At 39.1% G+C, this 72,089-nt stretch overlaps 1 protein-coding gene across 1 annotated transcript; it reads left to right on the top strand.

Moving 5' to 3' along the window:
* The first annotated feature begins 18,964 nt into the window (after window positions 1-18,964).
* On the top strand, window positions 18,965-20,227 carry LOC116596864. Its single transcript, XM_032354041.1, has 3 exons — window positions 18,965-19,344; window positions 19,485-19,713; window positions 20,018-20,227. The coding sequence occupies exons 1-3, from the start codon at window positions 18,965-18,967 to the stop codon at window positions 20,186-20,188; spliced, it is 780 nt and encodes a 259-aa protein (XP_032209932.1). The 3' UTR covers window positions 20,189-20,227.
* The last annotated feature ends 51,862 nt before the right edge of the window (window positions 20,228-72,089 follow it).

The following is a 72,089-nucleotide window of genomic DNA, read 5'->3' as shown; positions in this document are numbered from 1 at the left end:
CCATCAAAAGAAATGAAATCTTGCCATTTGTGACAACACAGATGGAACTAGAGGGTATTATGCTTAGCCAAATAAGTCAATCAGAGAAAGGCAACTATCCTATGATCTCCCTGATATGAGGAAGTAGAGATGCAACATGGGGGCTTAAGGGGGTAGGAAAAGAATAAATGAAACAAGATGTGATCAGGAGGGAGACAAACCATCAGAGACTCTTAATCTCACAAAACAAACTGGGGGTTGCCTGGGGGAGGTGGGTATGGAGAGGGTGGTGGGGTTATGGACACTAGGAAAGGTATGTGCTATGGTGAGTACTGTGAAGTGTGTAAACCTGGTGATTCACAGACCTGTACCCCTGGGGCTAATAATACATTATATGTTAATTTAAAATTTAAAGAATTATTTAAAAAGATGAAAAAGAATATTGCTACTGAGTTGTAACACTAAAGGTATTAAAGTACACCACAATAGATTATCTTCTCCAGTTAAGGAGAACTAAAGGGGGAAAAAGGTGAACTAGCTGCCAGATTTTGATCTTCCCCAATCTGTCAACTGTAATTTACTTTTCTTTCTTTTTTTTTTTTTTTTTACTGTTTTATTAATTTGAGAGACAGAGAATGAGCAGAGAAAGAGGGAGAAGCAGATTCCCCATGGAGCAGGGAACCCCACACAGGGCTTGTTCCCGGGACCCTATATGATCAGGACCTGAGAGGAAGGCCGATGCTTGAGACTGAGCCATCCAGACCCCCCTTTCGTAATTTACTTTTCAAAGTACAGGTGGTTCTCAACTTACAAACGTGTGACTGTATGATTTTTTTGGTTTTATAGTGGTGCGAAAGTGATACACATTCAGTAGAAACCACACTTGGAGATCTGAATTTTTATTTTTTCCCAGGCTCGTGATATGTGCATGATGTGGTCAGGTGAGGCAGCAGCTCCCCTCATGTGAGGCAGCACCTCTCCAGTCAGCTGCGCAATCATGACAGGAAACAGCCAGTACACTTACAACCATTCTGTACCCAGACAAGCATTCTGTTTTCCATTTTCAGTACAGTATTCAATAAACTTCGTGAGGTAGTCAGCACTTCATTATAAAACGGACTTTGTGTTAGATGATTTCTGCCCAACTGTAGACTAATGTGAGTGTTCTGGGCACATTTGAGCTACGATGTTTGGTGGAGCGGATGCATTAAATGCATTTACAACTTACTATATTTTCAACTTAGGATAAGTTTATAAGGATATATACCCACTGTAAGTCAAGAAAGATCTGTATATAAGTCACTTAATGCATTCTTTCCGGATTTGAAAGCAGAGTTCAGTGAGGGGGGAAAGTGTACTTACTCTGTCTTACCTGGAATTGGAAATTTCCCAAACTTTTCCTGAATAGACAAAACATTACGAATCCATTTTATATCACTCTCCTTGTCCCCACAGAGATAATCACTATCTGAAATTTGTTTATATCTTTCTGACCACATTTTTATATTTTAATTGCATATATATTTCATAAAAACATATATTTGCATTGTTTTATACCTTTCTATAACTCTAATATAATGTATAGATCTTTAAAGTTTGATTTTTTCTGTAAATATTATGATTTTTTTTTTAAATTAATTTTTTTTTATAAACATATATTTTTATCCCCAGGGGTACAGGTCTGTGAATCACCAGGTTTACACACTTCACAGCACTCACCAAAGCACATACCCTCCCCAATGTCCATAATCCCACCCCCTTCTCCCAAACCCCCTCCCCCCAGCAACCCTCAGTTTGTTTTGTGAGATTGAGTCACTTATGGTTTGTCTCCCTCCCAATCCCATCTTGTTTCATTTATTCTTCTCCTACCCACTTAAGCCCCCATGTTGCTGATTTTGAGATGTGTTTATGCTGACATATATCTGGCTTATTACTTTAAATACAATTTTGTACAGATGTATCATATTTTATCTATTTATAGATTGATGGGAAGTTACGTGGTTTCCAATATTTTCCTATTTAAAATTATCCCAAGTGATTTAATAAAATAAGTCATAAATTGATTAATTTATCCCCTCTGTGCTCAGAAAGAGCACTATAATGATAAAACCCTTCTTAACCTGTGCCAATACATTTATTCTTATGATACAGTGTGACTGGAAACCATGCTGCAATAAATATGAACATTTTAAATGATGCATAGTGTATAATAATGGATAAATTACATCAACAATACACCATTGAGCTGGTAAAAGAAGTGGTCCTCCTAATTATATGCAAACATTAATACCTTATCAAATAAATTAACCCATAGTTCTAATACATAACAAGTATTTAAGTTATTATATTTATAAAATGATTTTTTAAGAACAATATCATATTTCTCTCTCACTTTCTCTCCTTGGACATATATACATATACATCTATAATTACATATGACTAAAGGATTTTCAAAAAATCCAGTCCCATTTATTTCTATTAATTGCCCTAAATTAACCAGTTGGTTCAGCTAAAACTGAAATTTGAATGATCACAGATGTTAATAACCTGAAGAGGAAATAATTATTCTATTTAGAACAGATTCCAATGACCTTTTTCTACTAATGGGATTTTAGAAAAAGTAAAGTGATGACAGAAAAGAGAAATCAATCAGTCCTACAACCGTTTAAAACCATTTTTGGAAAAATCTTTACCTATTTGGGAAAAGGGTGATGACATGAAAATGCATAAGTAATCTGTAACTGTAGAACTTTTTAATAATCTTATTGAATCAGGAATAATTTAAAAATTGAAGAGATAATGGCTTCACACCCAAAAACATTCACACCCAAAAACATCTCAAGAACTAAGGGGACCTGAAAAACAAAACAAAGCTAAAAGGACCTGACTGTTGCCTTAATGGGAATGTCTACCTGCTAGTCCACTGATCTGACCTACATGGGTCTGGAAGAAATATACAGTGACTAAGGAGTTAGAATAAAAGGTTTCTATTCTCCTAGGAAAAGACTGACTGTCCTTTGGCTGTAGAACAAGGAACTGTTGATGCAAGTGATCGGTGCACGTGTGCGTTTGCTTTAAGGCTTCATTCAGAGAGGTTGTGTCCTAGGACTATGGCTCTCTCCACATTAGCAAGCAACAAAGTCAACATTGTCATGTTTAATATCCTCAGTGGCAGCTTCTTCCTTCAATAGGTGGCTTCTATTAAGTTAGAAGATTTAGATTCTACAGCTAAAGTGATCATCTTTAGGGAATACTCACCAAATTTCAAGTGATTTTAGCATAACTGTCATACAAGTCTCCTTGGAGTACATTTTTCAAATAGTTTTGTGTATACACTTAAAAGTACCGTTCCTGATCTAAGTAGCTTTTTGTGGCTGCCTGGTATTGCTGTCTTAACTCTTCAGGCTCAAATCTCATTACAGTAACCATCACTCAGTTAAGAAAAAGAACTTTGGGCCATTGATGGTTCATTTTTCCATTAATGAGATTGGTAGCAACTTTCTGAAGACTACCTTGGCTTGATCATAGGCACTCCTTTGGCTCACCACAAAGCAAGGCTGGCATGGTCTTCCTCTCAGGCATATATTCTTCTTAGAGTCTACCATGTGTTTCTTGTACACTCTTCTATGCACTTGCTAGCCCTCTGCACTTATCATAACATATGTCTCACTCTATGTAATAACTGCCTATTGTTTTTCTATTTTCCCCAGTAGTTAATAAATTTCTGTGAGACAGAGTCCATTTCTGTCTTCTTTACAATTGTATTTTTAATTTTCTAGAACAGAAAAGTGACATTGTATAGGTGCTTGGTATAATCAGTTGAATGGATCTAGTGAATAAGATGGTTATGTGAAAAAATGTGCAAAGTGCAATATGACAGAACTTCATGCATCAATTCAAATGACCAATTAAAATATATTTCTTATAACTTACATGTCAGGAAAATACAAAAATAGTAATAGATAAAATGGATAGTCTTGATGATTTTATGTGCATGCTATATTAAAAAATAAATATATTAATTAAATTATGGTTTTTTTTATGGTAGACTGTCAGATTTTAGGCACATAATCAAATATTCTGGTGATAGATATTTTAAAAGCAAGCAAAACTTAAAGCATTTCAGTCTTACTCCCTTTGCTTTAATAAAAGAGATAATCTGTTTTTAACTTCGATGTCTGAATGGTATCACATCATGCCAAGAATCTTTTCCTGAAGTTGACAAAAAGGAACAAGTTTAAGGTTATAGCCTCTAGATCACAATAACATTTATGATGAAAAATATCCTAATTTCAGAGACCTATGACCACTTTTATAAAGATGGGCATTCAGAACCTGCCTCCTCCAGAGAGTTTAGGCAATTAAATAATTGACTATGTAGTTTTTCAGAAACTTATTATAAGAAAGATTTTTGAAATGTGGTTAAATAACCTAGTAAATATAGCTATTTAAAACCAGAAATCTTGTTTATCTTATTAATCCTTTGATTCAGAAAAGTATCTTCTCAGCAATGGTTACATTTCCAGATGAGCCAGATGGGAAATCCTGGTGCAGTTAGAACATGTATGAACAATTCTGCTATTTTCTACATGAATGAAACTTTATGCTCATGAAATAAGCATATCCTTTTGTGAAAACACAATAGGATAGATTTGTACTTTTACTTATATGAGGAACCCAGAACAGTCACAGTCATAGACAGAGAGTAGAATAAAGAATACTAGGAGGGCCCCTGGGTGGTTCAGTCCGTTGAGTATCTGGCTCTTGATTTCAGCTCAGGTCACGACCTCAGGGTCCTGGGGTCCAGCCCCATTGGACTCTGCACTGAGCCCGGAGCCAACTTAAGATTCTCTCTCTCTCATTCCCCCTCCACCTACTCCTCTCCACTCCCACTCTCTTTCTCTAAAAGGAAAAAAAAAAAATAGCAGGGGCTGATGAGACAGGATAATGGGGAGTTACTGTTTCAGGGATACAGAGTTTCAGTTCGGGATGATTTGAAGGTTTTGGAGAGGGATAGTGGTGATAGTTGCACCATATGAATGTACTTAATTACATCAAACTGTACACTTAAAAATAATAAATTGTATGTAATTTTACAATAAAAATATTTTTAAAAATTTATTAACATATATTAAGAAGTGAAAACTACTCAGTTTAAAACTGGTCTGTTTATAGCCAATATCAGAATCAGAATTTTCCTTGGGAAGGTTAGAATGGGGAAGGGGAGCCACATGAAATCATTCTGGCTTATCAGTGGAAGTCTCTGGTACCACAATTTATTGGTTTGTTCTTTGGCTGATTGGTTCTCCTGAACATGTGAAGCACCTGTCAGACCTCTCTTTTTTTGTGGTAGACACACAGCCCACTGGTTGACGAATTCTTTCAAACCTTTTAGCACAGACACTAGAAAGAATAACAAGGCAAGGCAAGGAGGAATAGAACAACTAATGAATCAGTCAAGGAATCAGAGGGCACACAAAGTTAGTATGTTCCAGGGTGCAGTATGTCCGGTCCCACAGATCAGAGAGAGGACGGAGAGTTTTGAGCTAATTAGTCTGGAACGGACTAGATGCACAGCGGAATGAGGAGGACAACCAATGTTTCAATCCATTCAATACCCTAAAATCAACTAATTTACTCATGGTATAAACCTCTCGCTTTTCTAATTCAATCATGCTCTTTGAAGATTTTCTCTTTTCCTGTTATGTGTTCTCTGAGGCCAGAGATCCATTTACCTGATCGGCAAAGGTAGAATCACTGCGTGGTCTGTCCTACCCTTGCCCTCCAAACAGCCGAATCTCCGTGTCTTCATTAGTCCTGTCCCTTGGCTTGGATCGGATACTTAAAGGTCTCCCGAGCATCACAGGTCCTTATTATTTCTTTCTAACTTGAGAATCTTTTTGAAATACTACTGTAGGATATATAATTGAGCTATTTTTCAACTTCTAAAAAAAATAAAAAGGTAGTACCCTTGACAATGGCAAATTCTTCACAAATATTAAGCAAATGATCTCTGTATTCAAATTGAAGATCAACACTTACCAGCAATATGATCATAGAAAACCTGTGTAAAATTTTTTGAGTCTCAGCTTCCTCTGTAAAATTTTAAGAATTATACCTACATACTTGACTTATGGTGAGAAATAAAGTTTAAGAAATAAAACTGTCCATCAGTTACACTATGAGCACTCAATCTATGTTAGCTAATAATTTTTAATAGTAGTTGGTTAATAGTTTCCCTTATCTTTCATTACACCCTGAACTGACCAGTCATTTTAACCAGTGTGGTAAAACTAATATGGGCATGTAGTTGGGACCAAGGGCTGCAGCAAGAGGCTGGTATCAAACTTTGGAGGGCTGAGCACACCAAGGACTGCCAGAAGTCTAACATCTGCTCATGAGGACCTCCACCCCAGATTTCCTATGTTAAACTGAGGAACATCTTTGTTTCTTTCTTTCTTTATTTATTTTATTTATTTTCAGCATAACAGTATCATTATTTTTTCACCACACCCAGTGCTCCATGCAATCCGTGCCCTCTATAATACCCACCACCTGGTACCCCAACCTCCCACCCCCCGCCCCTTCAAACCCCTCAGACTGTTTTTCAGAGTCCATAGTCTCTCATGGTTCACCTCCCCTTCCAATTTCCCCCAACTCCCTTCTCCTCTCTAACACCCCTTGTCCTCCATGCTATTTGTTATGCTCCACAAATAAGTGAAACCATATGATAATTGACTCTCTCTGCTTGACTTACTTCACTCAGCATAATCTCTTCCAGTCCGGTCCATGTTGCTACAAAAGTTGGGTATTCGTCCTTCCTGATGGAGGCATAATACTCCATAGTGTATATGGACCACATCTTCCTTATCCATTCGTCCGTTGAAGGGCATCTTGGTTCTTTCCACAGTTTGGCGACCGTGGCCATTGCTGCTATAAACATTGGGGTGCAGATGGCCCTTCTTTTCACTACATCTGTATCTTTGGGGTAAATACCCAGGAGTGCAATGGCAGGGTCATAGGGAAGTTCTATTTTTAATTTCTTAAGGAATCTCCACACTGTTCTCCAAAGAGGCTGCACCAACTTGCATTCCCACCAACAGTGTAAGAGGGTTCCCCTTTCTCCACATCCTCTCCAACACATGTTGTTTCCTGTCTTGCTAATTTTGGCCATTCTAACTGGTGTAAGGTGATGGAACAGAGTAGAAAGCCCAGATATTGACCCTCAACTCTATGGTCAAATAATCTTCGACAAAACAGGAAAAAATATACAGTGGAGAAAAGACAGTCTCTTCAATAAATGGTGCTGGGAAAACTGGACAGCTATATGTAGAAGAATGAAACTCGACCATTCTCTTACACTGTACACAAAGATAAACTCAAAATGGATAAAAGACCTCAACATGAGACAGGAATCCATCAGACTCCTAGAGGAGAATATAGGTAGTAATCTCTTCGATATCAGCCACAGCAAATTCTTTCAAGATATGTCTCCAAAGGCAAAGGAAACAAAAGCGAAGATGAACTTTTGGGACTTCATCAAAATCAAAAGCTTCTGTACAGCAAAGGAAACAGTCAAGAAAACAAAGAGGCAACCCACGGAATGAGAGAAGATATATGACAGTACAGACAAAAGGTTGATATCCAGGATCTATAATGAACTCTCAAACTCAACACACACAAAACAGACAATCATATCAAAAAAATGGGCAGAAGATATGAACAGGCACTTCTCCAATGAAGACATACAAATGACTATCAGACACATGAAAAAATGTCCATCATCACTAGCCATCAGGGAGATTCAAATTAAAACTACATTGGGATATCACCTTACACCAGTTAGAATGTTTCTCAATTTAAACATAGGAATGTTTGACCATGTTTGGCCCGGTAACTGTATTACAAGCAAGCCTAATTATTTTTCTCTTTCTGTGTAGAAATTGAGATCAAAAGTCAAGATGAGTTACCTAAGAAAATAATTTGAGAAAAGCACTTCAGTGAGTGTAAAATCTTTTTTTTTTTTCCAGTGAGTGTAAAATCTTAATAGGTTTGAGGTTTCCACACCGCATTTGGTAATATACAAATTTCCTTTTAAAGAAATCAGGAAATTTCATTAAAAAATTGGCCATGGCTCTGACTGGTCATTACTAATAGTAATAGTCCTAAACATAAAAATGAATTCTCACATTATTTGTAGTAAACTTTAAAAGGAATCACAAGATGCAGTCTAAGCCCTGATCTTCATATTTTATCAAACTTTTATCCTATTTTTGTCAAATGAAAAGATATTTCATGTATCAATTTACTTTTTTTTTTTACTTTTTATTGTGGAAATTTAAAAAAATCATTTATTTATTAGAGAGAGAGAGAATGAGAATAGGTGGGGGGAAGGGCAGAGGGAGGAGCAGATTCCCCACTGAGCAGGGAGCCCTACAGGGGGCTCCATCCCAGAACCCTGGAATCATGACCTGATCCACCCAGGTGTCCCTATTACGGAAAATTTTAAAAACACACAGTAAAGAGCACAATGAACTATCATGTACACGTTACTGATCTTCAACAACCACCAATTCAATGATATTATCATTACTATGCCCCCTAAATAAGTAGTAATTTCTTACTGCTGTCAAATTTCTAAACAATGTTTAAGCTTTTCAGTTGTCCTGTATTTACAGTTTGTGTGAAATAGGGTCCTCATAAGGCCGTACATTTTCAGTAGTTGGTGGCTGTCATCTATTTTTACCCGCACGCTCCTTCACTACCTGTTTCTTTTCTTCCTTGAAAGTTACTTACGGAAGAAACCAGGCACTTCTTGTGGTAGAGGTTTTCCAGTTAGATTTTGCATGCCACTCATCATCAATGTACTCTTATTTAAAATGCCAGGAATTATCTTCATTGCATCTCCAAACATCAATATTAAATGGAGGTAAACTTCATTTCAGTTAGGTAGGAAGCCATGTATTTAACTCTCCATGCATCTCTTAATAGAGGCATAGAACAGCACTATTCAGGCCTCATTGGCCAGAGAGCAAAAATACGAGGTCACATTCCCCTACTATTCAAGCTGTCATAACTTGGAGTGCCCACAGTCTAAATGCAATACTGTATTCATCTCTACAGTCTTCTAGATAGTCCGACGGTCCTTAAAAAGGCTTTCCCCTTGTACTTAAGAACAGAAGCTACTGAGGCTCATTTGTCTCAGCCTTTTCTTAAGATATGACAAGAACCATCATTCCTTGTCTTTAACAGCTGTGGGACTACAGTCCTCCTTCAAGATGCTGTTCCTCAAGTGTGTGTAAGTCTGGATGATAGGGAGAAGGTTGTGTTCTCCTTCTGCTCCTCAATTCCCTGTGTGCAACAGCAGTCCAGAGAGCAAGCTGCAACTTTAACAAGAGTTTTCTGAAAGTTCTTCTATAAAGACAGACAGCATAAAAAAATAAATTGTCACCCATATAATTATTCTTAGGACTTACAGAGTAAGTTATGTCCTCATATTTCTTTGAGGATTTCCCTGCCTACTTTTCAGCCTACTTTTAATAGGTTTGGATCCTATCTCACACCATGTACAAAATTAATTTGACATAGATCATATATATAAACATAAAAAGTAAAACTGAAGATTTTTAAGAAAATACATAGAATATCTTTACAAGCTTGGAACAGGCAAAGCCTTCTTGAAGAGAACACAATTCAAACCATTAAAGAAAAAGATAAGTTGGATTTTATCAAAATTTAAGATGTTTACTCATCATAAAATAATACTGCTAGTAAAACTGAAAATCCAGTTTCAAAGTAGGAAAAAGTATGTACAATGTAGCTCTCTGGCAAAGGAATTTATCTAAAATATATAAAGAACTCTTGCAACTGAATTACAAAAAATCAAACAATCCAGTTTTTTAAATGGACAAACCTTAATAGTCACGTCACAAAGAAAGATACATGAATAAACAATAAATATATAAAAGTTGCTCAATATCTTCAGTCAATGGAAAATGTATATTAAAACCACGATGAGATCAACATTTTTGTCCTAAACAATGGCTAAAATTTAAAAGATTTAAAATACAGCTCTTGGTGAGAGTGTAGCATCACTACATCTCTCATTCATACATTACTGATAGCATAGAATTATCAGCCATTTCAGGAAAATGCTTGGAAGTGTGGTACAAAGTAGAATATATAACTACCAAATTATCTAGCAATTTCATGCCTCGATATTTACTCCAGAGAAATGAAACATATTTTTAAAACAAGATTTGTAGGAGCGGGGTGTCTGGGTGGCTCAGTCAGGTAAGCCTCCAGCTGTTGGTTTTGGCTCAGGTCCTGATCTCAGGGTGAGGGCGTCCGCATTCTGAGATGGATCCCCCTGACTCTGTGCTCAGTGCAAGTCTGCTTAAGACTTCTTCCCCCTCTGTCTCCACCCCCTCTGCTCTTCCCCCTGCCCTGGCAGGCACCCACATGTACTCTCTTCCCCTCTAAAATAAATAAATATATATTTTTTAAACTGTACAAGAGTTTTTTTTTTTTTTTTAAGATTTTATTTATTTATTTGAGAAGAGTGAGAGAGAGCATGGAGAGGGAAAAGGTCAGAGGGAGAAGCAGACTCCTCATGGAGCCGGGAGCCTGATGCAGGACTCGACCCCGGAACTCCAGGATCATGACCTGAGCCAAAGGCAGTTGCTTAACCAACTGAGCCACAAGCGCCCCAAGAGTGTTTTTAGTAGATGTGTTCATTATAACCCCAAACTAGAGATATACCAAAGGTTCACCAACAAATGAATTGATTAAAAACTTGTGGCACATTCATACATTGCAGTACTACTTAAAATAAAAAGGAACACGCTATTATGCAGTAACAGTGTGTGCAGGAATACACACTACATCATTGTTACTACAGACAAAATTAACTCAAGACTGAAAGAAATCAGGAGAGTTGCTGCTTGGATTGGGGGTGAGGGAGTGTTGACTGGAAAGAGGCATGAAGGTACTTTCTGGAGTGGTGAAACATTTATACCTTGACTGGGGTGGCAGCCACACAGATGTATGAATTTGTCAAATCCATCAAACTGTACTCTCAAAACGTACATATTTTGTTATTATGTAAATTATACCTCAATAAAAAGCTTCTTTGGAGGGAAAGCCCATATCTTGTGCCAGATAATACGGAAATCATTATAATGAACACTAGTAAATAAAACAGATGTGATCCCTACTTTTATGTAGCAGGCTCAAGCTCAATCAGGAGATTAGACATAGTATTAATATGCCCATAACCTAAGTTCCAAGCACAATAGCTATGGCTCAGAGGGAAAAAAAATCATGGTCTCAGTTCCCCTTCGCCATTCTTTATTTTCCAAATTCAAAGTGAGCCATTTCACATGATGTTTTCCTTTGGGAAAAAGAAAATAAATAACAAAAGTCACTGGGTATGGTTTAGACCACTTACCCAACTGGAAATTTACATCTGAGCATAATAATCCAACATTCATTATTATCCAAACATAATTTGGGTTTAAATAGTACTTTGCGCAAGGGCATCAGTAGTCCTGTATACACTGAAAAGGGCCGAGTCTAGTCCAAATGGATTTTTACAGAAACCCGAAAGCCTGGGATCATTCTGCTGGACCTTCCCAGAGACTTCTGTTTCAGCGTCTCTATATTTTTGAACCTGTTTGCCTCAGTTAATAAGGTATTTCAAGTGGTGAGAGTAGTTACGTCCAGGCATATTTAGCAATACGGCACTTTATTAAAAGATATGTGACCAGCCAGCAATGCAGTGTCTGCGTCCAAACTTAAGGACTTTCCCCAACACAAGCTATTTATCCTACCCCTAGAGCAAGAATGCATCTAACAGTTACTCGGTAGGAAATGACCCACTTCTTCTTGGGAACACTCGGGTAAAATCTCAGCTGTGCATGAAGGGACAGCTTGTCTCCAGCTGCTCTGTACAGTTCCATAGTCTCATGTCATTGATTTCATACCCACTTTTCTGTTTATGTCTTACTTAATGTGTTGGCCAGTGGAGTGGACATGAATCTTCAATATATTAGCCGTAAAATGGCTTTAGCAATGCATTATAAACATTTTGTCTTAGCAACTTACATAAGCAGATTAGTGGGGCGGTATAGCCTGTTTATTCGTATTGCGCAATGCCTCGCAAGTTCTATAAAGATCCACAGTTACTCGACTGAGGACCAGTTTCAGCCTATTCCTCAGACCGAACAAAAATAACTTATCTCCAAATGCATACCAAAAAATTTGCACCATACAAGGAAAGGAAATTTTCTTTCCAAAGAAGCAACCACTGTAAAGGGTTGTGATGCTGACTTAAATACACACTCAACAATTTACAATGTCCTCAGGACTCTTAGCTTTTCAGGCAAAAATATATGTGTTCACATTAATTCAAACTCTTCCCACTTCACGTGCGTCTGCTTAGCTGAAGGGGTTTGGGGGTGCTGTCCAGAAGCAAACGACCCGAAAGGTAGATTCAGGGCTTCACATCCTCCATGGCTCTCAGCTTTAAAAAAGCTGTTGGTTTGGGGTTTTTTTGGTTTGTTTGTTTTTGTTTTTGTTTTGTTTTGTTCTTTCAGCTTCACCCCATCAATGTTTGGCAGAAAAAAAGAAAAAGAAAAACAGGAAAAAATCAAGACCACGTTTTGAGTGCGCACACCCTGTTAGAGAAAAACAAATAAATGAGATTCCCTTGAAGAACATTTGGTTCTGTGCTCAGGAGCTTTCTCTTGAATGGAAACTTCATTTTTAGGTTTAGCATCAGAACTCTACATCAGCTGACAAAACAGAGAAAGAAAGGGAGAGAAATCCTTGCGGCATGTGTTTTGGCCTTTTTCTACTTATTAAACAATGGTTATTCTGAGTATATCATGGGGATGAGCAACAGCATTCTCTCATTTATAATACTACCTCTGGGAGGCAGCATGGTGTATGGGAAAAAAATAGAACTTTGAAATGAAAAGTGAATTCAAACTGAGTTTTCCCTTAATTAACTTTATATTTTGGTCATATTCTATCATTTTTCTGGGTTTTAGGCCTCTCGTGTGTTAAACAGGCATAATTGTACCTATCACTGTGATAAAGAGACAAACCTGAATATTGGTAAGCATCAGATGATAGCTAGGTTTCTGATAATTTTTTTATTTATGGCCTTCCTATGATTTCATTTTTTATCTATAATTTATTAGAATATTTTGAGCCTTCACCTCTAACAATTCCAAATTATTACAAAGACAATCAATATTTTCATTCGTATCTCTAGGATTTGACTGATGACTTACCAGATAGCTATCTAGCTGACACCACCATTCCTCCTAACCCTGAATTAAACTATATTTTTATAGGTTAAATATAGCTTAGAATGATACCTTAATTTATAAAATTCTAGAGATAAGAGCTCTAAAATAAGAATTAAAACTCTTCTTCAGGAAAGACCAAGAAAGACAAATCTATTCTTCAAATAATTTTTCTCCCTGTGCAACTATTATTTAAACGAAATACTGAGAAGTTAAGGCACTGTCCACCCTCCCCTGAATGACTTCTCCAGGCTAGACTGTAAGGATGTAGTTTGCTGAGAAAATGCTAACTGCATCTCAGGAACACTTCATATAGTAAATTTTACTGAGTAAAACTCTGAATGCAATAGAAGGTAAGAAAGCATAGTCTAAAAAAACACCAGATTTCACAAAATCTGACAACTCTCTCCCCATAGAATCATGTTGCGTTTATATGCAGTAATGAGTACTGTGGTCCACTCTAACCAAATTCTTACAATGACACACATCTAAATCAAAAAACCTTAGCCGTCCCTGCTCTGCTCTTCCTTTTGGTTGGCAATGCTCCCTAAGGCCGCAGCTCACAGCACTCTCCTGTTTCCAGAATGACTGTGATATTGATTCTGACGTGCACAAACCTTCACGCTCCTCTGAGCAACACCTCAAACTGACATATTCTCCCCCGGACCCCATCCTCATTTTTCCAGGTGAGGAAATAGACTTCTTTACATTCAAATCACATAAAAATAAATCAACAAATCACCTCTGCTGCCATAATTCAGTCAGTGAGTCTCAGTCTGGGAGAAAGGATAAAGAGAAAGAGGCTACGCTACCTCATTTCACACATGCATGTTCATGCTCAGGAGGAAAATGGCAAGAGGTTCAAAGGCTATATTCGGTACTAAACTTGAAAAATTATGTCCAATATTAAACTTGAAAAGATTTTAAAAGGTATATTTAATATTAAATTTTGTTTATTTGGTGATGGTATTTAACTTTCTTTTGATACGGCAAATAACATTAAAGAACAAGACTGGGGATTGTTTATTGTGAGAATATTGTACAAATTTAATACCTAAAGTCATACATATTTTTAATAAATAAAAAAAGTAATAAATCAAGAGACTAGGAACCCGGCTCAGTCTTTGGTATTTGCTTTCTGCTCAGGTCATGATCCTAGAGTCCTGGGATCAAGACCAGAATCAGGCTCCCTACTCAGTGGGAGTCTTGCTTCTGCCTCTCCTAGCCCCCACCCCCGGCTTGTGTTTCCTCTCTCGCTGTGTCGCTATTGAATGAATAAATAAAATCTTTAAAAAAAGAAAGCGAGAGAGAGAGAGAGAGAGAGACTAGGAACCAATTTTTAGCACTCTAAAAGAGAAAAGCCCTCTTCACAATATCTACTACTACACAAAATTTACGTACCAAACATCATTAGTCAGCACAGACTATACCTAGCCCATTTAAAAATGAGCATAAATATATTTGCTATTGAATAGATACAATATACACTCAAAAGTGCTAATTGTACAGTATTGAGAACAAACCCAAGCATATGGTTTTTAATCAGATCAGCCTGTTTACTTTGGAACATTATTTGTAGAAGAGTTATGTCAAAATACATAAAAATTAATAATGCAAAATTATGTGACTTTCTGAAAAAGCTAAATCTTTTTGTATTTGGTCTATCAGGGAGTCAAAGTAATTATCAGTTCTATAAAATGAACTGTATCACTATTGGTTTTATCAAATCTTGTATAGATTGTGAGACAATTTGTCCCAGATTATTTTAATGCCATAATGAAGGCAAAGTCTTCTTGCCAGGTTCCAGTCTCCATTGTGGAAATGGACTACTTCAAACTAGTCAATGATTTTTGTTGGGTTTATTTACAAAATAAAGATAAATCCACATAGATTCATATTTTTCTAGGGTGAACTAGATACCCAAGTATATTATTTCTTCCTTATGAGCAGGTTGAATGCATGTAAAAAACTATTGCTAACCATGGCCATACTCTACGGTGTTATGCTTGGCTGGCCTTGGATTGGTAACAACCACCATTTAAATGTCTAATATCTGGGAGGATTTATGTGTAGAAAGCAAAACTTTAAACTGCCCGTGTTTTAACTTAATAAGATTAAAAATCTTTATTATAGCAGATGGTCATGACTTCAGGCTTCCAGTAAGCCAGAATTACATGCTATTATGGATTTAATTGTGGTCCCGTCAAATTCTGTATGTTGAAGCTGTAATTTCCAGTACCCCAGAATTCAACCTTATCTGGAAATAGTGTCAATATAGATGCAAGTAGTTAAGGTGAAAAAGTCATTCTGGAGTAAGATGGGTCCTTAATCCAAAAGGACTGGTTTCCTTATTAAAAGGGGAACTCTGGACACAGACAAGCACATGGGAAGCTCACCATGTGAAGATAAAGGCGGACATCATGGTGACACTTCAAAAGCCGAGGAACACCGAAGATTGCCAGCAGACCACCGGAAGATAAGAGAGAGGCATTGGAACACATTTGTCCTTCACATACCTTCAAAGGAACCAACTCTGCTGACATCTTGTTCTTGGACTTGTAGCCTCCAGACCTGTGAGACAGTAAGTGTCTATTTAAGCCATCCCGTAAGCCTGTGGTACTTTACTACAGCAGCCCTAGCAAACTAATACAAATGCCTGAAGTGCAAATTACTTGTAAGTATTTAAGTGACTTCTGTAAATCTAAGGAATGAAACACACATGTAAATCCGGTTTTTCTTAAATGTACAAATAAAATTCTTCTACGCATTTTAAACTAAAATTTTGCCATTATGTCTATGTTTCTTACCTATCATATTTCAATCTTTCAATCTTAATCAAAGTTTATTCATATTATCATGCTGCTCTTAAAAGCTAAATACCAAAATATTAATTTTATAGGATTCTTTTGCTTCATTAAATATTTACTTACCTTCACATTTTTTCCAAGTTTCAGTGTTTAGCTTACCTGACCAAGAGTCACACTTATCATCTCAAAGAGGCTAAGTTTACTCTGAACTTTTTCATAACATTTCTTTTTATTTCTTTTCAGTGTAACAGTATCATTATATTTGCACCACACCCAGGGCTCCATGCAATCCGTGCCCTCTATCATACCCACCACCGGGTACCTCGACCTCCCACCCCCCGCCCCTTCAGGACCCTCAGATTGTTTTTCAGAGTCCATAGTCCCTCATGGTTCACCTCCCCTTCCAATTTCCCCCAACTCTCTTCTCCTCGCTAACACCCCATGTCCTCCATGTTATGTTATTGGTTATGCCCCACAACATTTGTCGTCTTTGAGTTATCTCCCCAACCCGATTGTAAATAAACGTTTTACTGCTTTTTGAGATCTGAATCTTTGTCCGTCAGCCACGGTTCTACAGTCTTTTCTCACTATTCCGTAATCACTTTATTGGCAAAGGAATCCAATCTGCTAAAACCCACGGTTTGCAGGAAATCCCCTCATTGTCTGGCAGGCTGAGGAAAGCGCCCATGAGGAGAACACTGCCGTTAGTGTCTCAGCTGTGAAGAGCTGAGCACCCGCTCGGTTGGCTGAGGCCGGCTGCGGCTGAGACACTGAGTGAGCCTGAACCTATCCAGGAAAGGCGAGGAGTCACAGGAGTGACCAGCACTTGAACGACCCCTTTCCAAAGATCCTTATCCTACATCACACTTGAGGCTGCTTTTCAAGTCTCAATTTGAAATAATCATAATAGAAACACAGATTCAACATGTGGGACAGGAGTCGAGCGGTCAAGGCCGAGCAGCAGACGACCTAAGGCGTGAGAGGAGGCCGCAGGGAGCCGTTGCGTAGAGGCCGCAGGCGAGAGTGAGGAGCTGGACAGAGGGCGGCTCCTCGGACTCTGTGTCAGAGGACCATGTTCCTGGTCCGTTTCTCTGCACAGTCAGCTAGAGAGGGACTTTTCTCACTGCCCGTCGCTGATGAATGAGATTTCTCCCCTCAGAGGGAAGAGATGAGACGACTACGTAATTTATGACGTCAGCCTCACCACGGTCAGTGAGGAAGGCGGCGGCGCCCCGCGTCCGCCGGAGCACTTCAGTTCCGAGTCTCCTTGGCTAGACTCCCACGCTGCGGCGGCTGCGAAACGCCGAACCCTTCGTTTCGTCCTCGTCTTGCCCCGGTTTCGACGAGGTCTCTTTCCCTCACGGTCTGACTCCGGCCGTCGCCGCTCCTTCCCGGTTGCTTCTACTGCTCGGCTAGTCTCCCTTCACGTCCTGCCTGTGGCTCACCCGGCGCCGGTCCTCAGCCCCTCACGCGGAAGGTCCCGTCAGGGCCGCTCGTCGCCGTCCGGAATCCCACAGCCCACAGCCGGCTCCTCCGGACGCCGCCCCGGCAACCGCGGCGGTACGTTCCCGTCAGCTGTTCCTTCAAAACCAACCCTAGAGAAGATCACACCCAGAAACCCCCATTTCATCGATTTGTCTGGGCTGCTTTGGTTTTCTGAGGGTTTTATTCATTCATTTGACTGACAGATCACAAGCAGGCAGAGAGGCCGAGAGGGGGAAGCAGAGAGCCCGACGCGGGGCTCGATCCCCGGACCCTGGGACCAGGACCCGAGCCGAAGGCCGAGGCTCACCCCAGCCGCCGGGCGCCCCGTCCGGGTTTTCTGCAAGCGCCGCAGGCGGGTTCCCGGAAGGACGCGGGAAGGCGCGTGTTCCTGGTCGCCGACCAACTCCACACGCCGGCCCTCGAGTCCACGCGGTGCGCACAGCCGTCGCGGGACCCGCGGCCCGGCGAGGAAGGCGGCGGGGGGACCCGAAGACCAGCGGAGGCCCCGCCGGCGTCCGTCCGCGCAGCACAGGCTCCGTCCGCTTTCGCGCCGCAGCCCGCGAGCGCCGAGGCCGGTGCCGGCTGTGGAAAGCGCGCGGGGAGAACACGCCGGGCCGGGGCGTCGGTTCCCTCCCTCGGTGGTCACTCGACGAACGCGGCAGACCCCGCGCGGCGGCAGACCGGGGCCGCGGCGGGACACTCGGAGGCCGACCGGACCGAGCGCCCGCGCGGAGGACAGGCGTCGGGAGGCCCTTCTCTCGGACGCGCGACCGCGTTCCCCAAACCGCGACGGTCCCGCCTTCGCGGCCGCGGGCGTGCGGGGTCCGGCGCGGGCGCTTCCTGCCCCCGAAGCCCGGAGCTGGGCGCGCGCCGTTTGCCGGGGCGCGAAGGAGGGGACGAGGCCCCCAGGAAGCTGCAAAGAGCCCGGCTGAGGGGGCCTGGCGGGGCCCCGAGGCGCCCGGACAGTTTCCGAGCCGCCGGCCCGACCTCGCGGCGCCTCCCTCGCGGGAGAGACGCAGAACGCATGCACCGAGCGGCTCCCACCCCGCGCGGACGGGCGCCTGACGTCACCACGCACGCGCGCGCACGCCCACGCACGCGCACGCACAGAGACGCTGAGCCGGCCCTTAGCAGGCGCGCGTCGGCGCAGCAGCCGGCGGCCGGCACCCGACCCCGCGGAGAGCTGCATTAGGGCTGGAGAAGCGACGCTGTCCCTGCTGCGTGAGGTGTGGACTCGTGAGGAGCTGACAGTGTCCCCGGCCGCGCGACAACGCATCTGCGGCCGGAAGCGCACGACAAGGACCTGACGGGCTGTGCGGTCGTCGGGCGTCGTGAGGCACAGCCCACTTTCCGACGGCGCGCGCGAGCTGCAGGGCGGGGATGCGTGCGCGTGCTCGTACGGCGCGTGCGCGTGCCCCCTCCCGTCGTGTCCTCGGTAGCGCCATCGGCGCTCCGGCTTCCCCTGCGGCAGGGACACGGCCGCCGTGCGCGGGCCACGAGCCACGTGCGGTCCGGGCCGGCGTCCGCGTGAGGCTCCGGGCCTGCTCCGGGCTCGCGGCGGCCCGCGGCGGGGGCGGACTGTTTCCGGCGGCGCGGGCGGGGCCTGTGCTCCGGTCAGCCGCGTGCGAGCCGCCCTCAGCCCGCCGGGCGCGCCCGGAACGTCGACGGCTGCCCCGGAAGTCCGCGCGCTCCGAGGCCGCGTCTACGCGCACTCCGGATTCTCTCTCCCCTCGCAGGAGTCGGCGCGGCAGCCCTGGACTGTGGGTCACCCCGGGACCCTGACACCGTGACCTGGGCCGACGCTTCGCCCCGGAGCCAGCGGGCGCCCCGCTTGCATTTCCGGAGCGCAGAGGTCGTGGGGGCGACCCCTTCTCTGGGCCGGTGTGTCCGTGTCCCGCAGGGCGGGCGGCGCGGGGCCCTCCTTCCCCCCGAACACGCTGAGCGCGGCTGGAACCGAGAGCCTCGGGGTGAACAATAAACGACGGGAAAACAGAATGCGACCGCATAGACCGGGCCGGTGGCTGCAGCGCTCAGGGCCGACCGAGGGCCCAGCGCCCGCCGGAGGAGCTGCCGGGTGGACCGTCGGTCGTCGCATGAGCGCAGCGGGCGGCGGCCGTTCTGGAAAGTTCCGTGAGTGCGCGAGGCCGTCGGGGCGGTCGGATCCTCGCTGATCCCCGTCTCTGCCGTCGGAGGAGGCTGCTCCTCGGTTCCACGCCTACAGGAGTGTAGGTGCAGGCGGGTTTGCAGCAACTTCCAGTCCGCGGCTAAAACGCGGTGTTTCGCCAAGTTCCCCTTAAACTAATATGAAACTTGCTTTTATTTGAAAAGCTAAAAATACAAGTGAATAATGCCGTAAAACTGGCCGACCCGGTGGTCGTGGGAATGGTGCTTTGTTCAGTTTTTTGAAATAAATTTGTATCTGTTCGTTATTCACGTCTCAGCCAGTCTGTGTCAGGAAGGAACAAAATTACAGTCGTTTGTTCCCTCCGTGAAGGAGAATCAGAGACCGGACCCAGCGTTTTCTCTGCGGTGTCCGTTCTCGTAGAGCTTTCAGTCGGGAAGACGCCGCAGGGATCAGCCAGTTTCCTTTCTTTTCTTTTTTAACTTATTTTTCACTTATTTCCAGCACAACAGTATTCATTGGTTTTGCTCGCACAGCCCCGCACGCCCGCCACCTGCAGACATCCAGTGTATTGGCTCCACGGAGGGGAAACTGCTCTCACCTACTTACTGGCAGAATTGTGTGGGAAACCGTGTAAATCATGTGTTCTGCCATTTAAAATTCGCAGTTATTAGTCAGCTTCCCTCTCGGCTCCCTCTGCAAACAGTCTCATTTCTCTTTCCAGAAAAATCATTTCCCAAAATAGAACACAAAGAACGGTTCGGGCCTGAGGAGGAGGAAAGGGCGGAGCTGATAACCTCCTCCTTTCTCCGGGGCTTCGGAGCTTTTCTCCTCCTCCTGCTTCCGCGCGCACGCCTGACTGCGCGTGCACGCCTGACTGCACGCGCACGCCTGACCGCGTGCACGCCTGACTGCGCGCGCAGGCCGCACTGCCCGATCTGCGGACCCACAGGGATGGAACGTGTTCTTCCTTTCCCTTCGGCCCCTCCCTTCTCTCTCTCTTCCTTTCTTCCTTTGGAAGGTTGGCAGCCGACATCCCAAAGACTCCCTCTGGCCTTCCCTCTTTTGTCCCCCCCCACCGTGTAAAATAGTTATGTTCACGTGACAGCTGTTTCCATCAGGATGGCTTTGCTTGACAAAAGGCCTGTTCTTTGCATCTATACGTCATGGAAGAGTGGAGAGAAGCACATAATAGGATTCAGCTTAGGGTTAGGGGAATTCTTTGTACCATTCAAATCCCAAATATGGGCAGTTCTTGTCTAATATATGCATTAAGTACTGTCAAATTATTTGGAGGAATAAAAACTGCCCTGATCACCTAATATGGCCTAGGTATTTACCAAATTGTGTATGTACACATAGGATTTGTTAAAATGGTTGAAGTATTCTGATGCTGGTGATCGTTAATTCAATTGGCTAATAGCCAGCTCTATTACCCTAGGTTCTCCAGAACAAGAGGATGGAGAGAAAGAGTGACTGAAAATGAGATGGATCGACTTTAAGGAATTGGCTCACACCATTTAGAGAGGCGGCTAAGTGTGAAGCCGTGAGACAGGCAGCAGGCTGGAAACCGGTAAGAGTTGATGCTGTCTTGAAGCTAAATTTCAGAGGTCAGCAGGCTGGAAACTCAGGCTTCTTTGTCGCCATTTGGAGGAGAATTACTTCTTCAGGAAATGTCTTTGCTTTTTAGCCTCAGCTGACTGGATCAGGCCCAACCCACATCTGCTTTACCCAGAGTCTACAGATTTAAATGTTATTACACCTAAGAAATACTTTGACAATAACATCTAGACTGCATAGCTTAGCCATGTTGACACATAAAATTAACCGTCACACCAGGTAACAGTGACTTTGCTTCTCACAGGCAGACTAAGTATTTAAAATTGTAATGCAGTGGAATTATATTAAATTTGGAAAGCATCACTGTGGGGTATCACAAACAGCAATTTTAACTGTTTTAATTGATCCGAATGCCTAATTCTGGTAATATGTACCTAGTTTTTATCAATAATCACTTTGTTTAAAAATAAAATAATAATTTGTGAGGTTTTTGTTTTGGAATTTGGCACGTGTGTGAGAGAGAGAGAGCAAGCAAGAGATGGCACTATTACCTGACAAAAACTAAATTGTGTTCTGTCTAGTAGTCAATTCAATTGGGCATTTATACTTTGAAACTCTAAGTCAAATGTATATAGAAAAGACAGATAATATAAAGATTTAAATTCAGCACCAGTGTTTTCCCTAAGTGACGTACTTTAAATTACACCAACTAAACTAATTATAGAAGAGAAAATGAAACTACCCCATATGACTGTATATTATCATGTGGTTTTCTTGGAAACAAAAAAATTGCACTTTTTACCTAAATATATTTTGCAAAAACTTTCCTTTCCTAGAGGAGAAAAGTAAATATGAAAAATAATAACACTAATTTCCATAATAGGTTGATAGTTATATGAGTTAATGTGAGGAATCCTAAGGTTCTTTTCTTTTTAATAATTAGCAATAGTAGTAACCTCCCTCTTGGCTTTGACCTCTCTAGCTTATACATTCCCTCTGTGAGGTTCAGTGCCGGGTCACATGTAAAGTCAGCAGAAATTTGAAACCCTTCGCTAGTTAATGGTATCATTAATAGAGTTCTTCATCACTCAACATAAATTACATAGGAAGTGTCAGTATTTACAAATGTTAAATTTTGAACTGTTTCAGAAACTTTTGTAAAGAAATGAAAAATGGCAGATACAGAGAAAGTTTCTTAACCCCTTACTCAGTCTGATAGCCTGAATTACACCTTCCCTTCTACCTGCCTCCCTACCTTTGCAGAGATAACCCATCTATTAATAGATTGTGCAACTTTTCCTATTTTGGTTTTTATGACTTTTTCCATATATGTGTAACACCATCTAATGTATAGGTAGCATTTAAATCATTTTATTTTTGTATGATATATAATTGCAGCCTAATTCTTATTTTAGCCTTATGCTTTAAAATTTAGCAAAGTTGGTATGTGTAGCCCTCTATCATTTATTTTAACTGCTAAATAGTATTTTATACTAAACATACCATAATTTGTCCAGTCATTTCTTTATCAGCAAATATTTGTATGGTTTCCCAATTTCTTCTTTTATCAAGAATGATACAATGCCTACTTGTGATCTCCATTGTCAAATAAATAAATAAAATCTTTAAAAAAAAGGAAAATGGGCAAATAATATGACTAAAAAGTCTGAAAAAAGAAGCTAGAATGGCAAAGATGGAAAAGAGATATTTAATCTGAATAGTGGAGGGGGAAATTCGTTTGAAGACGAAATACTGTTTTATATTTCAGCATTGGCAGGCCTCTGACAATTGAAACCTCTGACAGTACCAGTTTTGGAGGCGTGGAAAAACAAATTCTAACAAAATCTGTCATATCCAGTTTTGGAACTGCAGTACTATAAATTAATCAAGCACTTTGAAAAAACAGACAATGAAGCAACATAGAGTATAAGTTTAATGCATATTCCAGAAATTCCACTGCTAGGGATGATGCTCTAGTGAAACTCTTGTATATGTACATGAGGAGGCAAAATGAGAGAGTTAGAGGACCAGTCAGGGGTTGCCAGATATTACTACAGGGGAAGTGTGACTGCAAAGTACAGCGTGAGCTGATTTCTTCTGGTGTGACAGAACTGTTCTGTACCTGGTCTGTCGTGGTGTCGATACTACAGTGAGCATGTGTCAAAATGCATAGAACTCTATACTACAAAAGGAAAATATCGCTGTATATAAATTTTTAAACACATTTTAAAAACATTTGATGGGTGTTCGGGAATAATTTGTCTTCCTGTTCAAGGTAGTGGCTTCTATTCAGTTTAATGTTTGATATGTGCAATCTGTCATTTTTCAGAGAAGTTACATCAAATCTCCTAATACAGTTGATAACTTATTGATTTCAACTTTAATACTATTAATATTTGCTTATGCACTTTTCAAGGCATTACAGTTTTTTCAGTATATATACATTCATAGTTGTATCTTTTAGTGAATTATGGAATTCAATCACCACAAGTCCTTTTTTGGTTCAAATTCAATTTTGTCTTATTAATATCACAAAAATGAATTTAATTGATTTCATCTTTGCCGTACATGTTTTTTCATTTTGCTATTTTCTGTATATCATACTTAGGTGTATTTCTCATAACCAGCATTTTAAAAACCTTATTTCAAACCACTTGTCTTTTAAGAAATGCATTTAGACTCAAATCTTAATTTATTTAAATTTTTTTTTAAAAGCTTTATTTAATAAGAAAGAGAATGAGAGAGAGCACAAGCAGGAGGAGCAGCAGAGGGAGAAAGAGAAGCAGGATCCCCACGGAGTAGGGAGAGCCCTGTGTGGGACCTGATTCCAGGACCCCAGGATCATGACCTGAGTTGAAGACAGATGATGCTTAGTCGACTGAGGCACACAGGTGCCCTAATTTACTTAAATTTAGCTGGTAGTTTAAGATCCATTATTACTGTTTCATTACAACTTATTATTTCCCTTATTCATTTGCTCTGTTCCTTCCTCCTTCATTTATTGAGCGACAGAAACTTGTATTGGTTTGTTATTGTTTCACTCTCTGTTGTTCTATGTATAGTGTTTATCCTTAAAGCATTAACATACATTCTTGACTCTGCAGAGTGAAAGTTCAGTCAATATTACTATTTCCCTCCAGAAGATCAAAGGATCTGAGACAGCCTGAGCTCCAATGGTTCTCTGATTTTCCAGGCAATGTGAGCCCTGGCTTTTGAGGCACTCAAAATTTGTCATCATCCATATTTTTATTATTGCTTTTAGCATTCATTGCTTAGTTAATCAGTTTGTTTACAGACATGCTCATCCACATGTTAATCACTGTCCTTGGTTCTTGCTTGTGCCCGATTCTTTTTTAAAAACGTGCATCTTTTTTTTTTTTTTTTAAAGATTTTTTTATTTATTTGTCAGAGAGAGAGAGGGAGAGAGAGAGCGAACACAGGCAGACAGAATGGCAGGCAGAGGCAGAGGGAGAAGCAGACTCCCTGCCGAGCAAGGAGCCCAATGTGGGACTCGATCCCAGGACGCTGGGATCATGACCCGAGCCGAAGGCAGCTGCTTAACCAACTGAGACACCCAGGCGTCCCAAAACGTGCATCTTTTGATGCTCCCTTTAGTGGGCTGAGTAGTAATCCTCTTAGTCCTCATTACTCTGAGTACGTCTGTATTTTGTCCCTGCTCTTCTATAACAAGATATTACTTGGTCCTGGATACCAGGTGTGGATTCTAAGCCTCACCATTGAGGCAGAGCACCAACTAAGCACTACAAGTGTAGAAGCACTAATTTTCTGGCTGTTGATGTCACCCACCCATGAAAGGATGCCACTCCTACTCTTCATTCAGTTTAAGACCAGGTTTTGGGGCACCTGGGTGACTCAGTGGGTTAAGCCTCTACCCTTGGCTCAGGTCCCAGGGTGCTGGAATTGAGTCCCACATCGGGCTCTCTGCTCAGCGGGGAGCCTGCTTCCTCCTCTCTCTCTGCTGCCTCTCTGCCTGCTTGTGATCTCTCTCTGTCAAATAAATAAATAAAATCTTTAAAAAAAAATAAGCAGGTTTAGGAAAATGGAAGGTGAATTTTTGTGGGATGCACAATTCATCAAAAAAGTTTGTATTTCTCCTCACTTGCCCCCCTCCATGTGGAAGAAATGTCATGTTTTTCCTCCCTGAAGCCAGAAAAGGAATGAATAAAGAAAACTGCTAAAACAAATTGAGGTTCTCCAAACTACTTATTGTCCTGTAAGTCTGTTCATCATGAGCATCTCTCATCTGAACTTATCCAAGCTACGTTTTGGCCAGAGAGAGCCTGGGATATGGAAATAGGAACAGGATCTCGGAAGCTAAGCAGGGTCGGGCCTGGTTAGTGCTTGGATGGGAAACAGGAACACCAAAAATTCATGCTGAAAGAAGAAATCTTTGTGAAGCAGCCAACACTTCCGCCATTTGGCTTCATGGGGAGTCAGTGAGTGTCTCAGAATTTTCTACAGCCTTCAGCTGTCTCATCGGTACACAAAGTAGAACTAGAGCTAAAAGGGAAGTCCTGAAGTAGGAACCGAAGCCGGGTTTCCCCAGCAGAGACAGAGCAAAGGACAGACACCCGTAGAATTCCCTGAAGAACCAGTTGATGTGTCCCACAAAATAACATCCGTTTGCACGGCAGCAGCTACAGAGACCGGAAGGCTCTCTGTCTCTGGGTCTTCAGAATCCCGTGACAACCAACTGTTAAAAAAAATTGTTAATGTCCCAATGAGTTGTTGCTTCTCTATAAAACCAAAAGAATCTAAGTAACATTCAGGGAAGGGATCAAAAAATTATAAGTTTTTATTTTTGTGTCTGCTGAGGCCCCAGTTGATTTCTTAACTTAAGGTTGTTTCCCATAGGGGATGCCAGTGTCCAGGTCTGGTCGGACCAGGCTCTCAGTTTCTCTTTGTTTTTCCTCTTAACTGTAATTCCTAACAACAGTACTTATTACTTCCTTAGGCTAGTGGCAACGTTTAGGCAGTCCCTGTGTCATAGACAGAGTACAGCTTAAGAGGTTCTACTTGTCCTTGCTGAAGCCGTAACTCCAAGTGTCCAGTGAGATGCTGAGATTCCAACCTTAGTCTTTAAGGCCCATATACTATTTCAGCCTCAGTACCACATGGATTCCTATGACTTCAGCACCTTCTCATGAAACTGGCTTAAAATTTTCTTCTCATTTCTGCCACTTGGATAATGTCTTTCTTTGAGATAGTTACATATTTTAAAAGTTCATATTTACCCATCATTTTAGTGTAGTGTCAGATCAAAATGTCCAATGTTAGAGAATAATTTTCACTAATTAAAGCCTATATCCTCCTTACATAGGGTAATACCAATGCATTTAAATAAGTTCATATACATGTATTTAATTATTAATGATTGAAAACAATGACATTGTTGAGATGCTGTCATTTTAAGCTCCGCTACTGTCTAAATGTTTGTGTCCCTCCAAAGTTCATATGTTGAAATCCTAATGCCAGTGTGGCGGTAGGGTAAGGGCCTGCCCTTCCCATAGGGACTTGCTGTGGACCCGGACGGAGGGTGGGACAGGCCGGGTGGAGGCGTCCCGTCGGTGGGGCGTGCGTATACCCACTGGGGTGAACTGGGATTCCGCCTCCTGGGTAGGGGCGGGGCTCGACCACCCCATAGAGGGGTCTGCGAGGCCGGCAGGGGCATTAGCAGGAGAGCTGCGGGGGAGGGAGGCGAGTCGGTGCGGACAGAAGGAGAGCTGTAGCGGCGCTTGTCGGAGCTGTAAGCGGCCGGCGGCCCCGAGACGCCTGGAACCCCGGCCCTGCGGACAGCTGTCCCGTCCCCAGCGGCCGGCGGCCCCAACACCACCAGCTGTCCCGTCCCCAGCGGCCAGCGGTCCCACCGCCTGGAACCCCGGCCCTCGGGGCGGCGCCACGGGGAGCGACCCACAGCCTGGACAGCAGCAGCCGCGTCACCACCGAGCCGCGGCCTCCCGGGGCTGCGCCATCCGGTGAGCGGCCTCGTCCGACGGCCTTGCCAGGGTCATCGTCGTTGGGAGCGGCCTCGTCGGAGTGACGTCACGGGGAGCAGAGTCTGTGTCATCGGAGTTGTCCTTGTCACCAACGCTGTCGCCGCCGCCTTTTCCTCGTCCGGAGCGGCCTCGTCCGAGCGGCCTTCTGGGGGTCACCGTCGTCGCCGTCCCAGCAGACAGTCCTGACCGGTCAGTGTGATTTTGGATGCTCGGCGTGAAGTAAAGCTTTGTTTGAGTTTCGCTTTACATCAGTCTCGTTCCCTTGATGACGGACCCGAACGGCATGAAGAAATGGGACGTTTGGGAGGTCATTAGGCCCTGAGGAGGGAGCCCCCAAGACTCAGATCACTGCTCCGACAGAAGCAGCCCCGTCCAGACCCCGGACCCACCAGCACGTGAAGAAGCAGCAAGTCTGTAACCTGGAACAGGGTTCGAGCAAGCCGTGCTGGCCGTGCTGGCCGAGAGGTCACTTTCCGTTCTCGCCTGTGGCCTGGCCGCAGCATCCTGATACTAGCATACTGGCCGCAGCATCCTGATACTAGCATACTGGCCGCAGCATCCTGATACTAGCATACTGGCCGCAGCATCCTGATACTAGCATACTGGCCGCAGCATCCCAGACTGACGACCGGTCTTCAGAAAGCGCGCATCGGTGACGGGAAATGCCGTTGTGGTGTTAAACAGCTTTGTTAGTAAACACATGTATTACTTGTGATCTAATAACTACTCATGCACACACACACGTACACGAGAGTGTACATGCACACGCGCATACGTGCACACAAGCCAAATTATAACAAGTTTAAGCATGCCCTGCTTGTATCCAAGATTGCGACCCTGCTCTCTTACCAACTTTCACTGAATTTTTGATTAAACAAAATGAGAATATTTGAATAGTAGCTAAAGCCTCTTCTAAATAAGCAGGTTTCAACGCCTGTTATTTCATCACTGGGCTCCTCCCAAACTGAGTTTGCAAGAGTCATTCGGAAATCAACACAGAAAGTCATAGAAGAACAAATTGGGGTCATCTGACTCATTCCACTTGTGATTTAAAATGCCCTTGAGCCCACGTTTCCAGAGGGGAAAGTATCCCAAACCAACTAATGTCACATGTTTCAGTTCCTTTTAAACTTTGAGTCAGAGGGAAGACGAGGTGGAGGAAAAAAATGAAACAAGAATGAGTATTAAAAAAAAAAACACTTCAAAATTGTTGAAAATAATTGTTTTATAGCACAAATTTCGAAATTCAAATGAAAGGATTTTATAATCCATAAATTTTACTATGTCATCTTTTCATTAAAATGTTTAAATCATACTTAAATAAAAATTAATATTCTTATTTATTAAAATTCTATTTCTGAGTTCAAAATACTTCACAACCTCCAAAGCTCTGAAACTAAAGTATTAAACATTCAAACTTATTTATCCATCCTTTTCTAGATGACACCTTATGTTTTTCAGTTTAAATAATTATTTAGATAATTATTACAAAAAATAATGTACTGAAAAGGAAAATATTGAATTAGTCACTGATGAAATTTGTCTGTTAACATCATGCATTTCCAAAAATACAGATGCAGGTACTATCAAGCATTTCTGCCTCATACTCAGGAGATTTTTGATACTAGCTTTTTGTTTCATGTGAGGCATTTGGGGACGTAACAGGCAATCCTGAGAGGCGGAGACAATGTCCTTCTCCAGGTTTACTGCACTAGTAAACCACTGAGTATAAGGAGGAGGAGGGTAAGCTTTTGTAATTGAATTTGCTGCCACTAAAAACATTAGTAGAACAATCGATTCTATTTGTCCGTTCTAGTCTTAACTCTTTTCCTCTTGTTTCATTTTCTCGTTTTTTAACCCTGTTGTCTCCTGATTGTACAATGAGTATATCTTTTCCTTCCTTTTGTCCTTTATCTTTCCCTATTCGGTCTCTTATTTTGAAGACTAGCTTAAAGATCAACACATCATGGTGTTGTATTAACAATCTCTTTTCTGACAGATTCTTCTTTTAAAGAAAAGCACTCCCACCAAACGACTAATGGGTGGCGCAAGTGCCAATTAAGCTACACTTGGAATAAACCTGATCAAATTTATTCTTCACTTATGGTGTCTGTATCATTAAAAAAAAAAAAAGAAACCATGTTTTATAGGTTCTTAAAAGTAAAATATTCCAAGGATGATCAAAATACTTTTTATAAAAATTTTGTTATCTATTCTCCTAAAGAGATTATAGGTACATATTAATAATACATTTATCATTGCTTCACTATTATGTTCCCTAAAGAGGCATTTTAAATAATCTTTATGGGTGGACTAATAAGCAACAACGTGTAATATTGGGAGAAGAGACCAACCGGTTACAGGAAAATACATGTTTTATCCTAGAGAAGTACCACTAATGACAATTGTTGGGCCGTTTGTTGACCGCTCACTGTATTCTAGGCTATTAGCTTAGCACCCCATCCTTCCAACCAGTCCTGATTTCTGTCAGTCTCCAACCCAAAACACTCTGAGTATTTTCACTGAAATGTGATAGTGAGACAGAGCTATAGAGAAGTTCTGTAATTTCTCCGTGATCACATTAGCAATAAATGGAGATTCACGCACAGGTCTCTCTTCAGGGATAATCCTCTTGACTGTCCAGCAAACCATTACCAATCACTAGAAAATGGAGAACCAAATCTGTTCTATAAAAAGAGCTACGTGAATCTAGATCATCCTGAAAATGGGAAACCTGAAAAATAAACGAAAACTTCAAGAATGCTGTAGAGAAAAGGTATTAAATTCTTGACCAGTAGCAAAAATAAATTGTATATAAAACTAAAACATGAATAAAAATTAGAATTCTTCATGAAAATGTACAGCTTTTGTTTAAAATACCTATTCTATATATTAAAATGATCATATCTCTCCTTTTGTAATTTGAGAGCAGTTATTTACTCTTATACTAAAGAAGAAATATTGAAAGTTTTAATAAGTGTTTGGGAAGGTTTACTAAGTGTTTTAAACTCCTGTAGCAGGTTTCTGCTCATTCCTTACACAAGACTTCAAAATTAGGAGTTCTATATGAAAGTTCTAAATCTCTAATTATGAAGTGTATAAAACTGCTTATCAAATGTTCATTTTTCATTTTCTTATATTTTAATGTGATCCTTGAGAAAAGTAATGTAGCAATAACTTTACTAAGACACTTTTGTAAAAATGTCCATGGGTGTTACAGACCTATCCAAAAGGTACTGATTTATTATCATGTACTTTTTTGTTAGGTCTGTAACACCCATGGACATTTTTACAATTACACAAACTAATGAGAAGGAACATTTCCTATATATATTTACTTAACCAGAATCTAAGCGAGTTCTTATTTGTACCTTACTGAGATTGAAATCATCCAGAGAACCTCGGAGTAACAATAGAAAGAATGGAACGTTTCCTTTAAAGATAATGTTCTCTCATCAGGAAATTAAATGTTTCTCCTGGCAGCAAGTGAAGTACGCAGAGGAATGCAGGCTCACACGTATACCTCTTTAAAGTTTATCACAGACCGGGTTACCCAAGGTTCAGACTAAAGGGGTGGGGGGCAGTCTCACCCCTAGATATCATTTGAACATGTAAACCAATTTAAAAGTGTTAATTAAAATACATTTGTAAAAAAATAAAATAAAATACATTTGCTTTTCCAGTAGTTTTATGAAAGAATCAAACGCAGCCGATCTATAACGCCTTTATATTACCAAAAGAAGGGAAGGAACTAGCATCTGCCCTAGAGACGCCCCAGGTTATGCTGCGTGTTCTAAACTGTAATGTGTGGAAGCATGTGTGACCCCGTACACGAAAACATGTAACAAGGAATCATCTACTGTGCTCATCCAGGCAAAGGTAGTTTATGGAGAGGAAAAAGCAAACGGATTGAGAATTAGAGAATCGGCGGGTGAATATGGGGGCCAGTGACTACGAGTTGCTCTGTCAGCTTATAAATGTTCGTAGCATTTGGGGGCCTCGGTGTCTTCCCTGCAGGAGTTGAGATAATAGCAATACCTGGTTTACAAAACTGCTGCGACAAAAGAATGAAATAATGCACTTGAAAGGGTTTGTAAACTTGCCACAGCCATACAAGTTTAAATACTATTATCGGATCGGAATGTCAGAAAAGGCTGTAGCTAAAATTTTGCCACGTAGACACACGGACTCTAAGAGGATGCACATTGTGGAAGATGTCCCCATTTCTTTAGGGAAATCCTGGGTAAATAAATGTCTCCTTGCTGTGGAACCCAGGGAGACTCTAGGCTGAAGAGCCGGTGTAGGTAGCAAAGTGAGACTGGCACTAGAGAGACATCTGCTGTTGGAATAACAGAAGAGTCGAATTGGGATTGAAACCGTATTGTTTAAAAAGAAATAGTCTGTCCAAATAAAGGCATACAAAAATTAAATCAACATAGCAGTATTTCTGTACCGTTTCAAATCCTCCATAAATGTGAAAAAGTTTTATTGATTTTCAGCATTTTTAAGGAAAGCCAGGAGTCAAAGAAGGTAATTCCTGGAACTTCCTTCTTAGGACACCTGCCACCTAACAGGGTAAAGTTTGGCTCAAAGGGGAGAACAGAGAGGTCTGGACAGAGGATAGATGAGCAGCAGAGGCAGATTATGTTTAAGTGGAAATCAGTGAAGAAACGTAACTAGGGGCTGCCTCTGGAGAAGATGGGTAGAGGTTGTGGGAGAAGACCAAATAAGAAAATTCTACATTACTTGGAATAACGCATGCTTCTACATATATTGCTGACTATTTTAAGTTAACCCCATATAGGTAATGATGCACTGAAAGTAACTCTACTTGGGATGCCTGGGTGGTTCAGGAAGTTAAGCCTCTGCCTTGGGCTCAGGTCATCCCAGGGTCCTGCGATGGAGCCCCACATCCGGCTTCCTGCTCAGTGGGAAGCCTGCTTCTCCCTCTGTCTGCTGGTCCCCCTGATGGTGCCCTGCTCTCTCTCTCTCTCTCTCTCTCTGACAAATAAATAAATAAGATGTTTTAAGAAAAGTAATTCAGCTTATAGATTTTAATAACTGGACATCAAGGAAAGCATTGTTGCAGCTCAAATAGTTAATAGATATTTATTAAATGATTACAATGTGTCAGGAATCTTTGCGATGTTTGGAATGTACCAATTAACAAACAGATAAAGATTCCTAGCCTTGGAGTTCACATTCTAGATAAGAAGAAAGACAAAAAATAATATGGAAAAATCGGTTAAAAAAAAAAAAAAAGGAATGTTTGGCGAGAGGGAAATGGGAATGAAATTTTTGCTAAAGTTGCAAATTATGTAATCTCCCAAACAGGAGAATCCAAAATTATTTTGGAGCCATCTTTAAGGCAAAGGGTCAATAAAATTTGATAGCTGCAGTTCTATGTTACCTACTCAAGTTCTTGGTTTTGGTATAAATCAAGTAGTTGAAGCAGTAATATTTTTCTGTAATTCTTTATAGTTTTCAAAGGCCTCATCTAACGTCTTGCTATATTTTTAAAGGATTTTATTTTAAAGTAATCTCTGTACCTAACATGGATCTTGAACACACAACCCTAAGACCAAGAGTCGTATGCTCTACCAACGGAGCCAACCAAGTGCCCCTCATCTAACATTTTTCTAATTGCTCTTGTTTCAACTTGTAAACGTGTCAGAATCCCTGCCACCACAAAGACTCCATAAATGGCTTTAAATGATAATGGTAACAATAAATGCAAAGTCCCTTCTTCCTTTTATTTCTGTTTGCATAATGTCTATAGAAATAGTCCTTTAAGTATATGAAGAAAATGTAGTGTTAGTTTTTTAATCCTTAAGTTCTAGGAATCACTAAATTCTAGTAGTGTCAAACACAAGGGATAAAGTACTCTTGTCTGCAAGACTGAGATATGAATAAGCAAATAGTAAAATGCAATGCGAAGCGATTCAGGTATTTAGAAGATTCTTAGAAACATTTGATGAAAGCTGTTATTGTCCTTAGGCATCTAACTACCAAGTGATAAGACATGATGTGTTTAGGGGACATGTGCACATCATTACTGTACATACCAAAATAGGTAAATATTCTCCAGGAGTTTTCATGCTCATAACTTTTCCTTGAAACTTTTCTTTTTTCTTTCTTTCTTTCTTTCTTTCTTTCTTTCTTTCTTTCTTTCTTTCTTTCTTTCTTTCTTTTTAAAGATTATATTTATTTATTTATTTGACAGAGAGAGATCACAAGGAGGCAGAGAGGCAGAGAGAGAGGGGGAAGCAGGCTCCCCGCTGAGCAGAGAGCCCGATGCGGGGCTCGATCCCAAGACCCTGGGATCATGACCTGAGCTGAAGGCAGCGGCTTAACCCACTGAGCCACCCAGGTGCCCCTCCTTGAAACTTTTCTAAGTAGTCAAATAATCTCTCTTTTTTGTTTATTTTGTCTCTATCATTAAAGGGACTTTTCCTCATATTGGTTATTTACTCCACATCATTATCTTTTGGCAAATGTGTGTCCTGTGTTACTCTTTAATAGCTCTCGTAGCTCAAAACCTAATGATACATACATATGTATGTATATATGTTTTGATACAGAATTTGGTGTGACATGACACAAATTATTTATTTTTTAATAAAATTATGCTATCACAATTCTATAATATTTCCCAGGATATTTAAAATCTAATATCTTAATTTTCTGTTTCCAGCATCTTATGTACCTAAAATCTGCCCCAAAATGTTATTTTTCCTTTTATTTTAATATTTACTAATAAAGCTTTAGTAAACAGTGGAGAGTTTTGTCCCCAACATATCTATATATGGATTTCTCTACATAACAAAAAAAAAAAATCACAAAAAACTGTGGTAAGCAGAGAAGTTCATACAGCATCATATTCTTACTTCCTTATCCAAGGAACCATGTGTCTTTATTCAAAATCCTTGACTATATGCATTGCCGACTGTCTCATATTGCTTATTTCCCTCTGGTCTCTGGACAGATAATGGCCATATTTAAGATTCAAAACCATAGTGAGAAATGCTTAATTATGTGATGAGAGAAGAAGTTAAGTCCTGGCTCACTTTCTATTCTGTCACTAGTGACCATTTTCAGCAAGCATTCCAATTTTTTTCACTGAACGGAGGATCCTGCTTGTAATTGCAAAACCTATAGCCAAAATACACACACACACACACACACACAAAGAAAGACATTGTTAGAAAGATTATATGAAAGTCTTTTTTATTCAGATTATTTTCATTACTTCTCCTTGATTCTTACTCTTTGTCTTTAGTTCCATCGAATAGTAATGTCACTTATAGAAATTCATACCTTATTTAAAAGTTATCACTGAAATATTGACTTTCCATGCATAAGACACTTTGTTATGACTTTATTTATTTTATTTATTTTGCCCTGTAAGACTTTGAGATGTTGTAGAAAATGATTAATTTCTCATGTGTTATCCACGTAATATCCATATGGCAGTGTGGGTTTTTAAAAAGGTAACAGTCCTGAGAAGTTAACACTGCAGAGCTGAACCCAACAGTTTATCAACAATAAGTGCTTTGGAGCAAACCCTGTCTTCAGAACAGTGTCTCTCCAAATCCTTATATGCATTTTCCCTTGCCTGCCTGATGTTACTGAAATCCCACTTCACGATACAGAGACTTTCTTAAGGCAAACTGAAGGAGAGGAGACATCTGCCCACTATCATGGTCGCCAGTAATGCAAATATAGCCCTCATTTTGCAGTGTAATAAACCTTACGCTAATGAAAGGAGTCCTTGAATAATCAGAAAGCTGTAGATAATCTAGAGTTGGAATTTACCTAGCCTAGATATTTTTCACATAAAAAGACCATTAATAATAGCTGTATAGCAACAGTTCACTTCATAATTGGATACTTACAGATTTGGCCAAATCAGAAAACGTAAAAAACTGAAAATATTTAATTGATACAATTTCCTGCTTTCAAATCTGTGATAAAATTATGTAATAGATTTTATTATATAATATATATAATTTATATATAATTTATATATATAATTTATAATATAATAATATAGATTTTATTATTAATATATATATAAATTTATATAATAGATAAAATTATGTGACAGTGGGGTACATTTCCATCTAACTACTCATGTGTAATTTCAAAACCAAAATCATAGCTATCAGTGAGTAGCATGAACCAGTCAGGATGTACAGCTGAAGTGGAACAACCTCAACTTTAACCCTTACAACAACCCTATGAGGCAGATACGATTCCTCCTATAACATAAGGAAATTAAGGCTTAAAATTTTTAAACAAGTTCCCCAGCTAGGTAATGTTGGCTGGAATTCATTCTAAGTCTGTTGTCTTCACGGCTTACATCATTAAACACCATGCTTTCCTGGTGTCTGGAAATGAAATCAGCCTAAATATTTAAACCTCAGTATCTAAAAATACCTAACGGAGCTTACTGAGCTTTGCTCCTGTGTCTGTAAGCGGTGCCAAGTGTTAGAAAACAAGCTAACAGTGCGAACTAGAGAAGTTTGTCACTAGGCTAAGAGTTTCTGGTATTCAAGGACACATATTTACAGTACGCAGGAGCACAGTGGACAGAGCACTCCGTCTAAAGTCAGACGAGTCTTCTCTCAGCCCAACCACTGAGCAGCGGGAGCGTCTTCGTCACAAAGCTTAAACATTTGCCTCCGTTTCCTCAGGGAATCATAAAACCTATTTCCAATTTTGTAGTGAGGGTTAAGTGACACAATGTACATAAAGTTGCTGAGACTCAGAAAGTCCTACGAGTGTTATTTCTTTAAAAATGACTTTCAGAAGTAAATGGGAAAATTTTATCCTAAAATGTAAACACTAAAAACATGCAAAGTGTTTTTTTTGAAGCCATACATGTTCTTTTTTTTTTTTTTTTTTAACTCTTGCATGTATATCTGAACTAAAGTTGGGTTAATCAGTTTTCTCGTCATTTTTTTTAAAGATGGATTTATTTGTTTTAGAGAGAAAGAGCTCGCAAGGGGGAAGAGGGACAGAGGGAGAGAGTCTTCAAGCAGATGCCTGCTGAGCATAGACCCAATGCGGGGCTCAGTCCCAGGACCCATGAGATCATGACCTGGGCCAAAACCAAGAGCCACTCACTCCGCCAACTGAGCCACCCAGGAACCCCTCATCACATGTATTTTATCAATATATGGCTACAGCCGTAACAGGCTACCTGTGTTACCACACTACAAAGGTAAAGCTTAATAAGGATATTTGAACGTATTTTAATTTATACAGACAGGCATTATGGTAAAAGCTCCTGAAATATTATTCACTCAAATGGCTATATATTTATGGTAATTTGTTTCACATATGTCTTACCTTAGAAAATAATTTTATGAATTGGGACACCCAAGTGGTTCGGTCAGTTAAGCATCAGACTCGACTTCTGCTCAGGTCATGATGTCATGGGTCATGAGATAGTGCCCCGAGTTGCGCTCCATGCTCAGCCCAGAGACTGCTTTCAATTCCTTCTGTCCGTATCCTCTGTCCGTCCCGCAGTTGTGCGCGTGCTGTCTCTCTCGCTCTCTCTCTAAAAACAAATAATCTAGAAAAAAATACTTTACGAAAACTTTTGATCTGCTTAAAAATGTATTCTGAACCACAAAATTTTCACCAATTCTTTCAAATTATAACCTCAATTATAAACTAAAATTATTCCCCTAATCTTCTAGTCCATTCAAAGCATTTTTTTCTTTTTAAATGTTTATTCAAATTCTAGGTAGTTAACATACAGTGCGGTGCCGGTTTCAGGAGCAGTGCAGGGGTCCGTCACTCCTACAACACTCTGCTCATCAGAACGAGCGCCCTCCTAACACCGGTCGCCCTTCTAGCCCAGCCCCCACCCACATCCCTCTGTCAGCCCTGTTTGTTCTCTGTCATTAAGAGTGTTTTGTGGTTTATTTCCTTCCCTCTTTCCCCCCTCACATGTTCATCTGTTTCGTTTCTTAAATTCCACATGTGAGTAAAATCGTGTGGTATTCGTCTGTCTTTGGCTTCTTTCACTTACCATAATGCTCTCTAGCTCCAGCCACATCCTTGCAAATGGCAAGATTTCATCCTTTTGATGACCGAGTAATATTCCTCTAGATAGATCAGGTAGATCTAGGTATATAGCTAGAGATCTCTACACTTATAATGCTGCTATGAACACTGAGGTTCATAGTGTATTTTTGTATCCTTTGAGTAAATACCTAGTAATACAATTGCTGGATTGTACAGTAGTTCTATTTTCAACTTTCTGAGGAAACTCCATGCTGCACCAGCTTGCATTCCCACCTCCAGTGCAAGAGGGACCCCCTTTCTCCACATCCTCGCCAGCACCTGTTGTTTCTTGTGTTAATTTTAGCCATTCTGACAGGTGTGACGTGGTGCATCATTATGGTTTTGAGTTGTATTTCTCCAGTGGTGAGTGATGTTGAGCATCTTTTCACGTGTCTGTCGCTCATCTGGATGTCTTCTTTGGAAAAATGTCTATTCATGGCTTCTGTCCATTTCTTAACTGGATTATTTGCTTTCTGGTCATTGAGTTTAGTAAGTTCTTTATAGATTTGGGACACTAACCTTTATCAGATAGGGCATTTGCAAATACTTCTCCCATTCCTTTGGCTGCTTTTAGTTCTATTGTTTCTTTCACTGCGCAGAAGCTTTTTATTTTGATGAAGTCCCAATAGTTCATTTTTGCTTTTGGCAATGTCTCTAGTAACAAGTTGCTGTAACTGAGGACTAAAAGGTTTCTGCCTCTGTTCTCCTCTAGGATTTTTGCCCATTTCCTGTCTCACATTTAGGTCTTTCGTCCACTGTGAATTTATTTCTGTGTATGGTTTAAGAAAGTTGTCCAGTTTAATTCTTCTGCATGTTGCTGTCCAGTTTTCTAATACCACTTTTTGAAGAGACTGTCTTTTTTCAGTGGATATTCTTTCCTGCTTTGTCCACAATTAGTTAAAAAACATAGTTTTAGGTTCATTTCTGGGTTTTCTGTTCTGTTCCATTGATCTGTGTGTCTATTTTTGTGCCAGTACCATGCTGTCTTGATCATTATAGTTTTGTAATAGAGCTTGAAGTCCGGAATTATGATGCCTCCAGCTTTGTTTTTCTTTTTCAAACTTGCTTTGGTATTCGGGATTTTTGTGGTTCTATACAAATTTTAGGATTGTTTGTTCAAGCTCTGTGAAAAATGCTGGTGATATTTTGATAGGGATTGCATTAAATGTGCAGATTGCTTTGAGTAGTATAGACATTTTAACAATGTTTATTCTTCCAATCCATGAGCATGGAATGTTTTTCTATTTCTTTGTTTCACTTCACTTTCTTTCATAATTGTTCTGTAGGTTTCAGAGTACAGATCTTTTACCTTTTTGGTTAAGTTTATTCCTTGATATCTTAGGGTTTTTAGTGCAATTGTAAATAGGATCAATTTCTTGCTTATGTTTTCTGTTGCTTCATTATTGGTGTACAGAAGTGCAACAGATTTCTGTATGTTGATTTTATATCTTGCAACTTTGCTGAATTCATGTGTCAAGTCTAGCAACTTTTTGGTGGAGTCTTTCAGGTTTTTTACATAGAGTATCTTGTCATCTGCAAATAGTGAAAGTTTGACTTCTTCTTGCTGATTTGGATGCCTTTCATTTCTTTCCATTGTCTGATTGCTCAGGCTAAGCCTTCCAGTGCTGTGTTAAAAAGGAATGGTGAGAGATAACATCCCTGTTTTGTTCTTGACCTTAGAGGAAAACTCTCACTTTTTCCCCACTGAGGATATTAGCTGTGGGTCTTTCCTACATGCCCTTTATGATATTGAAGTACGTTCCGTCTATCCCTACTTTGTTAAGGGTTTTTATCAAGAATAGATGCTGCATTTTGCTCAACGCTTTTTCTGCATCTATTGAGAGGATCATATGGTCCTTACCTTTTCTCTTAGTAATGTAGCATTCACCACATTTTTACAAAGAATGAAACATAAACCTAAAGTAAAGTGACTTGCTCAAGGTTGTATGTGTTTCTGATTTTTGTTCTAGGACCATTGTCATCAAATAAGTTCCCTCCTTATTTATTTGTTTATTTATTTATTAATCTCTACACCCAGCTCTGGGCTCGAACTCATGATCCTGCGATCAAGAGTCGCAAGCTCTCCCAACTGAGCCATGCATCTCAGCCTTCCTTCAATGGCTTTTTAAAATCTTTTCATTTTAAATAACTGCACATTCAGATAAATTAGAGAAAATAGTACATAGTCTAGTGTGCCCTTCACCCAGATTCCCCCAGTGGTGCCTTTGTGGAACTATAGACCAGTATCAAGACCAGGAAATTGACAGATGTTACTCGGTTTCACCGTCTTTTACATACATTCATCTCCATCTGTGTGTGCATGTGTGCAGTTCTGTGCAGTTTTATCCCACCGTAAAGATTTTGTTAATGCAGTTCACGGCAGGAAGCAGCTAGCTGACAGAAACAGAATGTCTACACTGCTTGTTTTCTTACAAGTTTTCATGTCTCATAACTCTAATTCTTCTGGCTTTGAAATAATTTTTCTTCCCTGATTGGCAAATAGCTAAAGACTGTGAATGTCAAGTTTCCAGTCCATGAATAAAGAAATTAAAGCAAATGAGCTGAGTTTAATAGTAGAAAATTGGTCCCATTATTTAAGGCTATCATCTATATTATGCAAAGGAAAGCAATTAGATGACGGCATTTTCACACATGCTTGTACCTCCAGAAAGAGGTCTGTGAGTCAGACTTTTGTGGAAAACACAGTGTACAAACTACAAATGACCAAAGATTAGCGTCTGTTTCGCACAGCCTAAGAGAATAGGTGGGTCTTCAGTGGCCTTGTGTGTCGCACTTAATACATCTGATAGTCTTCCTTGTGTTTCTCTCTGCCAGATGGGTTGCAAGAAGATTGAGTCCATCTACGTCTGGCTCTTGCTATAAATATCTGAGCTGATTTTATGAAAGCACATGTTGGTAATAAAATACGAACTGCTTCTTACAACACTAGAAAAAATTAGAGGATTATTTTGAGAAATGTATTTTTATAGATTTGATCAAATGTTTAAATGGCAATATGTTTTATTATTTGATAATTACTTACAGAAAGGGCTTCTTAGGTTTTCCGTTTCTAGACATATCTAGATTCTAGATAAATTAAAAGATATTTACAGTGTTGGTTACTATCATGAATTAACAACCTAACTGAAGATTATAAATTTATATTATACATAAATATATACATATGTTGAACATATTTTAATGTAAAAACCAGCCGGTTATTTTATGTCATCTCAAAGACTTAAGAACTACTTAAACATAGTGGATGGAGTCTAGGGAATTATGAGGTTAAATTTCAAACATTGACCTAAAACCACTTTTGAGAGTTTAATCTCATTGAAATATACTTTAACACAACTTTCCTATTACAACATAAGTTTTTATTATGCTTTTGATAACAGTAACTTTTTATTAATGTCTAATTGATAATAAATTAAGGAAATACATGCAAGAAAAACTTTACAGAAATCCATACCCTCAAACCAAGAGAAAAATCTGATAAATGTAGGTTTCTTTTTTCAAATAATTTTCATCAACTAATGATAATTTCAACAAATAAATCAAGAATTTAACATACTACTCAGTGGAGAAAATGTCTTTGCCATGAAAAGTATTTTCATCCCCATTTTGCAATTTAGAATGAAAAGCTATTATTACCAATTCTGATGTTTTTTTAAAACTTCTACTTGTTCCTTTACACTTTCATTAATTTAACAAGTATTAATTTCATACCTACTATGAACCAGACATTGGGCTAATTCAGAGGAATACTGTCATAAACAAGAAGAGAGTCCTCCCCTCCAGAAGTTGTATCAAGTAAGGCAAGAAGAAAACATGGACCCGCAGTATAGTTTGACAGCATTATAAATATTTATTTCAAATTGGTCCTTTATCTTTTTTGAGATTATTAATTACCCAATTTTTCAAATTTCTTGGAACTCCTATATCTTTAAGAGCACAGTGCTTTTTTTTAAACAGGTTTTCATTTTTTCTATGATCTTGCAATGGCTATGGAATTTTCTATCAGTTATTTCTATCTGATATATGATTATCAAATATAATAATTGGTATATAAGAATTTTGAATATATTTACACATGTACCAAAAATGGCTTTAAGAGTCACATGCTTTTTTGATTCTTATTTTCCAAGGACTTCATTTTCCCTGAACTTTTTTTGTTAACATTCTACCTTACAAGGAGTAAGGAACAAAGTTCCTCTATAGGAAATTCCTATCCATTTTACTGCTTTCTCTTCCAAAACACTCATTTGAAAGCTTGGTCTATGTGTGGAGAGGATATAAACCCTTCATAGACATAGTGAAATCTGAAGTCATGCATATTTAAAAATAATATCAAAATATCAAATATAGTAAAATTTAATATCAAAAATATATAATAATTCAGAGCTATTACATTCTTTAAATGGCTAGGATCTAAATTTGCTTAAGAGTCATGTTGTTAATATTATTCTTTTCTGAAGACGTGTCATTAATTGTGACTAATATTGACCTGCCAATAAGACATTTTGGCTATTTTTATTTCTTCTGCACTTTGTTTTAGATCAGAACTTCCTCTGATAGTACCTATAACTTCACATCAGATGGGGAAGGGTGATAAATGAAGTGATAAAGTCAAACCCCTAAACCCAGGAAAAGTTTTCCCATCTGACCTAACTCATCTCTCTTGAGAATACTGAGCATCTGCTGGTCGTTCACCCGACTGGGAAGCGCATCCTTGCTTTCAGACATCATTCGTAATGACATAAGGATGAAGAGACACGGTCCTTCCACCTAAAGGTGTTCTACGTTGAAATTTGTGCTCTGATAATATAGAGACAAGAGGGCTTAATGGTCTGATACACAGAAACCCCATAAGTGATCATGTTTCTTCTGACCTCAGAAATTCTAAATAATTTTTTAAAATATTTTATTTATTTATCAGAGAGAGAGAGAGTGAGCACAGGCAGACAGAGAGGCAGGCAGAGGCAGAGGGAGAAGCAGGCTCCCTGCTGAGCAAGGAGCCCGATGCGGGACTCAATCCCAGGACCCTGGGATCATGACCTGAGCCGAAGGCAGCTGCTTAACCAGCTGAGCCACCCAGGCATCCCTGACCTCAGAAATTCTAAAGCTGCCTTTATTCCTGTCTTTTAATGGTACCTTTAGCTTAATTGACAATAGCAACACTGTTTGCTACTTAATTTCTTGCTCTTGTCTCCTAACCAGCCATGCAAGTATCGATTCTGATCTTGTTATTTCTGGAGTCATTTCTCTCCATCCATTTCACATTGAATATTAGATTCCATTTTAAACATACCCTTTCTTACTTATGACACTTTAGACTCCATCTTGTGCCCAAAGATGTATATGTTTCCTGACTGGCTTCTTTCCTGTGTCTTCTCTTAGCTGCCAAACTATAAATGGCATGCTCTAAGTCTGATACAGGACAAGATTTCATGTCGTCGTCTGTGAATTCACACAACATCAATAAACAGAATTCTATCACTAGCTAGCTGTTAAGACATATTTGAAGATATGAAGGAATCATAAAATAAAATGTACTTTAAAATACAATTTCTGTGGTGTCTGTGTGGCTCAGTCATTAAGCATCTGCCTTCGGCTCAGGTCATGATCCCAGGGTTCTGGCATCGAGCCTCACATCAGGCTTCCTGCTCAGTGGGAGGCCTGCTTCTCCCTTTCCTACTCCCCCTGCTTGTGTTCCCTATCTCTCTCTCTCTCTCTGTCAAGTAAATAAATAAATAAAATCTTTTAAAAAAATAAAATAAATTATAATTTCTGATAACCTGTCAGTTCATCTGCAGGTCATAATACTGAGCACATAACAAGGAAAAAGGGAATTAGGATAAATCTAAATATTTGTATTAGCTTGGGGTTAAAGAAGGAAATGTAATAATAACTGAAAAAGACCAAATAAAACCCCTATTTATAGGCCATGAAAACTTATGCAGAGAAAGTTATGATGCTTTATCTGTTCAATGTGTTTTTCTCTGATATAAGTACAGTCCGTAGGATGGGCTTGGCATAGTATATACACTCAGTAAGTATTTGCTGAATGAACAAATAAATCATTAAAATGCTACATTTATATGTCAAGCATCCACTAATTAAAGTTTTGTTTGGGTAGTTTGAACTCTGCTTCCATCTTCTGAGAAGCTGTGTCTTATAATCTCCAGACACCATTGCTAAAGGGAGGGAAAGAAAAGAAAGAAATAATCTTTTAAAGAGTCAACAAAACCAAAAGACAACCAACAGAAAGGGAGAAGATATTCACAAATGACATATCAGAGAAAGGGCTAATATCAAAAATCTGTAAAGAACTTTTCAGACTCAATACCCAAGGACAAATAATCCAATCAAGAAATGGGCAGAGGACATGAACAGACATTTCTGCAAAGAAGAAAGCCAGATGGCCAACAGACACATGATAAAGTGCTCCATATCACTCGGCATCAGGGAAATACAAATCAAAACCTCAATGAGATATCACCTCACACCAGTCAGAATGGCTAAAATTAACAAGTCAGGAAATGACAGATGCTGGCGAGGATGCGGAGAAAGGGGAACCCTCCTACACTGTTGGTGGGAATGCAAGCTGGTGCAGCCACTCTGGAAAACAGCATGGAGGTTCCTCAAAATATTGAAAATAGAACTGCCCTATGACCCAGCAATTGCACTATTGGGTATTTACCCTAAAGATACAAACATAGTGATCCAAAGGGGCACGTGCACCCGAATGTTTATAGCAGCAATGTCCACAATAGCCAAACTATGGAAAGAACCTAGATGTCCATCAACAGATGAATGGATAAAGAAGATGTGGTATATATACACAATGGAATACTATGCAGCCAACAAAAGAAACGAAATTTTGCCATTTGCAACAGCATGGATGGAACTAGAGGGTATCATGCTAAGTGAAATAAGCCAATCAGAGAAAGGCAATTATCATGTGATCTCTCTGATCTGAGGAATTTGAGAGGCAGGGCAGGGGGTTATGGGGGGTAGGGAGGGAAAAAATGGAACAAGACGGGATCATGAGGGAGACAAACCATAAGAGACTCTTAATCTCATGAAAAAACTGAGTGTTGCTGGGGGGAGGGGGGTAAGGAGAGGGGGGTGGGGTTATGGACATTGGGGAGGGTTTGTGCTATGGTGATTGCTGTGAATTGTGTAAGCCTGATGATTCACAGACCTGTACCCATGGGGCAAATAATACATTATATGTTTTTTTTTTTTTTTTAAAGATTTTATTTATTTTTCAGAGACAGAGGGAGAGAGCACGAGCGAGCACAGGCAGACAGAGAGGCAGGCAGAGGCAGAGGGAGAAGCAGGCTCCCTGCCGAGCAAGGAGCCCGATGTGGGACTCGATCCCAGGACCCTGGGATCATGACCTGAGCCGAAGGCAGCTGCTTAACCAACTGAGCCACCCAGGCGTCCCAATACATTATATGTTAATAAAAAAAAAATCTCCTAGAACCAGGTCTTGTAACCATTAACTTTTTTGCTTAATATTTCTAGGTTAATTTGTTTAAGGTCCATGCTATTAACATTATTCTTTTCTGAAGAACTATCATTAATTGTGACTAATACTAACCTTTCAACATGGGACTTTGTAAATAAGACATTTTGGTAATTTTTATTTCTCGCTAGACTGAGTCATGCACCTTATGGTTTTTTCCAAGGTGGTCAGGATAAGAAACACAACCATTGATATTTTTCTTAAGCTTTTCAAATTATTGTTCTGCAAAAGAAGACTTTGAAGCTTAAACTATTATTAATTTTCCAACCCGCTAGGGAATAAAAACATTTAGCCACAATTTCTAGAAATGCACATATTCAGCATTAGAGTAAAAGGAGAGGGTGGGAGGCAGACAGAGAGACTCTGTACTCGAGTCAACGACTTAGAAGATTATAAGCTACCTGAATAACAATTGCCTCTAAAAATTAAACCGATAAAAATCAGTGATTGAGATGGTAATATTTGATATATTTTTAATGAAACCAATTTTTTCTTCACTATTTCCTTTCTTCTATATACTCTTGATCCCAGTGATACTCTTCTATTGTTCTTACTCTTTGTCCCTAACTACCTTTAGCTTCCCTTCCTCCCTCCTCACAAAATCCACAATGACGATTAAGTACAGAGACTGCAGTGGGGGAGACCATTAAAGATAATGTACCCCCACTTAAGTATCTCATTCAGTTGAAGTATTCTTATCAGCTTCATATACTATAAATATATAGATAAATATTACATCAGTTTAACTCAAGTATTCCAACTGGAGGCTCCCCTAGCCAGCCTACTAAGGAAAGAGAGCAGTTTCCATCTATGCCTCACAGATTCTGGGACATTTGCTAAATTGTTAAGAAGTTAGAGAGCCATGTAAAATATTTTACTTCATGCAAAGAAAAATAAAAGAATTGGATTTCAGTCAAACAAGGGGAGGTTTTCCTAGGCATGACACCAAGGCAGAAACCATGACAGTCAACAAAGACAGACGAGACGTCACACACATTTAACATTTCAGAGAAGAAAAAATGATTAGGTCAAAAGGGAAACACCGCTGCTCTGTCACATACTATTGATGGATATAGAAAGTTCTGATTTTTCTGAAGGACTATTCAATTATATTGATGCAGTTTCAGATTCAGGTGCAGAGTCAGAAAAAGATACTGATGGATAATGGTGTCGACATAGGTACTAAATTGGACGTGTGCTGTGCCCCCAAAATTGCGCTTCCAAGAATTTGTCTTAAGGGTATAAGACTAGCAAGATAAAATTTATGTATTTTCATGGAAGAAAAATTTACATCAGGAAAATTAACCTAATATCCAACTAAGTTGGGTAAGCTAAGTCAGTAGTAAACCTGCATTGGGCAGTAGTGCAACTACAGAGACACGATGCCGTTCTTTGTTTTTATACACATATCATATCAGTCTGTTTTGAAAAATTCTAGAGTATGTAAATTATAGCATTTCAGTTTTTTAAAAAAGACATTTATGTGTTTGTAAAAGTATGTGCATAATAAAAATATCTTGAAATAATAAATACCAAAATGCAAATGGTAGTTATATCTGATTTGAAGGTTGAGTGATTATTTTCTTTCTTATAAACTCTGATTTCTTCAAAGAAAAGGCACTGAAAGATCATATTGAGTAAAAAAAAAATGCAAGCAAAGTCAGTGCTTTAGAAAGCAATGGTCTCATAATGGAATATATACCCAAGCTCCTTTCTAATATTTTTATTATTCTAGGATAATGTTCTAAAATATTTTACTACTCATTATCAAGAGTTGATTACAACATATCTCAATTTATTATTGCAATATCTAAAATTCATATTTATTAAAAAGTAAGCAAATATAAATAACTTAAAGTCCTTTTGATGTCTGAGTTTCTTAATAATGACCCAAGTTCTTCGAGTCACATTCTGTAAAGCGCGTCTAATCTTCCCTCCCCACGTTTGTCTTCTTCCTCTTCCTTCCCTAACTTTGTCTCCTTTTGACGATTCTGCAACTCTCTATTCTGTAACTGGCCTATGATTTCATTAAGTCCTCAGTGGATCTCTAAATTTATGGTACACAGAGATTCCTGAAATTGTGGAATATTTATGCTAGCAAATTGAGAATAATAAAATACTTAATATCACTATTACCATTTCTTAGTTGACAGGTAGATTGCATTCATCCTCACATATAACCTTCTTCCCCTTAAAGATGAAGAAACTAAGGCTCAAAAGAGTTTTATAATTTGGGGCGCCTGGGTGGCTCTGTGGGTTAAGCCGCTGCCTTCAGCTCAGGTCATGATCCCAGGGTCCTGGGATCGAGCCCCACATCAGGCTCTCTGCTCAGCGGGGAGCCTGCTTCCTCCTCTCTCTCTGCCTGCCTCTCTGCCTACTTGTGATCTCTCTATGTCAAATAAATAAATAAAACCTTTAAAAAAAACAATTTTATAATTTGCCCAAATTGGATAGTTTAAAAAAATTTAAAAGTCATGTAATATTAGTATGAGATTATTTTTTTTTAAGATTTATTTATTTATCAGAGAGAGAGAGCGAGTGAGCACAGGCAGACAGAGAGGCAGGCAGAGGCAGAGGGAGAAGCAGGCTCCCTGCTGAGCAGAGAGCCCGATGTGGGACTCGATCCCAGAACCCTGAGATCATGACCTGAGCCGAAGGCAGCTGCTTAACCAACTGAGCTACCCAGGCGTCCCAGTATGAGATTATTTTTGAGAGAAATATTTTAACTCAGGTCCGTAATAAAAATTGTCAGATTCCCTTCAGGATTCTATTTGAGAATAAAAGGAAATGTCAAATGCTCAAATTTTATTTTTTAAAAAATATTTTAATTTATTCATTTGCTAGACAGAGAGCAACAGAAAGAGAGAGAGAGAGAGCACAAGCAGGGGGAGCAACAGGCAGAGGCAGAAGCAGGCTCCCTGCCAAGCAAGGGGCCCAACGGGGTACCGAATCCAGAACCCTGGGATCATGACCTGAGCCGAAGGAGACGCTTAACTCGCTGAGCCAACAAGGCGTCCCTCAAATGCTCAAATTTTAAAACTTTAAACAATGTAGTGCACCGTGGGAAGACCATTCTAAGCATCCTCTGCTCTCTATTTTTTAATAAAACCTTGACTGAAAGCAATCTTTATTCACAAAGTAAGTTTGGGTAATTGTATGTCAATTCAACCCATACTTTAGAACAGGAACAAAAAGTCTGAATGCTTTCCTTTTCTCTTACCAATAGTGCTGCCAAGGTGAGGAAAAACTGTGGGGCTTCCTGGAAATGCAGAGGAGTCAGCCTTGCGTGTGGGCCGTGGTGCTTCAAAGCAATGTCAATTTCACGTATTTTAATTTCTTTGGAAAAGTGTCTAAGTAGGACAGAACCCAGGGGCACAGGTCAACCACATGAGATTTGGGAAGATGCATGGAAAGGTTTTATACACAAAATCTCCCATGACACCATCTATAAATCAGACTCCTATTTGGCCTGGCAGTTTCCTCTTCTATAATGAAATATTTTCCTGGAAGATTAATTATACCAGTGATTCCCATCTCAATTTCAATTGCGTAATGCATGGCTGAGATAAACAAACCTGGGAAATAGGAGTCTGATAAAATAGGGAAAGAGTGGTAGTAATTGAGAAAGGATCGTAAGAGATTACTAGTGATTAAAGTGGTAAATTTAAAAAAAACACACAAACTAAAGGACTTGGCAATGAAGTATTGAGGGAAAGTTCTGGGAAGAAAAGGGTAAGATCAATAGGCATGTCCAGAAGATAAGTGAAATTTTACCAAAGTTTTCCAACATGCAGTCTTGCTGCAGGCCGTGGTGGCAGCTCTCTCAAGAAACCTCGAACTGTATGTCCAGTCGTTTGTTCTCTAGGAATTTTTTCCAACTACATCTCTTCATCCTCTAAATAATATTTCCGATTAATTTTCATCATTCAAAATATTCCTGGACAAGTGGAAGCCGTGGCCCTGGAATATGAGGGTAGGAAAACCGGGATGCTGGGAATGGTAAAGGAGGAACGCTCAGTCTCCTAAGAACCATAGAGCCCAAACCTCGGTGACGGTGACCTAAGAGCAAAAGCCCTAGAAAGAAGCTGAGCATAAGCCAAGGGGACTATCCAAAAGAGTCATTAATCCTAATGTGATGAAGAGAAAAAGAAACTTCCTAAGTTCCATGCACATACCCGGTCCATCACCCGGTCACCCCATTCTTCCCACCACCCTCCCCTCCAGCAGCCCTCAATTTGTTTCCTGAGATTAAGAGTCTCTTACTGTCTCCTGCTCTGGTTTTGTCTTGTTTCATTTTTCCCTCCCTTCCCCTACGTTCCCTGTCTTGTTTCTCAAATTCTTCATATCAGTGAGATCATATGGTAATTGTCTTTCTCTGATTGACTTATTTCTAAGTGGCTGATGCTTGATTTCAGCTCAGGTCATGATCTTGGGGTCCTCAGATCAAGCCCCAAGTCCTGTGTAGGGCTCTGTGCTCAGTGGGGAATCTGCTTGAGATTCTTTCTCTCCCTCTGCCCTTTCCCATTCTTGGGTGTGCTCTGTCTCTCTAAAATTAATAAATAAATCTTTAAAACACACACGCACACGCACACATTGTCACTCAAAACAGAGTATGTACATAATGCAAATAGATAGAAGACATGTTCTATAGAATAGTGACAACACTGGTGCACGTCTGTGACTGGTTCCTGTGCGGTAAGTGGAGCCAGGCGCACACACCACTTGGCTGACTCCCTTTAATGTAACTCTTGTGTGCAGGGGAAATTAAAGAGAAAAAGAGGGGCGTCTCGTTACTTGAGATGACATAATTTGGTCCAGTCAGACGCATACTATGTAGAGACAGCCCTAAAGTTGCACAAATAAAGGGGTCCAAGTGGGGCCGTTTCCGAGGAAGGAGCTGTAAGAGCTGAGGCCTGCATGACGCTGCCTGTGGGGAAAGAGGAAGGGAAGGAACAGGTCTAAACCGACCTGCCTCCCACCTTGGATGACCGTCGTCTTTCTTGTGAATTCGTTTTTTGTCCCCATTAGTTCACCACTGCACCTTTTCCTTCCGAGGTGCCTGACGTGAGGGGAGAGTCCCAGCCCTGCAGGGCTGAGGAGAGGGTTAGCCTGAGGAATGGCCGTGACTTCGCTCTTCCTAGTGCTGCCTTGATCACAGCCTTCCTCAGAGGACTGCCCAGTGCGTGTGTCTTCCCGGCAGACCCTGAGGACAGCGGCAATGCTCGCCTTCTCTGGGACGACGGTCACCATCCTTGACTGACGTTCATGGAAGAGTTTACACCTCGGGTATGTGCAGATGCGTGGCAACAACAGGATAGTGAAATGGGGGGTTTGGATCACCTCCTGAGCAGCTGAGAGATGCCGGGTCCCGGGGCACAAGGGCTGCCCAGGGGAGGAACTAGGATGAGAAGACAGATAGTGGCCCCCAGCCCGCCTCTGTGCCTGGCCCCTCCTGAGGTCAGTCATGGCCGCCCGTAGGAGGACAGTGAAATAGATGCTTCTCCTATTAACACAACACCACAGAAAACGCAAAGAAAATAAAAGGGAAAGGAAATCATTTGTTAGGAAAACAAACGGCGTTTCTTTGCTCTTTTCCTGAAGGAAAAGAGCAAACTAGGATTAAGTCACTCAACTAGGTAGAATGATTTAAAACTTGCAGGCCATTGTCCAGCCCTGAGCAATCCTATACCAAATGGGGGTCGGTGGAGGGCTGCCTTGCATTCGTGCTGTTTACCCGGTTTTCTCACCCTTAATTCAGGAAGAGCCAAAATGACTGAGGTCAAACCATCACAAAGTACTTTTGAAACTTTACAAAGCGCTCTGCCGAGTCACTTCACTCCCTCAACTACAGCTGCCTCCGAATGCAAATGCCGCATTTATCTTAAGGATCCAGATATCTGAAGAATAGTAAGGGTCTGCTCAGCATTTCTTTCACTGTAGGAAACTGTAAAATTCCACAGCCACACCACACAATGCAGTTTTATTTAGAAAAGGAAGAAAAACCAAGGGCGTGAGACAATATATTATTTGTTTTTAGTCTTTCTTACACTCAAATTATTTGACTTCAGGCTGCAAGAAGCAAAGAGAGATAACCCTATATGAAGCTCCTCCTAAACTTCAAAACTCTGTTAAGGGTCTGAAGACAGATGTAGGATGTCTGCTGGCTCTGATAAGAAACTGTAAAAGAAAAGACAGAGCCTTAGGAAGTGGAAAGAAACACAAAGTGTATTCATTACCCAACTCAGTAAAATTATGATAAAGAACTGTTGCACTTTTTGTGTTCGCTGAAACTCTTAAATACAGATCATCTGTCTTTGCTGTAGCAGTGGTCTAGGTTTTAGGAAGAGGATGAGTAGATAAGCTCTTTAAAAGGGGTTTTATCACATTAAAAAGCTATAAACCTTACTTCCAGTGATATTAGTGCTTAATCATTGACAGAATAAACTATGTGTGAGATGAGCTATAAAAAATTTTATTTGAGGCTTTCTTGTACTAAAAAATGACATTTTTAGAAATAAACTCCTCACCCGGGATTCTGCTGAGCACGCACTTCAAAGCCTGTTTCCTTCTCTTTGATGAGAGCCCGAGACGACTCACAATCTAGTTGTCAAGGTTCTTGGAATTCATTCCCAACCCGTTCATTAATTTACTAGAAATATTTGTTGAGTGACTACTGTGAGCCTGGCACAGTGGTTGTTCCATAAAGACCAAAAAACGGGTCTCTGCTGTAGTTCTGATTTCTGAAGCTGTCAGCGTCCGCTGGGGCTCTGAGCTCGGGCCACTCTGCACTCTGCATTGAGAAGCACGTGCGGAGGAAGGCCGCAGCTTTATCGATCCAGAAAGCTGCGCAAAGTACTCCAAGTTATAGCAGTTTTCTTTATTTTCTATTTTTTTCACATTTCCAACTTAAGACGACAGCTTAGAACAAAGTCAAGGTTTTGCTGTTCCCTGCGTGTTTGACCTGCACAGACAATAAATAATTCTCACTTCTAAAATCAATTGAACTATATAATTTTGGGAATTTTCTACTTTACCTGATTGTTTAGAATTGTGCATGATTCCTCTTTTTATTATGGAGTAATTAATTTTCTGCATTGGTTTCATATTTTGATGAGTTCTTTGAACTTTATTAAAATAAAATAAACATGAGATTTATCTGCTTGATTGCCTTAATGAGCAAAACAAATGCCAAACACGTCACTAAATATAGAGCTAAAATTTAAATTTAAATATAAGTTTAGTGCATACTTCTATGGTATAAAGTATAGATCTTAAATTATATTAAACTTTTTAAGAACAAGTTGTCTACACAGCTTAAGCTATTTGACTTTCCCAAATTTAACTGATTTTTTTTTTGCTTTACTTTTTTTTTATTTATTTATTTGACAGACAGAGATCACAAGCAGGCAGAGAGGCAGGCAGAGAGAGAGGAGGAAGCAGGCTCCTCGCTGAGCAGAGAGCCCGATGCGGGGTTTGATCCCAGGACCCTGAGATCATGACCTGAGCCGAAGGCAGAGGCCTTAGCCCACTGAGCCACCAGGCACCCCTGCTTTAACTTAAATACTAAATCAGTGTCTACTAAAAATGGTATAAAATAACTTTCTGAATTGAACATCTTAAAACATTGACCTAGAAACCAAGTTAGTAATTCATTAACATGGAAGTGTTTTAGGATTAATTATTCTAATCACATGTGTTCAGTTTAAAACTTTTAGTGTCATAAACTCACAAGAAAATTGGACTATTCTGAATGTTACAATTTAATTATATTTTTGAGAAGTGTTTAATGGAAATATAGAAATAAACTTTCTAATAGAAAGAACCTTTGGAATTAGTGAGACTAGTTAAATATTTAAGTCTTGCCGTTCTTACTCACATTTTTCTGACAGGGGTTCAGTTTTCAAAAAACTCTCCAAAGAGAGATATAGGATAGTTGGTTTGGAGGAGCAAAGAGCAGAGTCCTCTGGAAGGGAAAGACCAGGCCCACGACCCTAAATCTGGTTTCAGAAAGGCAAGAAAGACTCTTGTAATGAAGTGTTATGTGTAAGGAAGAATTCTTAGAGAGCAGTGGTGTGGAAGAGAAACTCTCTAGGTAGAGCCTGTCTTTTCCTAGGGAGCCAGAGTCTATTTACCCAGGCCTGTAAACTAGGCGGCTGGTTCGGGTCTGTCTCGTGGCAGGCGTTCTTCCAAAGAACTGAGGCCCCTCAGATGCTCGCAGAAGAGGCTTCAGTTAATGGAGTCCGAGTTAGAGACGTGTCGATGATCTTTGATTTTTCTTGCATCGAAAAAAAAATCAGTTCCTAAAGGGATTGTCTATGATGATTCATATAAACCTACTTTTGTGAGGAGTATGAGCTGGCTCTCTCCTGCTGCGGACTACTTAGAAAGGGGACAGAAGCCTGAGGCCAAGGGAATATAACATACGTAAATCTGACTGATCGACCAGCAGGCCAGCTGCCATGAACCTCGGCTCTCTTTGTGCAGTTGATTTAATTAGTGAACACTTTAACTCATGTCAGTAGAGAACACTTCGAGGCTCAGCTCACGTAGCTCATGTACGCACTTTCAGAGAGAAGTTAGTTTGGAACAGTAAAGAGTAGGGAATAGAAAGGTAGCTTTGCATCTAATTTTGTGACAAAAGCTCAAAATTCTAATACAGTCTTTCCCTTGAAGCTGAGGTACATGAGAGAGGCACTTACCAATAAAGAAAAATTTTGTACATGGGGCGCCTGGGTGGCTCAGCGGGTTAAGCCTCTGCCTTCGGCTCAGGTCATGATCTCAGGGTCCTGGGATCGAGTCCCGCATCGGGCTCTCTGCTCAGTGGGGAGCCTGCTTCCCTGTCCCCCTCTGCCTGCCTCTCTGCCTACTTGTGTGCATGCATGCGCTCTCTCTCTCTCTGTTAAATAAATTTTAAAATCTTAAAAAAAAAGAAAATAAAAATTTTGTACAGAATTTTTCACAGAAATTTTGATAATGTGTTTTGTTGTTCAAGTTATAAAAGCTAAAAGTTTCTCTTTGAGGCATCACTGCATTAGTCCCTAGATAAATAAAGAAAAATGCACCTGGCTAATATAATGCAAAGATAAAAGACACTAATGTTAAATCATGACTAAATAAGTACTATCTTAGAAATTGTAGCAAGAATATACTCTCAGCTTTCGTAACATTAACAGCATTATGACTGCCAGGGTGAAGGATAGTGATGGGCAAATTACTTTCATACTGATACATCCCAGGCTTGCTTATGTTCCATCAGATCAATACAGAAAGTCTAATCCAAATAATCGTAAAGATTGTTGCCAATGGCACACAAGAGAGTCATACGAATAACTCATCTCAGTAAGGAATTAAGCCTCTCTCAGTATTTCAATATGAAACTCAAAAATTGCCCTGATTCTAAACTAGGTACTGAAAATCTGTTGGGGGAGTGGTGCCTTGGTGGCTCAGTTAATTAAACAGCCGCCTTCAGCTCAGGTCAGGGTCCCAGGGTCCTGGGATCAAGCCCCACGTCGGGCTCCTGCTCAGTGAGGAGTCTGCTTCTCCCTCTCCCTCTGATGCTCCCCCTGCTTGTGCTCTCTCTCGCTCTTCCTGTCAAATAAATGAAAACATTATTTTTTTTTTTAAAGGAAAACCCATTGGGAATTCTTCCAAAGAATGAATACCTAAAGGTACTCTAATCCAGATAGGAAAACTTGTTTCAGAAGCTTAAAAACAGCTTAAAACACTGAAGTTTTCTTATGCAGAACTATAAAGTATTTTGTTACAGAAAGAGAATTTAAATATCTGCTTTAAAAAATAAAGTACTAAAACACCTATTACCAAACTGTATACTTTATAAACTTACTTTGAAATATATAAATGAATGACTACATTTATAAATAGCAATTTGAATAAATGCTATTTCATATGCAAAATAATTGAAAGCAGATCATTGTGGGATGATTATTTTATATGATTTTGTACTTGCTTAGTCAATTAACTAGTTAATTAGTCATGTTCCTCCAATTAAAAAAATAATGTGTAAGGACTTAAAGGTATAAACTCTTCTCATTTGTGGAATCAGATAGATCTAGGTTTGAAGGTTTCTCCATAATTTTTTATGAAACCTTAGAAAAACTACTTAGGTTCATTTAAAATGTCTCTTCAACCATTAAGGGGAAATAATATCTCCTCACAAGGCGCATTAAGTAACACACCTTATTAAGCACCTAGCACAATACCTAACCTATGGTATGTTGAACACTAGCCAATATTAATATTATAACTATTAGCCATTATATGCCAACTACAAAAGGGGTTGGCAAACATGAAAAATTTTCTTGAGGAGGTAGAAATTCGGCTAGACCTTTAAAGGCAGCAATATTGTAACAGTTACTAAAATAAAAAATGTACATAGGATACGCTGAATCAATATTTATTAAATAGCTGCATTAATCGGGTGCTTTTTTGGAGTAATCAAAACTCTTCCCCCAAAAAAGCTGGTCACAAAGACCACATATTTTATGATTCCAATTATATGAAATGTCCAGAATAGACAAGTCTAGAGAGACAGGAGATTAGTGATTGCGGAGAGATGGAGGAGGGAGTTTGAGGAATGATAGCCAAGAGCATGAGTCTTCTTTTCAAGATAATTAAAACATTCTCAAATTGATTGTGGTGATGGCTGTAGGACTTTGTGAATATACTAAAAACCATTCAATTATACAGTTTAAATGGATGAACTGTATGACATATGAATTATATATCTCAATAACATTGCTCCAAAGGGGGGGGGACCTTTTACTAGAGGATCTTACTTTTCTGTTCTTCTGTAATATGGATAGAGTGTTTGTGAGTATAGGTTTTCCACCTAGGCAGAATGGAGCACCTACGGTGTGCCTCAGTGCGGAGGAAAGAAGGACTAAGTGTTAGAGACCACAGCTACCATCCTCTGCCCTGAGTTCTTTCTTCAATAGGCTCAAGAGTTTTTCTGGGCATCTGCAGTTGAAAGGCATCCACTATAAACACAATATCTTAAAACAAACCCCATCTCTCTAGAAGAGGTGATATGTTAAAAGCCTTTGAAGCATTATGCTATTTAAGAATGGCCAATGGATCTAGAGTGAAACGGTGTGGGGGGGAATACAGTAAGATTAGCAGAAACTGAGCTGGAAAATAAGAACCAGAATGAAAGACAAAATTTAATTCAAAGATGTGTTCAGTAGCTCATAGGACTTAAACTGCCTTCAAGATGCATTAAACCTAAAGTATCAAAATTTATTGAGAGACAGACTGGTAAATTAATATGTAACGTGCCTATTTATAGGCTGTGAGGAAAGTCATCTTTTACTTTTTCATATCTCAACTGTGGCCTTTCTACCATCCAGTTATATATGTAAACCATTTCACTTATTACTAGAGACATGATTAACTGATTTTGCAATTCCATAACTCATAATTTATGCCTTTTAATAGTTTTCTTATTTGGATTATATAATGTTCTGTTACATCCTAATGGTGCTTATTAATAACATAGACATACACAGAGATGTACAGAGATGTACACAAATATTTACATATTGTAAATATGAGAGGACAAATTACTGGAAGCTTTGTGTTCTTATTAAAAAGCGTAATTCATGAAATATTCCCAATGGACAAAGCAATAGGCAGGATGCTTCCCAACCACTACCATAGAGCTAAGATTTTACTCGGGTTCTTGGCAGTTGGACAGTGGCCACTATCTGGCCAGATGGTAAAAAATTGGTGAGACTGAATATTGGAGAAAAGGAGACTTGGGAAGGAACATGTGAATGAAAATTCCCAGACCATGGATATGTCTGTACCCCAGATGGACTCTAACATGCCCTCTTCCTCATAAAGGACCTTAATAACCCAGATGTATAAGGAGACTATGAACGTGAGCATTTGCCTTCCATGACTGACCCAGGGTTTCAAGCAAAGCATCATGGAGACAAGCATGGAGGTTGCATCTGAGCTCAGCCAGCTGATGTTACCACTGAATGTCTAAGTCAGCCATCCAGGAGGCTAAACGTGATGCCTTGAAGGAACTAGCAGCTATCTGGTACCTGCTCAGTGAAACTGTGGCCTTTCATTGCCAAGGAAGCAATCGTAAAATATTGCCTTCAATCAAGGTACCAGCTTCAAGTTTTAAATTAGCAAGCTAATGTTCAAAAGCAGTAATCCTTATGGAATAGCCAAACGCCTTATTAAAAATTTTCCCAAGAAAATGCAAATCTTAGTATAATGGGGAAGCAGTGAAGATGTCTTCTAGAATTAGATTTAATACTCTTCTTTATAAATTGTTGGTTTTTGAGTCCAAGAGTTTTTATGTAAGTTTTAATACCCAAGGCAGATACATGTGTACCAATGAACATGATAACAGTTTCTCTGAGTGGTTCTCTGAAATATTTCTCTGAAACAGAGGCTGCACCCTAATAACTTTGGTTTAATCTGTCATTAGGTAAAGACTTAAAAATTGCAGCTATGCTATTGTTTGGCATTGCTTATCAAGAGCAGATGGGATTTCTACTCTACAGTGGGGCTAGGAAGAGTTAGGATAGAACCTGAAGGAGTGCTGTATGATAAAGAAAATCAGTTGTGGAAAGGACCACTGAATCCTACAAAAGATGAAGAATTGGATGACATCGGGGTGCCTGGGTGGCTCAGTGGGTTGGGCCTCTACCTTCGGCTCAGGTCATGATCCCAGGGGCCTGGGATCGAGTCCCGCATCGGGCTCTCTGCTCAGCAGGGAGCCTGCTTCTCCTCATCTCTCTCTCTGTCTGTCTCTCTGCCTATTTGTGATCTCTCTCTCTGTCAAATAAATAAATAAAATCTTTAAAAAAAAAAAAAAAAGAATTGGATGACATCACTAAGAAAAAAGCACCCAGAAGCTAAGATTATGTGTAAATGCAAGAGAAACATAGAACAGGTGGCAGAGAAGGGAAGTGGAAGTCACCAGATGCGCCGTCTGCAGAAACGAGAACTCTACCCCATACATAGATTCCTCACTCTCCGAGTACGTACTTTGAAATGCGCGTGTGTGTATGTGAGGATTTGTGTAAATGTGCACACATTTTCATCCTCTTTCCTTTCTTTTCTTTTATATGTTTATACGTGTTATATGGAGAATACATTTGCAATAGTCATACCACAGGTCAAAAAACATTAATCTCTTCCCTTGGTTCTGTGAGTAATGCTTTATCCTTTAAAAAATCCCTTTTTAAGGTTAAGGTCATCAGTCAGTGTTAGCTACTTATAACTGAAGAACTCAAATAACAATTACATATATTAATTTCACCCATGGCTTTATGGCCCATGTAGACTAAAGACGAAGTCAGGATTATCCAAATTTTTTTGCATATTAAAATTTTTTAAATCTAGCCCATTCTTTGCCAGCAAAATTTCATGGACTCTATTCCAATTTACTTTTGGCCTGAGGGAGAGGTATAAGATAATGTTATTAACTAACATGTACTGTGTATCTACCATGTATCAGGCTATGATATATTCCTTTAATACTCATGAGTTATATATTTTAATTAAACTAATATTGACAATGGGAAATTCATATTAAATTCCCCAAACATCACACAATTAGTAAGTAGAAGTGTGTTATGTACTTAACTATCATATTACCTCCTTAAAAAATCAGTCTATTCAAGGTATTTGTGAAGCCTTGGCAAATGCCTTCTTAAAGAAGGACTTAAGATAATCCATGAGTAGTAATAAAAAAAAAAAAAAAAAAAAACCTCCCAACAAACGAAAGTCCAGGACCAGATGTCTTCACGGGTGAGTTCTACCAAACGTTTTTTTAAAAGATTTTTTTTATTTATATGACAGAGAGTGAGACACAGTGAGAGAGGGAACAGAAGTAGGGGGAGTTGTACAGGGAGAAGCAGGCTGACCGCTGATAGGGAGCCCAATGCAGGGCTCAATCCCAGAACCCTGAGATCATGACCTGAGTCAAAGGCAGACACTTAATGACTGCACCACCCAGGCGCCCTTCTACCAAACATTTAAAGACAAGTTAATACCTATTCTTGTCAAACTATTCCAAAAATTAGAAGAGGAAGGAAAGCTTCCAAATTCATTCTAAGGCCAGCATTACCCTGATACCAAAACCAGATAAAGAAACTACAAAAAAAGAACTACAGGTCAATCTCTCTGATGAATATAGATGCAAAAGTCCTCATCAAATATTAGCAAACCAAATCCAACAATACATTTAAAAAGTCATTCACAAAGATCAAGTGGGATTTAATTCTGGGATACAATGGTGGTTCAGTTTTCACAAATCAACATGACACATCATATTAATAAGAGACAGGATAAAAACCATATGATCATTTCAATAGATGCAAAAAAGTACTTGACAAAGTATATCATCCATTCACAATAAAAATTCTCAGCAAAGTGGGTTTAGAAGGAATATACCTCTACATAATAAAGGCCATATAAAAAAACCCATAGCTAACATCATACTAATGCTGAAAAACTGAGTGCTTTTCCCCTAAGGGAACTAGACACGGATTCCACTCTCACCAGATTTATTCGACAAAGTACTGGAAGTACTAGTCACAGCAACCAGACCAAAAAGAAAAAAAAAAAGAAAGAAAGAAAGAAAGAGAGAAAGAAAGAGAGAGAGAAAGAAAATGTATCCAAATCAATAATGAAGAATTAAGCTGTCACCTTTGCCAATGACATGATACTATATACAGAAAACCTGAAAGACCACTGAAAAACTACTAGAACTGATAAATGAATTCAGTAAAGCTGCAAGATACAAAATTGATGTGCAGAAATCTATTGCATTTCTACTAACAATGAAAGAGATTAAGAAAATTAATTAGGCAGAAAGAAATTAATAAAACAATCCCATTCACAATTGCACCAAAAACATTAAAATACCTAGGAATAAACTTAATCAAAGGGGTGAAAGGCCTACACTCTGAAAACTGTAAATCTCTGATGAAATAAATTGAAGATGACACAAACAAATGGAAAGATATTCCATGCTCATGGGTTGGGAGAACTAAAATTGTTAAAATGACTGCATTACCCAAAGCAATCCTTATAAATACCAACAGCATTTTTCACAGAACTGGAACTAAGAATCCTAAAATTTGTAATGAACCACAAAAGACACTAAATAGCCAAAGCAATCTTGAAAAAGAAGAACAAAACTTGGGGGTATCCCAATCCCAGATTTCAAGATCTACTGCAGAGCTGTAGTATTTAAAACAGTGTGTTCCCAGCACAAAAAATATACAAATAACTCAATGGAACAGAAAGAGAGCCCAGAAGCAAACCCACGATTATATGGCCAATTAGTCTTCAGCAAGAGAAGCAAGAATATGCACTGAGGAAAAGACAGTCTCTTCAACAAATGGTGCTGGGAAAACCGGACAGCTACATGCAAAGAATGAGACTAGACCACTCTCTTACACTATACACAAAAGTAAACTCAGAATGGATTAGCGACCTAAATGTGAAACTTGAAACTACAAAAATCCTAGAAGTGAACACAGGGTATAATTTCTCTGACATCAGTTACAGCAGCATTTTCTAGATACATCTCCTGAGATAAGGTGGAAAAAAGCAAAAATAAACTATTAGGACCATACCAAAATTAAATGTTTCTGTACAGAAAAAAAAAAAGAATCAACAAAACTTAAATAGAACCTATGGAATGGGACAACATATTTGCAAATGACATATCTGATAAAGGGTTAGTATCCAAAATAAATAACGAACTTAAACAATTCAACACAAAAAACATCCCAGACAATCAAATTTAAAAATGGGCATAGGGCATGAACAGACATTTCTCCAAAAGAGACTTACAGATGGCCAAGAGACAAATAAAAAGATGGTCAGCCTCACTAATCACCAGGGAAATGCAAATCAAAACCACAATTAGATATCACTTCACACCTGCCAGAATGGCTAAAATCAAAAACACAAGAAACAACAAGTTTTGGCAAAGATGTGGAGAAAAAAGGATCCATCTTGCACTATTGGTGGGAATGCAAACTGGTGCAGCCACTATAGGTATCAATATAGAGGTTCCTCAAAAAAATAAATAAAAATAGAAGCACTCTACGATCTGGTAATCACACTACTGGGTATTTAGCTAATAAATTCAAAAGCACTGATCCAGAGGGATACATGCACCCCTACGTTTATTGCAGCATCACCTATGATATCCAAACTACGGAAGCAGCCCACGTGTCCATGGGTAGACGAATGGATAAGGAAGAAGTGGTATATATATAAATGGAATATTATCCAGCCATAAGAAGAGCACAATGTTCCACTTGCAATGACATGGGTAGGAGTGTAAGGCTCAGTGAACAAGTGCATCAGAGAAAGGAAATTAACTGTATGATTTCACCATATGCCAAATTTAAGAAACAAAACAAATTAGCAAAGAAAAACAAAACAAAACAAAACAGAGAGACAAACCAAGACAGAAACTCCTAACTATAGAGAACAGACTGATGGTTACCGGAGGGGAGGTGGGTAGGAGGACTGGGTGGACTAGGTGTTGGAGATTAAAGAGTACACTTACCATGATAATTTTTTTTAAATGGCCAAACACATCTAAAAAGCTAAAAATATTTAGTAGTTTAATTTTTGTAAGATTTATTTGTTTTAGAGAGAGTGTATGTACATGTGCACCTGTGAGCTGGGGGCAGGGGAGCAAAGGGAGAGAATCTTCAAGCCGACTCCCCACTGTGTATGGAGCCCCATGTGGGACTCAATCTCATGGCCCATGAGATCATGACCTGAGCAGAATCCAAGAGTCAGATATTCAACCCACTGAGCCACCCAGGTGCCCCTAAAAGCTTATTTTTTTTTAAAATCACTAGCCAATTTAGAAAGTCAAAGCCAAAAACAAGAGTACTCTCCCAAAATGTGGAGATTACAACAGTAAGAATAAAATGTACAGAAGAGTACTTGGAGATGTGTATTTTATATCCTCAGAAAAATATGAAACAATACGGCTTTCATAAAAAAAGTATCATCTGAAGAGCATAGATATTAAAAAGTTATTATTCAACAAAACAACTTCACAGAGAAAAACCTAGTGAACACTACCCTTAGCCAGGTAATCATAGTGATAAGTCATGTTGATAGTCAGTACCTCCTAATATGATGATATAAGGGCACTTCAACTCTGTCACATTCTCTACAAAAAATTATAATTCTAATAATGAGGAGAAAATCATACAAACATAGGAAATTCTATAAAATCCCTAGCCATCCTGAAAGTTGTCAGGAAAAAAGTCTGAGAAACTATCACAGACCTAAGGAGGCTAGGGGAGCATGACAGCTAGCACAGTGTGGTATTCTGGAGGGGGTGCTGGGACAGAAAAAGAGGACTAGTAGAAAAAATGGTGAAATCTGAATAGAGAGAGCATGGAGCTGAGTTAACAATAATGCACCTATGCTGGTTTCTTAGTTTTACGAATGAACCGTGCTTATATAAGATGTTGGTAATAGAGGGAATTATATGAAGGGTAGACAAGATTTCTCTTTTAATATTGAAACTTTTCTGTTAACCTAAAATTATTCCAAAATAAAAATTTTGTTTTTAGGGGCACTGGGTGGCTCAGTGGGTTAAGCCGCTGCCTTCAGCTCAGGTCATGATCTCAGGGTCCTGGGATCGAGCCCCGCATTGGGCTCTCTGCTCAGTGGGGAGCCTGCTTCCTTTCCTCCTCTCTCTCTGCCTGCCTCCCTGCCTACTTGTGATCTCTCTCTGTGTCAAATAAATAAAATCTAAAAAAAAAAAAAAATTTGTTTTTAAACACTTCCTCAAGTCAAGTAGCAGGGTTTTAAGCAGAACCACAGGAAAAGAATGGTTTAATATTCTGATTTCAGCAGTATAAGACTACAAATTCTAAAAAGCCTTCTACTATAAAACACTCAGATGTTGGATAAATTACTATAAATATACTTTTAACTAAACTCTTATGAGTTCAAAAAAATTAAGAGAAATTTTCCTGAGGGCAAAAATAGACATAAATATTTTAAATCCTCAAATATTAAGCTAAAACCAGGTAGCAATTTTTCATACTCAATATTGCCCTGGGTGATTAAAAACTAAAGAAAGAAAAACACAGTCCTTTGTGAGAATTTGTAAGAACATACCTACTTTCATGTGAGTTTCTGATCTGAGTGTATTTTACCACCCCAGTCAAGGAACCCCCAGACAGGAGTAGATAAATTCCTCACAGACTGGTAAGAACCGGGTTTTAAAAGTAAAACACAATCCTGCCTTGAAAAATAGATTTTTAATCAAGCACATTTCCACAGATTAATTCTAGGCAAATATGAGTTCATGTCTGAAAAAAAAAAAAAAAACTAACATCACCATCATCATCAAATAACACAGTGAAACAAACTACCATCATCCAGAGTGAGTAAGAACAGGTTAGCATTCATCATTCATCATAGGTAACAGTCCAAAACTTCAGATACAGGAATGATCAAATATAGATTATAACATAATCATGTGTGAAACATTGAAAGAAAAGTAGGGATAAATAAAAGCATGAAACAAAAGAATCTCCCGCCCCATTTTGATCAGAAATGATCAAAAAAGATTTGACAGTAATGAAATATAATTTATCAATCTAAAAAGCATGATTTTTTAAAATTATGAAGCATGAGAGACTATGGACTCTGAAAAACAGTCTGAGGGGTTTGAAGGGGCGGGGGGTGGGAGGTTGGGGAACCAGGTGGTGGGTACTAGAGAGGGCACGGATTGCATGGAGCACTGGGAGAGGTGCAAAAATAATGATACTGTTACGCTGAAAATAAATAAAAAAAATTAAAGACTCAACACAAGAGAACCTGGCTGGCTCAGTCAGTAGAGTTTGTGACTCTTAATCACAGGGATGTGAGTTTGAGACCCACATTGGGCTTGGAGCTTACTTTAAAAAAAAAAAAAAATTAAACTCAATGGATAGGTTAAACAGCAAATTGAAGAAAAATGGAAGAAAGATGAAAAACTAAAATACCTACAGATGTATTTGAAGAAATTACTTAAAATATAAAGGATAAGGAGATAGAAAATGTGGAGGAGAAGTTAACTTCATTGAAGGATAGACTCGAAAGCCTCACGTGTCTAACTGGAATTTGAAATAAGTTTCAGAAAAAACTCCGAGGCTACAAACTACACATCTTAGAATAATAGAAAATATTATATCTTAATAGTTAAGAGTTTTCTAAGACTATACACACATATGACTCCATCGTTCAAAGCAAATACTACATCAAAAAAAAAAAATCCTTAAAAATGAAATACAGGAGAGTGTTTTTCAGAAGCCCATTCTCACTATTGTGGTTTTTGAGTAGACGGAAGTGCTCAGAATAAACAATAGACCAAATTATATGTTGCGTTTCTCTGGCCTGGACATTTTCTTGCATGCAGTTTGGGCCACAAAGCCACAGTTGTGTTGGGTTTAGGAGAGACCATCTGTGTAGTTGCTCTTCACCAAACAAGTCGTATGATGAAATGTCTGGAATGAGTACACAATTTACTGCTCTGCAGAAAGGAGAAATGGCACGCTTATGACACCCTAATGTGGTCACTTGTCTACACGGAGGGAGGTTGCAGTGCAGGTTGTGAGTGTACGCTGTATGCGCCATTGAACCAAAACCATTGCGTGCCTGGTTATGTCAGCTTTAGCACCAACAACATGAGTCATTAACTCCAAGTCATATATCAAGGATTGATATAAATGATATATCATGTCTGGATTGCACCTTCCTCTTCTCTGTTAAAAAAACAAAGTGACTAAGAACAGTTTTTTTCATGATTTAGGAAAGCAGAGAGAGACGGAATTAATTGCCTTCCGTTCGAGTGTGTTCTTCTGGCTGAAACATTTCCAGTTACCTAGACCTTTTCTTCCTTCCTTCCCTCCTTTCTTTTGATTTAATTTATTTATTTGAGAGACTGAGAGAGACAGAGAGCACAGAAGTGGGGTGAGAGAAAAAGGGAGAAGCAGACTCCCCACTGAGCAGGGAGCCTGACTTGGCAGTGGTGGTGGGGGGGCTTGATTCTAGGACTCGAGGATCATGACCTGAGCCAAAGGCAGACGCCCAATGGACTGGGCCACCCAGGCACCCCTACATTGACATGTTCAAGTGTATGACTCTAAGATCAGAGTGATGATATATCTTATTGAGTATCCTGAATAAAGTCTTAAAATCTGATTACACAAACTAAAGCTCTCAATCAGGAAAACACAATTTTGTTCAATTAAACGTAAAGACCATCTGCGAGCAAGTGTCAGGTGAATACATGAAATCGTAAGAATGATTAGTCAATCACTCTGGTAACTAGTTATCATCATATCTCTAATTCTAAAAACAACTGATAACTGCATGGAAAATTCTTTGAAGACCACAAAAATCTCATGTGAAAGCCCAAGTTAACAGCCACATGCTGCACAAGACAAGCTAAAGAAGAAAAATTCATTTCGATTCATTTCTGTCTTCATTTTAGACCTTTTCTTAACCCAAACTTTAACTTTTGTCTCACTTTCATTTGTCCTCCCTGTGGCCCTAACATACAATATTGGACCAATCATTGCAATAACAACACTTTCATATTTAATAATATTTATTATTAAGCTCTTAACAACATCCAGAAGTTTTTGAATTTTCTTTAGATAAGCATCTGGGGTGTGAAAACAGTAGGAATTCCCAATTTTCCCAATTCCACATGTGAAGAGAGATTAGGAGACAGCTGGGACTTACCAACGGATGTTACAGGGTGCCACATAAGTGGGTGCCTCGTGCAACGTTGTTCCTAGAAAGAAGGTAGAGGCATAGCAGTAAACTTTCTGAATCGCAACTGTAGTTTCTGTTCAAAAAGAACTTGCTGTGTTGTCAGATTTAACAATTCCTTTAAAAGTATCTTATCTATCTCACTCTAATATAATTTAATTATAGTATAGTACTTTATAAACTGAATAAAAAGTATTTTAATAAATTTTAAAATATTTTCTCATTAAAACGTTATTAGAATTTATAATACTAATGAACTATGAAGCCCTCTTTAAGATTTTGTCATTATTAAAATCAAATCTAAAAATATGGATCTGAAACATGAAGTCTATTCATATTGTACTTTAACAAAAATAAGAATAAAAAGTCAAAAAATAACATTATCTATGCAGGAAGAGTTTCTGAATAGAAAAGTGGAGATCTATTGTTTACTTAACTTATAACTCCTAGAAATTCATGACACTCACCCAAACAATAAATCCCTAAAGCTACAAAATGGTGTGTGTGTGTGTGTGTGTGTGTGTGTACATATCTTATTTGGATACAAACAATATTTAACAACCTCTTCTATCACTAGATACAGAACAAACATATGATTTAGTTTAATAAATTTCTAAAAGAATTATAATAAATTCCTAATAGAATTAGAACTCAAATATCATAACTTTTAAAACATAAAATCATCTTGACCTTTCAACAGAATCTAATCTCAGATGATTCAATTTATTTCATCCTTGCCAAGATGTAACACTCTACCAGAGGAAAAGATTTTCCAGAGGAAGGAACAAGCTTCTAAAGGTTATAAAGCAACAGAATAATTTTCCTAAACTTATTTCTGAGATGTTTAATTAAATCAAAACACAGCTTTAATTGTCCTCATGTGATATCTATGGTTCAATGGTTATGGAAAGATTCTATGAACAAAAATAAGTTACCCAGTCAAAACATCTATAAATCAAAATTCAAATAGTTCTGTTATCCTGAAATCAAACAGAAATGCCCACCATATAATGTAAATTAAAGATTATAATAGATTGGTGAATGATCATAAAAAAAACACTCACAAAAATATTGATACCCAACATCCATAAAGAATGTACAGCTCATGACCAAAAAATTTTTATGACTAAAACTTTTATCATTTAGTATAAAAGTGAATGTTACCTGGAATTTAAATAAAATTTTTAAAAAATATAAATATATTTATATAATACTACTATATATAAAGATAAAAAAACAATAATGCCTCAAAAAGAATTATTATTTTCCAAATGAATTAAATATGCACTGTGATTTTCACCAATTTATGCATCAACTCATAAGCCAACATGTGTGAAAAACAAGTTAGCAAAAACAAGAAGAAAAGATTGCTACTAACTTTACATAATGAACAAATTTTAGCACTTTTATACGGTATCAATCTATGGAGAATTAATTTGGTTTCCTTAAAACCGCCACACATTTGGTCTTATAATTTGCTTTATTCTCAGTTTAAATATCCGCTCATCTTAAAGCATCCTCAGAAATGATTTTCTTGGCCACATAATCTAAACCAACTTCTCCCTCCTTATTCTCTCTTTCTTCCTTCAGGTCTTATGCCAGGTGTGTTTATTGATCTGTTTTCTTACTAATGGGTTCTAGAATCATTTAATCCTCTCTGTGTGGGTAGGGACCAGGTCTTTCTTGTTTGCTGCATGTTCTCAGCTTAGTATTCTTGGAAAACTCATTATTTGTTGTTAAACTCTTCAAATATAATTACAGAAAGATTTATGCACTAAGTCAACCCAAAGCAAGCGACATTTGCTGTCATGATTCTGGTGCTGAAATAGCTGTCTTTACAAAATGAACCCCATGAAGCTTATTTTACACATAATTCTTACATTTTTATTCCCAAATTTAATATTAGAGCAATCACTTATCTTAACAGTTCAAAAATTAAAGTTATAAGCCCTGACCACATTTTCATGAGGTATATAAAACATTGCAGTAGATGTTTGATTTCTTTGTTACTCTCTTCTTCCTAAGAAAAATTCATCAATTTATCAGAAGAATGATAATTATATTTTTCCTTATTGACAGAAGATTACCTGATGTCCAATATACTGTCTAGTAAATATATGCAATTAAATAATAAGTAAGTACAATTTAGAATGACACCAAGAATGTCATCAATATATTATAGTGATAAATATAAATGAGGAAATGAAAATAAAGAAACTAAAAGATACCGTAAAAGAGTTTCAAATTCCTATGAAAGAAGATTAAGCAGGGAAAATGCAGTAAATTTCAAAAGTGTTTCAGTTTTGGACAAGTTAATTAGAGATGCCTAAGCGCCAAGTAAAGATGTCAAATAGGCAGTTGCATACATGTTTAGAGCTTAGGAAATGCTCTGGAATAGAGATAAACATGGCATAGTCATCAGCAGATGCAGTAGTTCAAGGAATGAGAAAAGATAACATCCTCCAGGAAAAGAAAGGACAGATACAAAGGAGCCCAAGCTTGAGCCGTGAGCCTCTTCAGTATCTAAATGTCCAGGAGAAGAAGAACCTACATAGAAACTGAAATGGAACAGCCAGTGATGTGGGAGAAAATCCAGGAAAGTGTGATGTGATAGAACCTGAGAAGAGCAAATGCTTCCCAAAAGAGGGAGTGGTCAGTTCTGTCCCATGCCACGCAGAGCACTGCTCTCTGCTAGAGGAGGGCAGAGAAGCGGATTGCTTGCTGGTAATCTTGACCAAGGGTAGTTCCAGCGGAGTAGTGAGGAAGGGAGAGGGTTGCAGCGTTAAGCAATATGTAGGGGTGGAGTTAAGGGAACTGTTGTTTTGAAATGATTTTGATGTGGGAAGTAGTACAAACGTTGTGTGAGCGTCTGGAGAGGAATATAGAAATAGGAGACCAAGGAGGGTTTCTTTTTAAGATGGGAATTATTAGCTCATGTGTGTATTCTGGGGAGACGATTCAGAAGGAAGGTGAGATGGACAGTACAAGAATGAATACTGAAGGTAAAAGAAAATGATATAAATTATCTGATGAAATCTTTTTTGAAATAGGGAGTTTCTTTTTGGCACATTTAGCTCCTGTTTATTTATTCTGCCTGTAAGTAGAATATATCATGGATTGGAATTTGTTTTCAAAGACAATTATATCCAATAAATTGTTCTAAAAAGTAGTGAGATATCAATGAATAAGGTTCTTACCCCAAGAAACTTAGCTTCAAGACAAAACAAACAAACAAACAAACAAATAGGTAATTACTGAGTATGAGGTCCATTAAGAAATAATCAGGAATATGTAAAATGAAAATAAAATGTAGGAGAAAAAACAAGAAGACATCACTGAGACAAAAATGTGACAATTCTGTGGACCAAAGGCAGGTAGTGGCAGTTCAGAGCTGGGCTAGAGCAGGATGAGAGGAACTAAAATGTCCTTTGTAAGATACTGACAGGCTCCCTAAAGGTAAGGACCAGATTGTAGATTTCCTGCCAATTAAGGAAAGGAAGCTGAAAAATAGGGGAGACTGTTGTTCTTCTACTGGGGCAGAAAATGGGACAAGGACTCAGTAATGCAAACGAAACTGAGCTGAAGCCATCTAGTCCTTCCTTGTGTGGATCCGTGGGGTCTCCACCATCACTGAAGAGCAGGAGCCCAAAGTGCCCTTCTGTGATCTCAGCTGGGCTGAAAGCCTGGAGGGTGAGTGGAAGCAACCACAAACCAGTGAGAAGGGGGTAAGGAAAGAGAGAAGGGTGAGAGTGATAAATGGCGGAAAGAAAGCTGCCACAGAAAATAGCGGAAAATCTCAAATTTCTCCCCCCTAAAAAGCCCTAAAAGTTAATGCTAAGAAAGAAACTCAAAAAACAGAAAAATGATAACAAATTCACTCTAGATGATTTTAATTTTAGGGAGCAGACTCATAAAATCTTTAAAACAACTATGTTTTTGGTGCTCAAACAGGCAGATTAAAGAATACAGCCGCTCGAGTGCTAACCCTTTTCAAGATCCTGATTTCAATTATTTTAGGTAAATATCCAGGAGTGAGATTCCTGATCATATGGGGGTTCTATTTTTATGTTTGAGGAAGTATCATACTAAATTCCATAGTGGCTTTATCATTTTGTATTTCCACCAACAGTGTACAAGGATCACAATTTCTCCACATCCTACAAAAACATTTATTGTCATTTATTTTTTTCTTAATAGCCGCACTGATCTGTATGAAGTAATATCTTATTATTTTTTAAATATTTTTATTTTTTTAATAAACATATAATGTATTTTTATCCTTAGGGGTCTTATTATGATTTTGATTTGCATTTCACTGACAGCTTTGAGCGTCCTGTTGTGTGTGTGTTGGTAATTTATCCGTCTTCTGTGGAGAAACGTCTGTTCAATCACCTCCATTTATTTATCAGTGGATTAGGCGTTTTTCTGCTGTTGCGTTGTAGGAGTTCCTTTTATATGTTGGGGATAAAGCCCTCATCAGATATTTGCTTTGCAAATGTTTTCTCCTCTTTCATAGGTTGCCTTTTAGCACTGCTGTGTTCAAAGCAGCTCTATGCACAATAGCCACGATGTGGAAAAACCTGTATGTCCCCTGACACAAGAACGGATAAACAAAGTGTGGTATATACGTACAGTAGACACTACTTATCCTTTACCAAAGACTTTCTGCAATATGTAATAATATGGATGAACTTTCAGCACAGTGTGCTAAGAGAAATAAGCCATTCACAGAAAGGCAAATACCAATCATTAAAAAATCCAGTCACAGAACCAAAGATTGGATTGATGGTTGCCAACAGCTTGGAGGAGAAAAAGGAAAGTTCTTAATCAGTGGGCATGAAGTTTCAGTTTAAAAACATGAATAAGTTCTAGATACCTGCTGTACAACATTGTGCCTGTACACAATAACATACACCTAAAAATTTGCTAAGGGAGTAGATCTTATATTAAGTATTGACCGTAATAAAATAGTTTTTTGAAAATAAAACAGCCACTTAAAACAGAAGAAACTGTTTTTGTTATTTTTTCTTTCTCTCTTTTCTTCTTTTTTTAAACTGGTATGTAGTTAACATACAATGTTATGTCAGTTTTAGGCATGCGGTTATCGTGACTCAACAGTTCTACGCATTACTCGGTGCTCATCAGGATAAGCACACCCTTGAGCTCAACGGTTGTGCGCATCACTCGGTGCCCCTCAAGATAAGCACACCCTTGAGCCCAACGGTTGTGCGCATCACTCGGTGCCCCTCAAGATAAGCACACCCTTGAGCCCAACGGTTGTGCGCATCACTCGGTGCCCCTCAAGATAAGCACACCCTTGAGCCCAACGGTTGTGCGCATCACTCGGTGCCCCTCAAGATAAGCACACCCTTGAGCCCACTTACCTATTTCCCCCATCCTTCCACCAACCTCCGTTTCAGCAACTACCAGTTTCTCTCTGGATTTAACAGTCTGCTTTTTTGTTTGTCTCTTTATTTCTTTGTTTTGTTTCTTAAATTCCACCTATCAGTGTGATCGTATGGTATTTGTCTTTATCTAACTGACTTATTTCACTTAGTATTATACCCATTAGGTCCACCATGCTGCTGCAAATGGCAAGATCTCATTTTTTTATGTCTGAATATTTCATTTTATGTATATTTATTATGTACAAATTATCATATACATATTTATTTCATATATATGTATATGATATTATATATGTGTGTGTATATATGTGTATATGAGATTATATATATGTGTGCGTATATATGTGTATATGAGATTATATATATGTGTGTGTATATATATGTATATATATAGAGAGAAAGAGTTCTTTATCCATTCATCTAAGATTTACGTTTGGGCTGTCCATAGCTTAGCTATTGTAAATAATGCAACAATAAACATGAGGGTTAATATATCTTTTTCAAAATAGTGTTTTTATTTCCTCTGGGTAAACACCTAGTAGTGGAATGATTGGATCATATGGTATTTCTATTTTTAACTTTTGTGGAACTTCAGTATTGTTTTCTACAGTGGCTGCACAATATACGTTCCAACCAATATTGCAGGAGCGTTCCTTTTTCTTCACATCCTTGCCAGAACTTGTTATTTATTGTCTTTCTTATTTTGACCAAACATTTAAAGAAAAGTTAATACCTATTCTTCTCAAACTATTCCAAAAAACAGAAGAGGAAGGAAACTTCCAAATTCATTCCACGAAACCAGCATTACTCTGACTCCAAAGCCAGATGAGACATTACAGAAAACAGAAGGACAGGCTAACTTCTCTGATAAACATGGATGCAAAAATCCTCAACAAAGTATTAGCAAACCAAATCCAACAATACATTAAAAAAAATTCACCCTAATCAAGTGGGATTTTCCCCAGGGATCCAAGAATGGTTT

This window comes from Mustela erminea, chromosome 8, assembly GCF_009829155.1.
Source record: "Mustela erminea isolate mMusErm1 chromosome 8, mMusErm1.Pri, whole genome shotgun sequence".
In the NCBI taxonomy this organism is placed as follows: domain Eukaryota; kingdom Metazoa; phylum Chordata; class Mammalia; order Carnivora; family Mustelidae; genus Mustela; species Mustela erminea.
This window is presented reverse-complemented; position numbering and strand designations above follow the sequence as displayed.

Coding starts and splice junctions, on each gene's coding strand:
- LOC116596864 (XM_032354041.1), top strand. CDS start 18,965: ATGCGTGCGCGTGCTCGTACGGCGCGTGCGCGTGCCCCCTCCCGTCGT. Junction 19,345..19,484: donor CGGCGCGGCAGCCCTGGACT/GTGGGTCACCCC, acceptor CGTGTCCCGCAG/GGCGGGCGGCGCGGGGCCCT. Junction 19,714..20,017: donor GCGGCCGTTCTGGAAAGTTC/CGTGAGTGCGCG, acceptor GTTCGTTATTCA/CGTCTCAGCCAGTCTGTGTC.